Source organism: Parasteatoda tepidariorum, chromosome 4 (assembly GCF_043381705.1).
Source record: "Parasteatoda tepidariorum isolate YZ-2023 chromosome 4, CAS_Ptep_4.0, whole genome shotgun sequence".
In the NCBI taxonomy this organism is placed as follows: Eukaryota; Metazoa; Arthropoda; class Arachnida; order Araneae; family Theridiidae; genus Parasteatoda; species Parasteatoda tepidariorum.
In genome coordinates, this window is record NC_092207.1 from 59,758,918 (window position 1) to 59,828,406 (window position 69,489).

Genomic DNA, 69,489 nt, shown 5'->3' on the forward strand with positions numbered 1-69,489 from the left:
GATAATGGACATAAAGAACAAATAGCAATATTTTATACCAATTAGTGCAAAGCAACTCGCTAAAGCAATATATTAAATAGAAAGATCTAATAAATGCAATATTTTTCAAAAAAAGAAATCCAATTAAAAAAGCGAAAAATATGTCAGACAAAATTCCAAACATTAACTCAACATAATTCAAAATGATCAACATGCATTTTAATGTTTCAATATTTATTACAAAATTCCATACCTATTAATGATCGATTATAACTGCATAAAATCAGTGGCAAAATAAATAAAGAATATTAATTTCTAAAAATATGAAAGAATTTCACGAATAAAAGCATGTTTAGAAATAACAGACAGCTGTCTGTTCGGAATCGTTCGTAAAATCGCTCTACAGATTAAACTCGAAAAATTACGAAATTTTTGAGGCCCTCACATCTCAGGAATGCAAATACACCTTTAGTAAAATTTGTCACAATGACTAACCATTAACCAATCAGAAAATTCCATTTCGTTTTTTGCTCATCCCTATTTAAGTAATGAATTTTGTAAAAACTGTATTAATATCAAGTGTCATCCACTACAAGTTCTAAAAAAATAAATAATACTTCATAAAATACTTTTTTCTATTTAATATAAAATACTTTTAATTCACCCAATAAAAAATTTTGAGTAGATGAATAAAAAGTATTTTATTAACGATTGAAAATTTGAATAAGATATAGTGAGAGTGTACATGATTAAAAAACCGTTTTTAAATTATAACATATTACTTATTTATGAGATTATGTGTAATATGCATATACATTTTATTTATTGAATAATTTATTTGAACAATTATTAGTTTATTTTTGTATAAACCATTCAGAGTTTGCTCAAATTCATCAACGAAAATATATTTTTTATAAGTACCGTCATTCGGGGTTACTTTGTGCAAGATTTCGCAGTTTTTGAACTTTGACATGTAAAAAAACTATGTTAATTCTAACTTTAGTAAAATTTATCGATATTATATTCATAACTGGACTCAGACGAGTGAATTTGATAAATATTGGCATTATTTGTATGTAATATTTACGAATAATAAGTCAAAACATACCTTGCACAAAGAAGCCCCCAAATGGGGCTACTTTGTGCAGCGATAGGAATTCAGTTTAATAATCATGTTTTTAGTAAAATATTGATATAAAATTGTTAAAAAAGTTAATTGTTGACATTTTTAAAGACAAAAACATCAAGATATGTAAAGATATTAGTTTGAAAATAATTTTCAGCGTTAAGAAATCATTTTTTTGAAGAATTTTTTTCTTAAAAAGAATGTTTATTTCAAAACATTTGAGTCTAAACAAAAGAAAACCATATACATTTTTAAACATTGAAATGGATGAAATTTTAAGAATAATAATTATTACATATTCATTAACGTTTATAATATTGTTAAATTTGAACATAACATCCTTGAATGAACATGACAGACTTTGCTCTTCAGTTTCTGTCAAAANTCATAAAATACTTTTTCTATTTAATATAAAATACTTTTAATTCACCCAATAAAAAATTTTGAGTAGATGAATAAAAAGTATTTTATTAACGATTGAAAATTTGAATAAGATATAGTGAGAGTGTACATGATTAAAAAACCGTTTTTAAATTATAACATATTACTTATTTATGAGATTATGTGCAATATGCATATACATTTTATTTATTGAATAATTTATTTGAACAATTATTAGTTTATTTTTTTATAAGCCATTCAGAGTTTGTTCAAATTCATCAACGAAAATATCTTTTTTATAAGTATATAATTTTTCAAAATAACTAAAAAATATTTAAACAATGCGGAAATATTTTTCCATTTAAAAAGAATGATGTTTAATGAGCATTTAAAGGATTAGACCACACTACCCCCATTTTATATTTAGATTCCTGTTACAGACCGTATCTGTTTCCATCCACTGTACCTTTAGCAAAAATATTCTATGTTTAAAGATAAAGTTTTTAATATTTTTCACATAGAATTTTGGCAAAAAGCCATAATTTAGAATATCAGTCAAAAGAAAAAACATTTCATCTAATTACTCAATTATTCATCGCGTCTCTTATGACAGATGGAATAAAAAGAATATTTTTCTGGTTTTAAATTAGTTCAGCTGAAACTGTGAAATCGCTTAGGAATTGAAAAGCAGAAATAGTTTCAGTTACGTTTAAATATTTCAATAAAAAGAAATAGGGACTTTAACAATATTTTAAATTTTTAGTTCGATGAAATTGTCATGACAATTGAAACTAAGTTTAGACTTTACATTTTCACGAATATTGAAAATTTGTTTTATTTAATATTTATCTTAATTTTAGTTTTGTTTGCTGATATTTAATTCGGTAAAAACTGTGTTATTTGCAAAAGAAAGATAAACGTATAATTATTCATTCATAAAATGTGAGTCCATATTGAAGAAATTAGTTGTTCATAATATGTTTATTCATTCATAATTAAATTTAATGCGCATTTCTACATGGCTCATTGAAATCTTAAATTATATACTTAGAATGATTACAAAATTTTGGCTGTTTTTTTTTTATGTGCCATGCCACAAAAAGCTAATATTAAAAAAAACAAAGATTATTAAATGGATATTTTCTTCTGTTAGCTACTACTTGTATTTTGAAAGGAATAAAAAAATTAATATTCGCTTGATGTGAAAACAGTCTTTTCTCAAATCAGTAGAATTCTGAACAAATTCTCAGAATTCTCGTGACGTATATGTTACGTAAGGTCAAATTGGGTTAAAACAAATTATGTGTTTATTTATAATTTAAAACTAATCACATATATTATGTTTCACATGTTACAAAGGATCATTTCATTATTTAGTTTACTATACATTTAGAAAGTGCAAAAATGACTGAAATAGTTGTTCTCATAACTATTTATTCTATTAACTCCAGGTAATAATTAATAAATTTTTTTCCTCATGTACTGGATCTTATATTTATATTTAGTACGTATAAGTATGCATGTCGAATGTACTTGAAAAAAACTGACTTTTTTCAATACAATTTGTCTTCGGGAGAAATTGGATCTTTTCATGAAAAAATCCAGCAAAACCCACTTATAAGAGGGGGAAAATTAGGCTTTTTCAAAGAGAAAAAATCCAGAAAACCTTCATAAGCTAGTTATTCTTCTCAAAATCCCGGGTTTTCGCAAAGTATGCTTTAGAGTCGCCGGGATAGAGCATTCGCCTTCCAATGAGGTGATCCGGGTTCACCGATGGCTGGTAGATACGAATTCTGCATCCGGCTTGCATGGACCACAATGCTGTTGTGAAATATCCTCAATGGTAGGCGGATCATGGGCTAGAGTCCCTTTGCCGTCCGACTAACTGTGGGAGGATCTCGTGGTTTCCGTCTCCATGTAACACAAATGCGGGTTAGTTCTATCAAAAAGTCCTCCACGAAAGCAAGTTTCTCCCACTACTTGATCCAGGAGTTCCCTTGTCTTCTGGTTTGGGTTCGAAATTACAAGGTTACGTAGTTGAACCTCGGTAATCGTAAATTCAAAAATTGGGTCGGATGTTTAACGGCTGTTATAAAATAAAATAAAATAAAAAGTATGCTTTAAAGTAACTTCCAATTTTTTTTTTTTTTTTTTTTTTTTTTTTTTTTTTTTTTTTTTTTNAAAAATGGATACATAAAAATGGATAAAAAGATTTGAAAAAGACATGCACCACAACTGTTTAATAGTTAGACTGTATAGTTGTTTGTCTAGTACTGAATACAATATATGAATAAATACCACTTTTATAAAAATATGCTGCACTTCATATGATTTTAAATCAAACATGCTTTTACCAGACATAAAAATAAAGTCGAAATACTGTGACAATGGGAAAATATTTTTCCAATGAATTTTAATTTTCACGCTATGTAAATCAACAATAGAAAATATTCAAGAAAGGAACTTTCAGTGATACGTGCTTTGGATAGAATAGTCTACAGAAGAAGAGTGGATCAATATAGTAGAGTTCACTCTGTGTGCACATCCCCCCCTTCATTCAATTTAGTATCTTCAGAGCAAATTCTTATAAATATACTTCGACATGCTGTCACGTGCCATAAAGAATGTACATTTTCCTTTCTATGTGCGGTCAAGTTTTATTAGCGTAAATTTTTTCTTCGGATATTCAGAAACACTGAAATATGTGTTCTCAAAATCGTTATTTTAGTCTTTTTTAGTTATGTTTTTGAATGAAAATAAATTTCTGACCTATTTTGTTCTGTGTTATATTTTGTTTTAATTAAATCAAATAGCATAGTTAGGAAACTCAAGTGCTTTAAAACTTGCATTGTATAACCTTTTATGCGATGCATATTTAATTTTATTAAAAATGTGACTGCTGAAACTCAATGTATTATTTTAAATTAAAAAAGATTAAGAAGCACGTTGTATGAAATATAATTATTCTTTTAGTGTTTGTTTTATGGAATGGTCGCACTATAACGTAAATGAACTTGAAGTATTTGTATTGCTTTGAGATGAAGGCAAAAATTCGTAATAAGTAATCGCGTTATAGTAATAGGGAATCATGGAAAATTTATAAATCTCCTAAGTTTAAAATGCTGGGATTAGAAAATAATCGAAATACAATGTCAGATTCAAAATTTTATTTTATTTCGTTTCTTAGTTAGTTTCTTAAATTCTTTTATTTTGTTTCATTCAAAATTATAACGATACTAAACACTACTTCAATACATTTCTTATAAGGTCGGTAATCGATACCTTAAGAGTCCCTATCATGAAAAATAGCGGAATACCAAACAAAAAAAGTTCCTTAAAAGTAAGTGTTTATTGTCGAAATAAAAAATAAGCTATAAGCTTAATCGAAAATTCTTCAAGTCTGATAAAAACTACGTATGCGATTATATATTGCCTGAAAATTAAAAAGTTTTATAAGTTTACGAGTATGACAAACACAATTTTGTAGGGACAGCATTTTGGATCAGAGAGCATATTCCTATTAGCTTCCTTCCTATCTTCCCTATCTTTTAATGCGAATGAGCAGTCATAAGCGAATGAGCAGTCATAAGTATATAGTCTTAAACGTAAACGTTTCGCACAAGTAAATACATTTACTAAACGTAAATGTGCAAATCTCAGAATGATTTTTTTTTCTCATGAAAATAAAATAAGTTAATGAATAAGTCATGAAAATAAGGTAAGTCGCAATGAAAATGAGTTGAGCAGAAATGAAAGCTTTAAAGAGAGAAGTTCTCTTATACTAGGAGACTGATATTCATGAGTCATATATATTTTTTGAAATTCTACATAACGCAGAAGAGAAATGCGTTTTATCAGATACACTTTATTTTACATTTTCTGAAATTTTTCTTTTGTTTTCAGGAGAGGAATTTTGAAGGCCATGTTGACACCCACTTTCGCAAAATCTACATAGTCATCAAATTTATGATTTAAATCAAATTTATTTTAGCAAGTTTAAATTATTATTTCTAAAAGCAATTCTTATATCAAAAATCTATTATATATAATTCTCTTACGTGGCTCCCAAATTTTGGCTGTATTTCTTTTCCGCCGGTGGCAACGTTTGTTTTGCTTTGTTTACGTTTTGAAAACACCAAAGCATTCTGCCTTTTAATGATGTGTTTCTGATCTAATATATATAATTCTCTTACGTGGCTCCCAAATTTTGGCTGAAGTACTTTGTACAACTAAATAAGATTCTTTTCACAACAGTTAAATATTTACTTTATTTTCTTCATTCATAGAGAAAACAGTCGGCAAAGAATTCTGTTAGGTTAAAAAACATTTCGCTAAAAAAATAACGAATTCTAAAAGAAATAAAAATAAACAACTTAAAAAATAAAAATGCTGTTGCCAGCCATAGAATTTTTTGAAAGTTAACTTAGCAACATAAATCAAAATGACATAGAAGCGCAACTAGATCAAAATTATGATACCTGAGCGCTTGACGTAACAAATCCTTCAATTCTATAAGTGTTGTATCGCCAAATGCCCAAATTAACAATTGTGTTTTTAAAGAAATTCCATAAAAATTTTAAATAAACAACCTACTTCTACAACTGATTCTTGAAGAACTTGACTCGTTGATTAAAAATATTGTTTTAATTTTACAGTACTAACTTTACTTCTACTTTCATTATTGCTATGACCCTCTTTCATTACATTTTACAACTTCATGCCAAATTTGAGGACTTCAAATATTGCCATTTTGAAATGTGTGCATAAAAAACTAATATTTAGAGGTTAAGAGTTTGCCTCAGAAAAATTTGAATTGTTGACATTGAATTTAACAATGGGAAAAAGCCCATCGTTTTTGAGAAAAATTGAATTGTATTGTTGACATCAAAACTAAAAATATTGTGTTTCAACTTAACAATACTACTTTACTAATACTACTTTAAAATTGCCTGGGAGAAATTTGAATTATTAGAAATGACTTAAGCAAAAAGCTTTATTTTAACTGACAAATACTATATTATAATTTTAACTTTTTCCATGACTATACTCATTTTCTGCCTCTTTTCTTTGTTTTTTATAAATTTTATATTTTTGTGATAAAATAAAAAAACTCATCGTTGTTTTGCTTCTGAACACTGATGAAAACACAAAATGATGGGCTTCATCAATAATCAAAAATATCTACATTTATTTTACAAATTCCATATTATTAGGGTGGCGTCCTGCAGAGAATTAAAAATACAAAATTATCTTCATCAAAGCCGCATCGAATTTGCATCGGAACGCCGGATTTACATCCGGCGTTCAGTGGCAGACTACTATTTCATATTGTTTTACAACACATGGCTTTAGCCCTCTGGTGGGAAAGACTTTGAAACAAAACTTACAACAGTTACTTTTCTCAACAACTGAAATTAAAAAATTAGTGTGATTAAGAAAAATATGTGAACTGTTTGCAATTTCAAATTAATATCTATTGAAATGAACAGGTTTAGAATTTTCTACAGTGAAAAGTTTTCGGAACTTCAGTATTCAAAAAAGTATACAAAAGCTAGACGTTAAGAACGTATCCAATGAGCGAGCAAAGCGAGCATTGGATTGCGAAGCAATCCGAAATGAACTGCGAAAGCAGTTCCGGGGGTTGGTGAGGGTTAGCGAGCAGGGGGCGAAGCCTCCTAGTATATAATAATACCTAACAACCCAAAGTTAGACAACAATGTGGAAGTTGCAGAAGAGAACAATGTGATAGTTGTCTTTTTTTTTAAATAATTTTAAAGTGTTATTGATGAAATTGCAGAAAAAAATATGAGGGGAAGCTCGTGCACACTAAAAACTTTTAGTGCTAGCGATTCCCTCCCACCACACTTATTGAACATCCCACTTCAAAAATACGTTATTAAAAATGTTTAAGAAAAGCGTATTGAAAAAAGATTCTATTTGCAATAAATTTTCTGGAAAGAGTGAGGAGTGACCGTGGCCTGATAACAGCTGCGAGAATCAAAGCTTTCTTCTCCTGGAAGTATTGGCTCGATAATAAGCAATCTATCGTTGTCATCTTTCGATTTACAAACCTTGACATATTTGATATTTTCGGAGGAAAAAATGGTTCATACAATGCGTAAATGCGTGTGAGTTGGTTTAAGTATTATCTATTATTGATGTTTAGACTTAAGTAACCCCATAGAATGCATATGTATATTGAATTCGGTGTTAACTTAAATAAAGTATTCGTTCCCACAGTTTTTGAAGTTCTTCGTGGCCCAATTCAGATAAGTATTACACCACAGTTTTTACAGTCTATGTGAAAAATATTTTATAACTGAAGAAAAAAAATCGCTGTGAAAATCGTTTGAATGACGTTTTTTTAAAGCAATTTCTATCATATTCTATGTTTTCTCTGCAAATTCTATGTTTTTCCTTGGTATTAGCTAAAAATTATACAGCATGTATGTTAAAAATATGATTTTCCATTCAAAATGTCATTTACTGTTTTTGTAGCTTTCGTAGGTGTGTGATCGAAGTCTTTGTAAAACTAAATTATAGAGAAAATTTCATTTCAGTCTGAATGACATTTTATTTCCAAATTTAGTGAATTTGTATAGAAGAAATTATTTTCCTATTGATATGCATGTGATCTAATAAGAAATATACGAAAAAAAGGAAACGATTAAAACAAGCATTTTAAATTTCTCCAATTTAAATAATTATTCGCCTTTAAATTTCCTTTTGAATTTCCCTTTTGTTAAAACGAAACAGAAAATATAATGTGGTGTATAGCATTTTAATTTACTTACCCCCATGAAATGAGACTTGAATCTTCAATTGAAATAAAAAAATTATTCTATTTGACCTTTTGTTATTCTATTTGATCTGGAGTGTATTATCTAAAGTTCTTTAACGAATTTCTTATGAAAGTTAATGAATTCTGCGGTCTGTTAAATAGCAAGAATTAAATGAATTTATTTCTCTGTTCAGCAGAAATTTAAAACCTGGTTTCATGTAGGTAATAATAAGAATAAGAAGGGATATTTTTAGAAGAAATTGTTTCTTGCATAGACGCTTTATATACGAAATATATTCACTCATTCAAACAATTTGAAAATGAACCATTAACTTCAGATATATGTATATGGTATGATTACTAATTTTAAATAATTCATTGCATAAATGGAAGACTTGATGTAGCTTACTACCTAATAAATAAGTGCAGATAGCTGATTTATAACTAATTTACCTAATTTTCTTTTTTATAAATCTTCCAACTAATAAATTTAAAGTTATTTCTTACAATGTATTCTTATATAATGTCAATACTCTTAAGTTTGATGTGATTTCCTGGGGAAAATGACTATAAAGTACCAAGATTAACTGAAAATCGATCGAAATCACTAAGTCATTGATCTATCTGTGATTCAGCATAATCGACTATTTCGGATGCTTCACTTCGAACTATTCAGAGATAAAATTCTAAAATTCCATTGGAGAACGAAAAGTATTCAAAACAATCTCATAACAGAACGAGCTCTTAAATATAGCTTAGAAAACCTACATAAGCTAGAATTTTAAGAGCAATCTAGCTCGAAGAATCTGTTAATATCACTAACTCAATATTGCAGCACCATCTCAAATGGGCAAAATGCAGGTACCAGCTGACGTTTTATCCCTAGACGCAAATCCAAGCAAAGAATAAGTTTTAAAACCTTTTGTCTGTAAAACTTCACACTACTTTTATCTGAGTATTCGTACCCAATCTTGAGAAACTACACTGATGGGGGAAAAAACTCAACACCACACAAGAAAAAATTGTTGTGGAATAAAGAAATTTTGGTAATGCGTTTGTCTGAGTAACATATTTGATTGATTAAAGTTACAAGATCACAGGTTAATGCATTTCAGAGAAAAACCATTTCAAATGTGAAATACTGGCACATTAATAGCCAGTGTTACCACCTAAATTTTTAATGTAAACATGCAAACGGGCATGCATTGTATCATACAGATGCAGTATGTCATTTTGTGGGATGGAAATCTAAGCCTGATGCACATGGTTAGTCAATACGGGAATAGTTAATGCTGGTGGTGGATGGCGCTGAAGTTATCATCCTATGATGTCCCATACGTGCTTGATTGGTGAAATTACTGGTAATTTGGCAGGCCAAGGCAACATGTTGACATTCTGTAGAACATGTTGGGTTAAGACAGCAGTATGAGAACCAGCGTTATCCTGTTGAAAATATCCCCTTGAAAGCTGCTCATGAATGGGAACAAAACAGGTTGAATCACCAGGTTGATTTACAAATTTGCAGTAAAGGTGCGTGGAATAAACACGAAAGTGCTCCTGCTGTCGTAGGAAATCGATCTTCAAACCATATCTCCAGGTGTAGGTCCAGTATGTCTAGATCGTAAGCAGGTCGGAAGCAGGCGCTCACCTGGCCTACTTCTGACCTATATACGGCTATCACTGGCACCAGGGAAAAACCGACTTTCTTCAGAAAGCACAATCGATCTCCACTCTGTCCTCCAGTGAGTTCTTACTCGACATCATTCACGTTGTAAGCGGCAGAGATCTGGAATGAGTGGAGTCCGAGCTACAAGACGTCTCTCTAGAAACTATACTTGAAGTGTCACTGCAATGCCAACTGCAGCTCAAATTTCTGATGCAGTACGGTGTGCCACAACCATACACAGTACACTACGGTCTTCCCACTGAGTAATGCCGCGTGGCCGCCCAGAACCCGGTCTTCTTAAAGCAGTACCTTCTCTTAACCACTGCTGTGCAATCATGTACGGTGGATGAATTTTTCCCCAGTCTTTTTGCAATATAACGGAAGGAACATTCACCTTATCGCAACCGTATTACACGACCACGTTCAAAGTCAGTGAACTGTTGATAATGGTATTCTCGTCTTCTTAAAGGCAAGGCATTCTTGTATAATAGCAACTCACTACGTTAAAATTTTGCAAAACAAATAACGCTTACGAACTGTAGAACACCTGATTTGCATGTTCACAGCGGCGCTACAAACGCCAAACTTATGCGCCAAGCGCAAAATTTGAATAGATATTATCTTTAAGTTGCATAAGCAAGCCTACCAAATTTAGTTTATCTAGAACAACTCTTTCTTGATGTTAAGATTTTTTTCCATCAGTGTACTTCATTCGAACATCAGGCAGATAAAGAAACAAAGCAAGCCAACAAAATGAATACTTACAATAGTAAAACAGATAATGAACTGTAATTATTATGGTATACCAGAACGGTAAAGAAATAACCATGTAATTTATAAACTAAAGGAGTTTACGAGGGAGTAGTGATGTAAAAGAAACCACGATGTTTGAACGACAAAAAAACCTGTAATTTTGGGGTTTAAGCCTGAATTTAAGGAACTCTGGAAATTTTGGATGTAAACAAAAATAGCCCATTTCTAGAGGGAATTGAGAGATTTATGTGTTCAACATAAAAGCAGCAATATAAAAAAAAATTAGCTTTTGAGGAAATCGACATACTTCAATTTAACTAAAATGGTTTTTAATGTAATGTTTAAAATACTTCACTTAAATAATCAAGCAATACTTTTTCTAAAAATTAACATAAATGTATTATTTTTTAATTTTATCAAAATCTAAAAAAATTTCTGCATTAATTACTTTGAAATTAAACATTTTTCAACAAAAACCTTCTGAGAAATATATTATGGTTAATAAAAAAGAGAATTTAATATGTTAAAAATTGCAGCAAGATAAAAAAAAATGGCAAGAAACAGAATGTTACTTATCACAATATACTATCGAAGTTTAAGAAAAATTTAAAAAGTCTACAAAAGGTTAAGCATGTTATTAACCATAATGCTTCTGGCGAAAGACTTCTACTTCCGCTGAAAAATACAAATGTATTCATTTGAATCTTTATATTTTTGGGGAATAAAAAATAGCAAACTCAAAATTTCATCCCCATAAAAACAAGTACATTTCCGGTAGTTAACTGGGTTTTTTTCCTCCCCTAACAATTCTACGACGGATAATGACTCACATATTAATAAATCATACCAATGAGTTTGCAATAAAGAAGAATTTATTTTCTTGAATTTCTACTCCGACTCGAGAAACTAAAGAATGGCTCAGAGCATTTCAAGCTAGTGTCAGAGTGTGTAGGCTATTGAATAAAAATTGCAACAACATTATCAGAAAAACAGAATCCATTTTACTAAAAGTCGGATAAATGAGGAGCCGGCATGTTCGAAGAAAATCTAAAATATCTACAATTTTGATTGTTCTTTAATTCAAAGGATTAGAATGAAGTATTTTCGAGATCCTACTCCAAGTTGATCTTCGAAGAAAATTACCCCAAGCAAATCAATCATAAATAAAATTTTAAAAAAAAGTGTTCGCAATGTTGTACGAATATATCAGTAAATGATTAACGACTTTAGTTCACTTAATTCTCTTCATAATTAGATAAGAGATCGATGTACAGAGATATTTATGGAATGGTAAAATCTCCCAAAGAAACAAAATTACGTAATTTGACGAAAGAGTGTTTTATTCTGGACACACTTGGAAATGTGCGTTCGAAAAACTAAGAGCAGTTCGAAATGCGTGTTCAAGAAAATAGACACGCCAAAAAATACACCAGTTCAATACTCAATACAAATTTAGATATTAAAAGAGGAAGTTCGTACTTATTTTTTATAACACAGAGTATAATTATTACGGGGCAAAATCCGTGTCTTCTGGGTGGGTTATATTACAGAGTAACTTTTCAGACGTATCTTCGTATTCAGAACACTAAATGATACGTGGTTTTTTAAAAATTTAAATTAAAAAAACATCAATTTAATACCAATGGTATTATAAATTTATAGCACCTGGGACAACCATTTTAAACAGAACTGTTGACTTTCAATATCTTTTCAAAAACGATAGACTTTAAAAAATATTCTAAGTAATTTAGGCAATGCATCTCGGAATTTTTTAGATTCATTAGTTCATTCTATAAAAAGAGTTCAATTTTCATAAGAATAATTTTAAAAGCATAACCAAATTATATGCCCATTTTTTTAAAAACTGTGTCCCTTTCGTATTTCGAACTGTATCCATTTCATTACGTACACATTTCGAACTGTATCCATTTTCCTAAATACGCATCTTGAGCAGTGTAAAGAATAAAAAAACTCATTGATGAATTGCATATTAACTATTATTTTAATGCAACTTATTTTTTATTTAAATTAAATAAAGAAAAACATTAAAATGACTTTTTAAAAACTGCTTTAAAATTTTCTGTGTCACGTGGCAGCTTAACCAATTAAAAAAAACAAAGGCAGTTAAATTTATGCCACAAATAGCTTTGAAAACGTTCAAAAAGCAATTATTTCTCGCCTTGCGTATTTTGAATTAAATTTTTGAATTATAATTACCAAGAAAACTCTGTTCGATAAAAATCATTAATGGTCAAATTTTCTATTATTCATTCGATTTCTATTTTATTCATTCTTTTTAATTTCAATACAGAAAGAAATGCAAATTATTTCAGTCAAATTATTAATTGCTTTGAGAAGAAAAGTCTTGTTGCCCGAATACTATAAACGATTCAATCTTATAAAAAAAAAAGATTATTGTGATAAAAACTTTCTAAATCTCATGACAATAACTGATTAAGCGAATGTAAAAGTTTAATTCACACAGATATTCTAAAGAAATATTTAATCCCAAAGAGAATTTTAATAGAAAATTAAAACAAATTAAAAAGAACTCAGAGTCGTATTTAAATTATATTTTTAAAAAACCGACTGCATTTACATTTTACCTATGGGAATATTACTTCTAAGAAATATTACTCTATTTTTTTATGTTTTTGTAAGATTAAAATTTATTCAAAGAAGAATTGTTTTAATGGTTTTTGCAAGAATTATTTTTTTTCCTCTTTCCTATTTTCGTTTGTATTTTAAAAAAGCATAACGTAAACGCTGTTGCAGCGAAATAATGACGTAAAAAAGATGAAAAGAAATCGTATCACTTCGCTTTGAAAGAAGGAAGCTAAGCTTATTTCATGAAATAAATTTACAATTAACAATTAACAATTAACGAACCTACAATTAACGAATTATAATCCTTTTCTTTTCAACAAAACTGGTTTTCTTCAACCATTCTGAAAATGGAAGAATTATTATAATGCAGCTGCCCTACAAATATACATTTAATGCTCATAAATAAAAAGTGAACTATTATATGTTTAGTAGAATTACTTATCGACTGTTCAAAATTCATTTTATCAAGATTTTATTAGATTTATCAAAAGATTAAAAAAATATTTGCTTTGTCAAACTCTTAAAATATTTCGAATTCTTAAATTAGGGGTCAATAATTTCATTACAGTAAAACCTGTTTTTGTGCGGTCCTTTTATATACAATTTTGTTTTTGTGCGATTGGTTTTGTGCCATTTTATTTTTGTGCGAATTTTTTTGTGCGATTTTATTTTGTGCGATTTATTTTTATGCGGTATATGAGCCTTAGCGGTGTTAGCACCAGTTTAATGTTTTCTATCAATATACATATACATGTGGACGAACTCTGATTACGTGGTCTCCTTGACCAGTCAACCGTCGTCACAAAAACTGACCATTGACTTCATGGTACCAAAAAACAAATCAATTTCAAATCCTATCTTCAAGCGACGAAAGCGATTTTCAACCAATGCATCACAAGAAGATGCGCGTTTCGGATTACGACGAGTAGCAGCAAACTATTTAATGCATAATTTGAAAACTTCTCCATTTATATATATGTACAATGAAGAATTAAGTATTTTTACAATTTCTTTAGGTCTAATTTAATTATTTTATTTAATTGAAAGCATTCTCTCATCTATTTCATAAATCATTGATGTATTTTCCGACTTTTTTTATGCGGTCCCTACCAACCGCATAAAAAAATTTTAGGTAGTATATCGTACAAAATTGTTTATTACATGTGAGTTTTCATAAAATTTTCGAATATTTTTTTGTACGATTTCTTTTATGCTGTTCCTATCCACCGCACAAAAACAGATTTTACTGTGCACTCATTATTAATTTCAACATTTCCCATAAATACACAAAGTAACAAACATTATAGTGAAAACTAGATTTAATTCAAGCAAAAAACACATTTCTTCACAAGCTTTAAGCATGCACAGCAGAATTTTGTCGTAAATCTTCCATCAAAAATCATCCTCCTGCATCAAAAAGACGGTGCACTCTGCGTATTAAAATTAAGTTCGTTCTTAGAACAATTGATTTGTTAAAACAGCTGATTTTAAAATCCAGAATATCTAAACTTAAGGAAAAAAAGTTTCACATTTCACTTTTACCTTCATACTAAAAGTTAAATTGATTACTACCGACATTTATATCTTATTTCTAATGAATTTACATTTGACGTTATAATCAAATATTACTTTTTTTATTTTTTATTTTCAGAAAGGTTTTAAAATATCAGCGTATATGCCAAGTTTGAAATTAAAAACTCAACAAAAGCTTAGAAGTTTATAAAAGTTTTTAAGTTTAAACAGTACTTTTTTCCATTGCTGTTTGCATTGCTGCATTGCATTTTAAAATATCAGATAGATATCGCTAATAAAATCATTGAGTAAATTGGCATTAAATGAATATAGGCATTCAATAACTATTCTATTTATGAATAGAGTTATATAATGCCTATAATATTATAGGCATTCTATAACTCTGTTCTTAAACTGTTTGTTTTCATCTGGATTCCTCCTCTCTAATTCTTTTTACTCCCTTTGCTCAATTTCACTAAGAAATGTAATCTGTAATTTAAAAGAATGAGTAATAATAAGCATAAATAAAATAGTCATTTATATGCTACACATTTTTCAAAACTAGGGAAAAAAAGAAAATTCTAAATTCGAAAGGAAGAAAAGTTTTTCGCTTTTAAAAATATGCCTAACAAAATTTTGATTAAATAAAACAGATGATAATGATTTTATTACGAATGTTTTCAACATCTCAGACATCTTAGAATGTTTTCATATTGTAATTATTTCGTTTTTGTTGATTTAATTTTAAAAAGCGGCTGATTTTACAATCCGATGATTTTAGTAGTGCCAGTCATTGTAGTCCCTTTTAGAAACAATTACCACTCATCACAATCGGGAGCATTTTATCAATTTGTTTGTCAAAAATTTAAGGTCCGTTGTTATTCCATTTGCAGTCTTTTCCCAAAGTTTTTTTTGGATGATAACAATAATAACATTAAAACGACAGACTGACAAAATTGTTTTTAATGAGTGCCCATGTTGAGTCACTCCTGCCTTCTTCGGCAAATCATCCTTCTTCGTCAGTTAACAGAATCTACACTAGTTTCTTAGTAAATACTAATAATTTAGTTGAAACAAACTATAAAAATTACTTCAAAACCAATTTTCACAATAATATTTTCTAACTGCAAAAAAATTGCCCAATTACACTATATTTACAAATCACAAAACTGAAAGCCTCTTACATCAGATGCATGACATTAGATACATGAAGTCTCATATTTAAAAATGAAATTTTACAAAAATTTAAAAAACTGTAAAAGTAAAATTTAGGTTTTCAAAAACACTATAATGTTAAAATAAACTTCATTTTAAAAAAATGAATCGTAATATTATTTTATTTTATTTATTTTAACTGTTTGATTTTATTTTTGTTTACTTAATCTTTTAAAGGAACATTGCCTAACCAATTTGCTTTTCAAAATTTTTCTTAGAATTTTTCCATTTATGAGAATTCTACATTTGTTTGCTTTTAGAAGTTGACTTTAAATGACGTGATTTAAGCTATATATTATTTAGCTATGGTTGTAGCTATTTATAATTTAAAAAGTGTGATTGAAACTTTATTTTTTCGGAACCATTTTTTTTAAAAAAAGGAATGCTGTAATTATTATTATTATATATTTTTTTAAAAATCTATATAGTTATTTTCTTTACTTAAAAATTGATGTTTCAGACTTTTTATTTCATTCTTAAGCTTTAGTTATTAAGGACAGTTTGATTCAAATCAGTAGCGAGTCATAACTTAATTGCTCAACTTATTTGGAATAGGGCAAACAATGACAATCCAGCTGTATTCAACAATTTTTATTGAACAGTGGTCTTTCGTCATCTTTGCCTATTCAATGTTACGTTAACACCCAGTCGACCACAAAAAGTGGCCTCCATATCAAAATCCTCTAAATGAAAAAGGTGGTATTACATCCTCGTCGGTATTTCTTTTTAATAACTACCGCTTTAAGAAAAAAGCTTGCTTGCAGTTGAATTTATTTTCAATTGCAAGCATTTACGTTAATAATACGCATGGTTAGTCTTAATGATTTCCCCAGTTTCAAAGTACTGTTTATTTACGAGCATGCAATGCAAAAGGCCAAACCACATGTAGAAATATACACTTACAAAGTTTTTTAAACATGCTTATAGGTTTTACCCAGTACATATACTAATGGTAAACAGCTCCGCTCATACATACAATAACATGCCTTTTACAGCAGCAATAATTCTATGCTGTTTGCATTAGGGGTGCATAAATATTATCCTTTACAAGTTAATATTCGGATGTTCATAAACTCATTCTTTCACGAGTCTACGTTGGAAAACGTTGGGTTCCACAAGTTTGTGTAGCCCAGATGAAAGCAGGAGCAATCACCGCTGATGCGAAGAACATCCATAGAAACGCATGTTGTTGAAGGCAACTGGTTATAACATTGACGCGACCAACATCTTGAACTCCATTATTAGTGTGTACCAGAAACTTAGTCAATTTATCAATCTTCCTATTGAATCCTCTGCCTTTGTACGTTGAATACTTGAAATTGAATGAATCCTTTAAACTAACCATATGGTATGATAGACAAAACTATGTTTTTCTGCAGTATAAATCCAAATAATGAATCCACAGTAATTTATTTTTCGAGAAAAGGAACCCTCGTAAGAAGCTAAGTGTAAATAACTAATATCATCATCATCAATGGCTCAACAGCCCTGGGTGGACCTTGGATTTCTCATGAAATTTTTTCAAGGCTAACTTTTTTCGTGCTTGCATTTTCCAGTTTTTAGTTTTTAAGACAAAAAGGTTTTTTTCTAGGCCATCTATTCTTCTCAAATTCGAAGCTCAAGGCTACAATGAAAGTTTTCTACAGATGCTATCGTAAACAGCCTTGAAATCAATGAAAAGATGGTGTGTATCTATTCCAAATTCTTAAGTCTTCTTCCACAGAACCTGCCGAATGTTAAATATTTGCTCAGTGGTAGATCTTTCTTTCCTTAACCCACCTTGATAGTCTCGAGCAGTTTTTCCACAAATGGAGAGAGTCTGTTGTATATAATATTTGAAAATACTTTATGGCTTGTAAAAAGTAAGCTAATATTTCTATAGTTCAAGCATTCAAGTAGATCCCCTTTATTATGTACTAGCCGCCTAAGGCGGCCAGCTGTCCGCCACGCTGAAGGTTTTCACAAATAAAGTTTTTTAAAACATAGCAGGAAATCTGAAGATTAGTGGACAATTAAAGTGTTCCTGTCCAGCAATTTTGTCTTCATATCCAGTTCTGCTGCAGATGTGTTATAGCTCTTGAGGATGTTTGAAATTATATAGCTACAACGCTTAAGAAAAAAAAAACTAAAATGCTAAATACATGAAAAGAACACGAAAACGAATAAATTTTTTATGGTATCAATTTCTATTTCTATATAATTTTTTATGGTATCAAATTCTATTTCTATATCTGTTACGTCAAGCACTCAGGTATTATAATTTGATCTAGTTGTGCTTGTATAATTTTGATCTAGTTGCGCTTTCTACGTCATTTTGTTAACATCGTTTGGTTTGTTATTTAACATCGTTTGGTTTGTTATTTCTAAGTTAACTTTCAAAAAATTGGCTGGCATCAGCATTTTTATTCTTTAAGTTGTTTATTTTTTCTTTTGGAATTCGTTCCTTTTTAGCGAAATGTTTTTCAACCTAATCGAATTCTTTGCCGACTGTTCTCTGTATATATAAAGAAAATAAAGTAAATATTTTTAAAGTGTTGTGAAAAGAATTTTTAGTTGTACAAAGTACTACAATATCGCTATAAAAATTATCGTCTTCGCTTAAGAAAAAAAAAAAAGAGCGTGGAAAGAAGAAGAAAAACTTATTATAACAATTATGAACAGCGACAAATATATCAAAGCGAAGCGTTCTATTTACGTATCGAATATGTTGCCACATTTTTAATACAAAAGTTAAACTTTTCTCCACTTTAATAAATGTAAACTAATGCGAACTTTACAATTAAATTATTAATTCCTTCGTATATTATTGGTTTAAGTTGTCGAAAATTAATATTTCAATTGTAAGGTTCGCATTAGCATACATTTATAAGAGTGGGGAAAAGTATATGCATTTTTTAATAGTTTTTTGAATATGGCTCTTTGAAGACGAAAAAGCAGACGAAAAGCATAGACTTACAAAATGACTGATAACTAAATAACTAATCAAAATTTTTGAAAAAGAAAAAAAATACTTCTTCATTATGTGAAAACACAATTATGGGCCGAGTTTCGTGCCCGGGCGAGGCTTCTGGGGCGATATATTGTGATTACAGACACACACACACACACACAGCCGCGTTTATTATTATGTATAGATTACACAGGTTTCACTGATTTTCCATTCCTTAAGGAAATTCCGTGGTCCGAAATTGCTTTTATTAATTATGTATGTGTTAAGTAATTTCAATTCCACCATTTTTCAGCATTTCGGATGGAATCGCATTAGGATCAGTGTCTTTAAGCTTGCTAATACCTACTTCTTCCAATGATGATAGTTTAGTCACATCTTGGATGGAAGTTTGTATGTTTTCTGTACGTATCTCACATTCATCATTGTCTCTGTTCCTTGGACAATTTAAATGTTCATTTCATCTATACGACATCTCTGTTCTACCACTCAATTCGACTTTATCTTCCTTATTACGACATGAGGTAATTCTTGGTTTGAATTCTTTACGCCTGAGGATGATTTCCCAAAAGAAAGCTGTACTTTCATTAGGATCTCTCAAATGTTCAGCATTTTTTAAGAGATCCTCGAAAAATTCCCTCTTCTTTGTTTAGTGAATTCCTTATTCCTCTCTTCTTGCATCCTTGTACGCAATCACTGAGTCTCCTGAAAGTCTCTTGCTCTGCACCATATATCTCATTTTTTCATTTTGTAGCCATGAAATAATTATTATCAAACCAGCCCTACCTCTTTGTGTTCCTTAGATTTCCACCACTTGGTTACCAACTTAATTTTGACATCGTCATTTAGGCAAGATGCATACAGTACCCGTAGTTCTTTATAGAAGTTCTCCTTTTCCAAACTAGTTTTGTCCTCCGTTAGACCATGAAAGTTAATTAAACTATAATTAAAGAAGATTGTTTCTATCCTAATTTTACACAGCCTAGGTGACTTTGTTAAAGTCAATGGGAAAAGATCTTATTCCCTTACTCAGCATAAAGCCAGGAATAAACATGAGCTTGTTTTTATCATAGATATAGACAACCGCGTGGTTTTTCGTTTCAATTATTCCCTCTCCTATCCATCTTATCTCTTGTATAGCTAGTATATCTGTTCTATAATCATCGATCTGCTTAATTAGCATTTGCAGTCCTTCATTCCAATAGAAAGAACGAATGTTCCATCATCCAATTCTCAAATCCTTAAAGCGTTTACTAAACAGTCTCCTTGTAGTCAGTACGAGGTTTATTTCTTCTTGAGATTTCGTAACAATAGCTTTTTTACGGTGTAGGGTGGTTAACCGTAAGCCCAACCACCAATCTGGAGAGCCAGTCTCCTGATATAATCCACAGGAGCAGCGTGCCCAGCTGTAACTAATACAATGGGTACTCATTTTTGTAGCGTCTCACGACATCATGCATGAGCTACAATAGGACTATCTTTTCAAATCCGGTCACCCCACGGGTTAAAGGGCTAACAGGAATTTTTATCATTCGCATCATTACCATTAAAGTTACTACTCTCTGACTGGTATGGTACGGGCATAATAAGTACAATTTATAAATAATGTATAGTAAAACAAATCATTTTTGTGATCACAGAATTTTCTAATCTATAAACGAAGGAAACAGCCATTTTACAGAACATTACTTTGCTTGAGAGAAAATAAATAATGTCTTTATTCAAAACTATCCTGTAGAAAAGTATAAACAAAACTGCTGTATCTATGAGTTAGGAAAAGTTTATAATAATCGAGTGTTTAGAGTAAATGAATAAAACTTTTACCCTATTAAATGAATAATAGACCAGACATTTGTCAAAATAAATTACTGTACCTACTTAGAACCATTCGTTTTTTATTAAAAAGCAAACCCTTTTTGAATAATTCCTTATTGAAACATTTTCACTGCCATATTATTCAGACTCATATGTCTCTGAGCAAAAAAATAGGTCGACATTTCGAAACGCTAATTCCTATTTACAAGCGAAAATTAATGATCTAGAAAATCCATCGAGGCTAATTTTGTTCGCAAAATCACAACGATCTGGAAAAATGACAAATACTTTAAGATGGTAGCTTACAGGAATGATTAATTTGGATCATTCTATACAATTCATATTTTATGTGCTCAAGGATTTATTAACACGAAGTGTCTGTTGGTATTATCCTTACCATTTATTTTTAGTTACATTTACTCTGAATCAAAATTCAAAAATGAAAAAAAACAAAGTTTCATTTAATCCACGCAAAATTTTAAGTTTACCGTTAAGTTTGTTAATGCTGATTGTGTATCAGCTCTGTTAAATTATTCTATGCAATAGAAATTATTTGACACTCTTATGTGGCAGTCATACTTCTTTTAATCTTTTTAATTCCATCTTTATTGCCATTGTGTTTCATAATGATTTACCAGATATTGATACTCATTTTTCTTTTATCACTTTGAGTCCTGCAGTGGACTGATCGTTAAGACACTGTTTCCAACAGATCACCGAAGTCAATCATCACTGGCTGCGGTCAGTGTGCGAGTGGGTGACCACTTGGATTAGCCTGGGAAGGGACCGAGGGTGTGAGGTATTGATCCTCGTTATACTGTTCAACCGCAAAATGCTCGACTTCGCGTGCAGGTCGTCGGGCTACCGAAGCAGGGGTGCCATCTCTTCTGCAGAGGATCAAAATTGTGATGGCATATCTTCGAATCATCCTCAGGGATGTTTCCCTGACCGTCGCCAATAGCCCATTGCGCAGTTCTAGTGCGACGTAAATGAACTACAAACAAACAAACAAGCTTTATCACTTCAATTCTAATTTGCTATCCAACTCAAAAGTCTTGACAACTCATTTCATCATTCATTTTTTCATTTCAAATTTCTAAAAACATATATTAAGGTTGGTGAGTAAAGAACATCATGTATATTTTTTCAAATAAATAATAGTATGATTTCAGTTTCTTTATTATATTTTGTGTACGCACTTCATTTGAGTAAACCTAACACTTCTACTACATGAATTTAACTTTGGGTTGACAAATTTTAAATTTGAACTAAAAGTTATAATTAGAAATAACGGGATAGAATGAAAAATCTTAAGCACTGAACTTTATATTACAAACTTCAAAATTCTCGATTTCTTTATTAAATAATGAATATTATCTTTAAAAGGCAATCTGATCGAATGAATTTTAAAGAAACTAATGAGTAGCAATTCGTCTGTAACTTAAAAAAATTTCTGAAAACTATTTATACAGAAGCAATTAGCTTTATTTTGACTTTCGCTTTCACGGTGGTTAAATCTTTGTTGGTATAGTTCAATCATCTCTTTTCGGTTATCCTCTTAGTTCCATTTTAAAAATTTTCTCAAATTTCTATTATCATTTAAACTTTCAATGTGCTCCAACCCTATCAAGCGTATGGATTTAATAAATCGAATTATATCTGATTAGATTATCAAGTTTACTATTGTCTCGTGTTCTCCACTGTGTATTATTTACTTTAATTCGTCCTATATTGTTCAGCAAGTGAAGGCTAAAAGCAGACTGAAATGCTGCAAAAGAAGTTAGCATTATTTTAAATAAGTTTTACAAACAATAAAGACTTAATTTTGATTTATAAAATTTTAAGCATTAAGTCAAAACTAAATCAGTGTAATAAAGTAAATTTTTTACATGCATTTTTATTGCACTTTAAAGGTATGGAAAATCAATGAAATGCTATTCTTTCCTGTATTTTTAACAAAAAATAAATTTCAAAATTGAAAATTTTTCTTACGATGCAACTGCTAAAAGATATGCAAATATTTTTTAAGTAATTTATAAGAGTCTTTCTGCGTAATCTCACTTCTACATAATTATTTTCCTGCCAAATAATATTTAGGGTTTATAAATAAAAAAAATAAATTGTTTTTGCTATGTAAAAGATATATTTAGAATCTTTTTTTTTACAAATGGAAAATTTTCAAACTAAAAAGGGTTAGAAAACACTTTTCTTCAAAGAAAATTGAATAGAGTTCAGGAAAACGGGAATATTGATTCTCCAATAATCGAGGGATTCCCATATTCAAACAAAACAAAAAAAATTCTCTTGCTAACAAGATTAAAGAGAATTGCATAAAAAAAAATTTAAAAAAGCTTTCAGCAAGTACCCTTGAATTTAAACAAAAATCCATATTGATTATTTTAAATTAAATTACTTCATGAATAAAGCTTTTTTATAAAAAAAAAGAGTTTCTGCTTATTCCGTTTTTGTATTCAGGGAAAAATGATGATCTCAATCTATTATTTTCCAATAAATAGTTTATCAAAATAGAAAATTGAATTAGAAATAAATATTGAAAAGTAATAATCAAATTTATCCCAAATTGAATTTTAATGTTTTGTTTGTCATTACTTTAGACATTTGTTTATATTTCTCTCCGAAACTAATAAATGAAACTTAACCAAAAAATGATAGAAAAGTCTAATAAAAACATAGTTAAATAGTCCATTTCAAATGTAAGTAATGTGTTTATTAAGTATCAGCTTTTATAATTTACATAAAGTAAATAATAAATAGTTATTTTTATGGAGACAATAGCGATGCCACATTATCCTATCGCCAAATTATGTTGAATTCTATCTTTTGCATTTTCATTGGCTTGACTTTTGAAAAATCACCAATCTTTTCTTTTTACCGAGTGAAATTTGCTTTCTCTACACTTTCTAATTAAGCTATGATGTAAGAGTTTAAGAAGGTGCTTCGGCTCCAAGGACTCAAAACTATAAACTGTATAATTTAGGACGCACTTAGCAAAAAATGATGACCTACTGCTTAATGTACGTTTCTCTCTTCCAGAAGTATTTTTAATGCAACCTTATTCCCACTCGCTTCTTCCGTATATTTTTCGAAGTATATAATTGACCATGTTTCATTTAATAAAAATGATAAACTGCACTCGATTTCCTTTTTACACTAGATACGCCGTTGGGGTCATTTGGATCAATTTTTTACCTTTTCTGATGTTGTTTTTGAAGATACATGAGAGCCCAGGAATTCGTATTTTCAGACTTTTCTTAAATTGTTTCTAAGAATACTGCATCAAAATTTTGATGTTGAGTATTAATATAAATAATTATAGAAATATCTAAAACAGCCAAAAAGAGTCATTTTGACCATCGTAAGAAAAAATTTCCTTTTTTGAAATTTCATGCCTGTTTTTGGTTTTGCAGGACTGCAAACCTTGTGAAAAATGATATGTAGGACAGAAATTGGGGTCCATCATGCTCATCATTAAACGAAAACTATTGACAGACATTTTTAATGTTCCGCAATAGTTTCCGTTAATTATACGGTAAAAATATATGGTATCTTAGAAGTAGCTCAATTGAGCTCTTATTGAATTTAAAATTCGTTATTGCGTCTGAAAGAATCCATGTACAATATGATTATAAACAGTTATTTTTGTTATGATACTGGACAAGAAAAAAACTGCCGGTGAATAGTCATTGCCATGTAAATCAATATGCAAATTTATCACTTGAGAAACAAGCCGCATTACGTTGACCACTGACATAAAATTTTAAAAAAAATTATTTGAAATTTAACGGTCTTTATTTGTGCTAGTTTAAAAATAGCCAACTGAATTAAAACTCTAGACAAATACAATGCTCTATATATAGTGCTAGAAAAATATAGTCCTGTAGGAAAATATACTGCTATGGAACCACGCCTAATCTCGGAACACAACGGGACTGCAAATATTTTTTTTCTCAGTAATACATGCGAATGATTTTTTTTCGTTAAAAGAAGTGCCCACATAATTCGGATTGTAAGTCTGAATAAGAGAAAGTTTTCTCCGGTTTTCAGTCTCACCTCTTCATGACATTAATCTTTTGCACTGCAAAATAAAAAATAAAAACACTCAATATTTAGGTACAAAAGGAAAATAATGTCATAATTCGGAATAGTATTTTCAGGCAACGGTATAGTTCAGAAGCCAAGCACTATCACCTACGGCAATAAAACAAAACGTTACCAGACTAGATGCTAAAGAATTATTCTACAAGACATCAAACTCGCTGGTTTGCTTGCAAATTTTTTTACAAAGTCTATGATATTACTGTTCTCAATGTTTGGATAGTTTTCAAGGAATTTTCTGTCGCCCTAATTACGCACTGTGAGTTCATTCTTGTGCTTGATGAATAACTGCGCAAAAGTGTTTTGCGCATCAGATAGCTCATAATTCTTCCTAAAATTACGTTTCTAAAATAAATGAAACGCTCCTTTTAAGTTGGCAAGAGACATAATCGAACATCTGACAACTAAGAGAGATACTAAAAACCAATTTGTAGATATTTCATTACCAATTTCATGTCATGCGGATATACTGTATGCCTTAGCTAATATTTAAATAATGATTGAACCACATTTAAAAGCATGCGTGCTGTTTACTATTGCGTCATACTTTTATTTTCGTATGGCTTGTGCTCCAGCTAAATAATAATTTGAATAATTTGACAAAAAAATTTGTATTTTTTTAACAATATTCATCTATTAAAAAATCATTTACTTTAGAATTTCAACAATTTCTCATAAGGGTCAAATTGATCCTAAATGGCAGTTTTAGGTAAGTCGAAAATCTAGCTGTTTTAGTGATAAAGTGTTTTAGCGTTGTGAAGATACACCGAAGAGCCATTACATTATGACCACCCTTCATCTATAACATTAGGCTCTCCCAGGTTTTCATGGTTTCTCGCCCTGGAACAATGTTTTCATGGGGCACATTAGGACCCATAATCCTTGTAGAACAGTCTCTGACTTCTATAAGCTACTTGAACATAGTTGCAGACCAGGTTCCCTCATTCATGGCAACAGTTTTTCTTGCGGAGGATGGCGTTAACCAACAGGATAATGCACCTTGTCATAAGGGTCGAATCGTCATGGATTGGTTTGAGGAACATTCCAGTGACTTTCAAGTCATGCCTTGGCCCCCAAATTCACCTGACCTTGATCCAATAGAGCATTTGTGGTCCTACTTGGAAAAGCAAATTCGTGCTGCCACGCTACCCCCTAGCAATGTGAGTTAATTGCAGGACCAGTTGGTGAGCGCTTGGTACCAGATACCTCAGACTACCTATCAGCACCTTGTGCAATCAATGCCACGGCGGGTGCTAGCAGTTTTGAAAGCTAAAGGTGGTCCTACATGTTATTAGCAGGGTGGTCATAATGCAATGGCTCTTAGGTGTATATCGTTCGATTAAAAGCAAATAGGTTTAAGGACGGTTAAGATCAGTATGTTGTTGTGTTTTTAAAGAGATATATATGCATGAGCGAATGTTTTCGTACATTTTTTCATTGGATTGTTATAAATTAAATATTAGGTAACTGTTTCTAAAAGCATGTTGCATTTTATCAACATAAATGCACTGAATTGTTGTAAACATCTATTCTCTTAAATTGCAGTTGTAATTGCTTAATTCAGTTTTACAACATTTAAATAATTTTTAATTAATTAATTAATTTAAAATAAATATTAATATTGATTATTTTATTTATGTATGTTGATTTAATAATATTTTTAGTTGTTCTTTTCTTCAAATTTGGGTTTATTTTTAAAAACATGCTATTAAAAACATACAGTTTAGTAATATATAAAAAGAAACTTGAATCAGTTAAAAGTGAATTTTTTTACTCCATTTCCCTCCCGGTACATTATACTAGATATATTCGTAATTTAAGATTTCTAAGTCCTATATTCTCGAACTGGAAAAAAAATTTAACCATAAGTTTAATATTAAAAAAGTAAGAGTTTGCATCGGTGGTCCTGTTTCTTTTTATACGAGAAATATTTTACGGCGTTTTTTTTTATATTATATAGAGAGATAACATAATTTGCGTTATAAATGTATAATTTATATTAAGCATAAATATCAGTTTTTTGTATTTACATAGTGAATATAAAAATTAGAATAATACTAAAGTTTTAAATTTTCTTGTGAATAAAGACTTAAATTGCTGGTTTTGGGTGTTTTTACGGGAAGACTCATTTTATATTCAAATCTACAACCAAGCCGTGCTTTGAATGTCACCTGCAAATGTAAGTAATGTCATAAAAAAGTGCTTTATTTTCTGTGTCATGATTACTAATGGGATTACCTTGTCTTTGTCCACCTATCCCAGAGATTGATATCATATGATTCGCTTTGCAATTCATCCTGCTTTGCTCGCTACACCCATTTGAATTGCAACTTAATGTAAAATATTAATTAGTTGGAATATTTATTAAAACATATATGCTTTGTTGTATTTTAGAACTAAAATCCAATAAATTAAAAGGAGAAAATTATTTTAGCAACTACGCGTTAAAATATCCACACTGTTTACCAGCTGTAGAAAGGATTACAAAAACTGCATTGCAACAGAAATATTTGCAAAACTAATTGTGAAATTAAGAATTTCGTCAAATAAAACCTCTAACAGAACATTCATTTGAATTTTCAAAAACAGAATTTAAGTTTCAGGATTTCCAGACATCCCTCACTGTAAAGCTTTCAAATGACCTAACTCTTGATCGCTATCATCCTTCAGAATTACATTCTTTTGCGTTTTTTATTGATCATTAAATCACTAGGGATCTTTCATGTAGCAATTGTTATTTTACGAGCAATGCTGCTTATTTTACATGCCAATCTTATATTAGCTACAATGTAAAATTATTGGGGATTAGTGTTTTAAAATCTGAACACTTTTTTAAAGATTTTCTGTGAAGCCCTTGTTGCCAGCCTTTGTTCGCAATTTCGCATTAATTTTTTAGAGCTTACATAATTTCAAGTATGCATGAAAAATTCTCACTGGTATTACATATCTACCAATTCCACATATAACACGTATAGTATCTTTCTTTATTATTATTAATTCACAAAGTCCACCAAAACGAGTGATGCTTCCAATTCAAAAATGCTCATTTGTAAATACCTTAACTAGGCTAACGAAATTTATTTTTCTACACTGCGATGATGTTTTTGAATATTCAACTCTCACTTTCTGCAAACGTTCACGTATTATTGGGTTCCTGAAAAAATATCTATATGAAATAAATTAATGTGAGCAAGTTTTATGTTAACTCATGATGACTCTAAAAATGCTTGACCACCACCTACTCAGTTTAGTATTTAAAATTAGTTAAATAAAGTATTAATCGAAAAAGGCGTTGACACACAGCACTATGATGCAACAACTTCAAAACTGGTTATGTCTGATTTAATAACTGTTTTAATAACCAACTAGTTTGTTTTACTAACTAAATTTGACAAAATAATTCCAACATTTTGATTTTTCTTATTTGTTATAATTTTATGCTTTTTTAATTTGATTATTTTAATTAGCTTCCATGGTTTTAAAACCATGGTTTAAATTGCTTTATTATTTGAGGATAGCTGCTTAGCATCCCAATTCTTTTTAATTATGCAGGATTTAAATATGTTTTATTTTATGTGCATTGAATTTTTGGGACATCCAAAATGTATTTAAATTTGTTAAAATTACTGCATATCTTAGAAATGATTTATTTAATGTACATGTAATTTTTAGTTCAATTTTAAACAGTATGACATGTTATAACATTTTTGTGCCTGTGCTATTAAAACGGCCCTTTATTAGAGCAAATTTTGAGTTGGAAGAATGTTCAGGAGGATAATTATGTTCATCAAAGATCCTGGTGTTCTAGTGGAAAAAAATTAAAATATTAATATTAAATAGAAAAATATTGATAATAAATATTTTTTTATTTTTTTTTCCTTTACAAGTTGAATTTTTCACTCTTCTGGCAATTTGCTTAAAAGCTATTTACAAGAGAAGAAAATAGTAAAAGTTTCATATTCTAGCCAATACGGAATTCGATCCTAGAAAGTTTGAACCTGAGTTATAAATGGTTTGCGGCAATTTCTCTGTTGAGGGTAATCTCTTGAATCTTTGTATCTTTCGAAGCGAAGAGTATAAATTATAAAAAAAAAGTATAAAACGAAGAGTGTATATTAATGAACTCATTTTCAATAGCTTCTTTTCTACTCTCTGATACCTATACATGAAAATAAGCTTTCATTATTCTTCTTTATTTAAGTGGCAATATTATTATTTCAATTAGTATAAAGAAATAATACGCTAATGAATTTTACAAGGCAATTCATTTTAACATAATACCTACTCATTCCAACAAACTACGCTTTCTGCTTTTTATTTCCAATGAAATTTAAATTGGGTGCCATTTAGTCGGTAATGAATCGAGAAAAAAAAATTATTTTAATCTGATAAAGTCAATATTGCAAAGAAGTCATCTCAGCTTCAAACAACGTTAATTGAATAATACATTATTTCCCTTTATTGGATACTACTACAATGTCATTATTTCTGTGAAGAATTTTAATGTGTTCCAAGAGTGATTCTCTCTTTTGCACTAATTGAATAATCTTGTTTCAAATTTCGCAAATTGAATAAATTCTATTTTATTCAATTAAATAAAAAAATATTTACGCAGATAGTGTTTTTAAAGTACCCTTTCTTAATTTGAATCGATCACGTGAATAAGAATGAAAAAAGCATCCGTTTAATTCAATCTATAGAAGGAAAAAATAATTTTTAAATATTTAATATTTTTTATTATCATAAAATTGATTAGCTTCAAAATACATTCACAAAAATTCCAAATTAAATTTAATTTAACGTTAAATTCATTTAAATTTAATGTTAAATTACACATTTTAGATAACTCATATCTACAGTTAAATAGCCAATTTTCTATTAACTATACTTTTTGACTTATTTTAAATACAGTACTCTGTTCCATCGTTTAATAATCGATAACATAAAATACTCAAATCATAGGAGATTTTTTCAATGTTGTTTTCATTATATCAATAACTTAATAATAATTTAGACTGTTCATTGTAACTATCTCTTTGTAATTAGTATATGTTACACACGAAAATCCATAAAAGTGCTTTTTTTTTCAATGCCCACCTGTGTTAACATCCGTCAATTCAGGCATTTACAGGGCGATTTCGTTGACCTCTCTTTCAGGGGCACCATATTAGGTGGACCAACGTCGCTCCCACAGTGAGGACAGATAGTACAGAGAAGGAAAGAACATCTATGCCTTGCCCGGGATTCGAACCCAGAACCTTTCTGACGCAAGGACAGTTCCGGCCGGCAAGGACACAGGCCGGTCGGCGAAAATCCAGAAAAGTTAAAAATAGAAAAGAACGAAAGGTTACAGAATTTAATAACACATGATAATGTAGTTACAAAATGTTAAAAATACAAATTGCAGGAGTTTGAGAGGAAAAAATTTGAAATAAATAACAAAAACTTGAATAAAATGAACAAATTTTGAATATTGATCATAATAATATTGTATTCAACTGGAAAAAAATTTAAAATCCAAATTTTTTACACAATAAAGATAGATTTTAAAAAATACTTAAAAAATGTTTTAAGACATTGAAAGAAAATATTAATAAAAGTAAAATCTTCAAATATTTGGACACGTGGAAAATAGACGAAATCATTTTTCCAATAAAAACTAAATGTTTTAAAAATACAACGGTTGCTTACGTTTCTAAGCCTCTTTTACTTCATAACATGACTCAATTTGTGATGCTAATTTCTTTGACAATTTTCGCAGTTTATTTGTTTAAAATATGATAGAATAAAAGAAGTATACATTTAAAATTCGAAAGGATAATAAATTTTTCGGGAAGTTTCTTTTATCGCGCAGGAGTAATAGAGTCCCCTGATATTTGGCGAATACGTTTCCTCGACTGACTGAAATATAGGAGCAAAAGAACAAATAAATAGAATAAAAAAAATAAGAGGATTTTTCTTTTCTGGGTAAAAGAAGCAAATAAAGAAAGGGTATTCTCATTCTTATGTGGTGGTAAAATGAGAGTATTTGGTACAATGATAGAAGATTTTCAGCTTCTGGGAAAGAAAAGGTTCTTAAGAACTTGACATCTTGCTTCTAAGAAAAAAAAACTTCTGTTTGCCTTGTATAATAATACAGCATCAACAAAGGTGAAAGAATTCTTCTCTTTTATTTAGTTTTTTTTTTCTCCTTTGATGAACAAACATGTTTAAGTTAAAATGAAAAAAAAATTGTTTTAATATGTTGACAATGTAACATAAAACGTAAAAAACTTAAATAAGGAATTTATTTGAAGCAAGTAAAATATTTAAATTCTATTTTTCAATAGAACACTATTTCTATATAAATACTATATCTATAAAAATTCAATAATAGTACTATTTCCATATAAATTCAATAAAAATACTATTACTATATAATAATAGTAAATGCTAAGAAATTGTAATGTAAATTTTACAATTGTATCTCAAAAAAATTAAAAATGATAAACTGGATGAATGAAAAGAACGAAATGTTTTAGCGAATAAATTTTAGAATTAAATTAGACATCGTAAGAAACGCTTTTGAATGACAAATTTTCCTTGAAATTTCTTCATTTCTTATTTTTATATGGTTAAAAAAGTTAATTTAAGATTTTTTAACTGAAAATTATATTTTTTTACATTAGTTTTATATGCTAAATAATATATATTGANTTGATTACTGTAATCAAAAAATGTAATCGATTACATTTTTGGCCAACTCTGCTAAATAATATATATTGATTCTTACTATGCTATGATTTTCAAAACAAGTTGGATAAAAATTTAAGTTTAGAAAGTTTTTAATCAATATTGTATCAGTTTCAAGAAGAAGAAAAATTCTAAACACTAACTCGGCCGATATTATTCGACCTTGTTTTGTAAGAGCAAAACATAAGCTGTTAAAAGTGAAAATTACACACAGTAACCAATCTAAAAAATAATAATATCTGTAATCCAGCCCCAACTGAATAATAATTATTAAAATAATTATAAAATAAATTATCAATAACCTATGAAATCAACTTTCAAATTAATATCTGAAAATAAGTTTTATGAAGTACACAAACGTTAAAATATTTTGCCTTCATTAAAAAGGATTTTTTTTTACTTTTTCAGAGGTACAATTTGAATAGGAAAAAATATTATATTTAATTTTTGTCATCAGTACAAATAAAAACTTTTTCAGCTGGAATAAAACGAAATTATTCCTTACACTTAATTTCAGATTATTATTTTTTACACTAAAACCCGTTTGTGGCGCTTTATACATTGTCCTTTTTTTTTACCTCTTACAGTTTACAAAATAAAAATTTTCTTTTCCTTTTGATGTTATTCCAGCTGTCTTAATAAAGAGTTGATGAGCAAAACTTTTCAGATCAAAACTTATTACTGTCTTTAAAATTCACACAAAAATTAGTCTGCGATTTTGAAGCTAAATTTCAGCAAATCTTTGTTAAACTTGCATATTCTCATAAAATTTTTTATTCAGATTACTTTCAGAATACTTTTCCTTTTCTGAAACTACTGTTCTGGTGCAAAATTTTTCAGTAAACCACATTTGCATAATCGCAAAATAATCTCGATAACGACAAAAGAAGGTCTAATTTAAAAAACCAATCCAAATCAAACAAATTAAGCAAGCACATAATAAGCGTCGAAATTGAAGCATTTGCATTTAATAGGATTTTTTTTAGTATGTTTTGTACAATGTTTTTGCAATCACCTTATCAAAGTATTGATCACGAAATAGTATGGTGTAAAGTGGAATGCATGTTAAGCAAGGTCCTCCATGTTAAGCAACAAGTAGACGTTACAAACATTTAGAAGTACTTTTAATTTATTGTAAAATCTGTTCCAAGCAACCTCTCTTGAAAAAAAAAATTTTTTTTAATTAAAAAAATAACAACTGATATAAAGTTTTAATACTGACTTGTATGGAAAATACGCTCTATAAACCATTATTCACGCAAAACATTTCAAATAAAAACTACACGATATTCAATTTTTTCCAGTTTCATAAGCTTCTTGTCATAATTTCAAAACATCAATTTATTTAAACATCTCATAAAATATTGTATTAATATATTTTGCACCCAATAAAATCAAAGGTCGTGAGACTTAAGGAATATTAAACGATGTAATGTACGCATTTGAAAGAGATTTTAACCTTATCGAAAATGTACTAATGTATTTTTAACGAGATCGTGAACTGAAGCCATTTATTCTTTTTCCAAAGATATTTCATTAAATATACTTTCTTGAAAATTAACTTTTATGAATTTCACTTTAGCTAAAAGCTATTCACGTTGTTTATCCTTTTATTTACTTTAGAGAAACTTCTCTTTAACGACATAAATTTGTGTTCTATACAGTAATGATATTTCTAAATGGAATCGATTAAAACCATACTTTCAAAAGTGCCTTACATCCCTTTTTTCAAATGTTTCATGAAAAAAAAAACAATGTTTCAACTAGTTTACAAAGTAAAAAAGAAAACCTGTTTAAGAATGTTTGCCCAAAATGGAATTACACCTATATACTAGCTTTCCAAACTAAAATACGGGCCATAATGCACCGATTTAAGGCTATCAGACCGGTAAGATCTTTTCGAATTAAAAGAAAATGGTCACATGTTCATCGACTCCTAGATTAGGATATCAGTTCGGAGACGCCTATACCCAAATTGGATTACATTTCTGCCAATTCAACTGTCAACCGTAATCGTTTCGCTATTCAGGTCGCCTCATATTTGTTTTCGAACAATTTGATGTTGCGTCTATAAGTCAACAAGGTGAGAGTATGATCTTTTTCCTTTTTCTCGTAACTTCTTTCATTACAATGTATTTTTTTAACAATATGTATTGAACAGAATTTGGATATTTATAACTTTATTATTGTACAGCATCAAGATAACATTTCCACCAAAAAAAACCGTTTATATTTTGTAATATATTTCTTTAACTTTGAGTAACTATCTCAGATTAATTGATCCCAAGGTAATATTGTCATCAAGACTTCCGAAGCTCAAACTAATATAGCAAGAGCATTTGCCAAAGAATTTAAATAATTTTTTTTCAATTTAACGTAAATATGGTATCATTAAAGCAGCTGTTGTTGTTGTTAATTTACGTCGTACTAGAGCCGCACAATGGGCTATTGGTGACGGCCTGGGAAACATCCCGGAGGATGATCCGAAGACATGCCATCACAATTTTGATCCTCTGCGGAGGGGATGGCATCCCCACTTCGGTAGACCGACGACCTGCGCGTGAAGTCGAGCACTTTACGGTAGCACAGTTTAACGAGGACCAATACCGCACACCCTCGGTACCTACGCAGACTGATCCGAGTGGTCACCCACCCGCACACTGACAGTAGCCAGTGATGCTTGACTTCGGTGATCTGCTGGGAACCGTGTCTTAATGATCAGTCCACTGCGGGACATCATTAAAGCAGCAGTTTTATGTCGGTTTGGTTAACAATTATAGTATCGATTATTTTAATATTGACTTCAGTTTTAAAATTGCATCAAGCCCGTACCATCGTATTCATTGATAGAAACCTGTATTCATCGATAAGAAAATGTATGTTTATTCAGAGAAAGTACGTTTTCGTAACTGAAAACATCGTCTGCACTAATTAATTTGCTTTTTTGAGGTCAACCCCTTGAACCATTAAGATTGAGTCCTGAAACGTGAAGATCCGATCATTAAATCAAAAGTTATTCAAAATGGCGTTTAAAAAAACGGACAACAATATTTGATCTCGGGTTTTCGCGTTTTCAGGACATATTTTTAATGGTTCCCGGAATGACATCAATTATTTCATTTAAAAATAATAGAAAAATTTTTGAATTGTAAGATATATAATTTTTTGTATAAAATTTTTGCACACATTTTAAGGACAATGCATATGCAAATTTTTTGAACTCATTTTAAGGAATTTAATTTTGCATGGTAAATACAAATTTTGAGAGAAATCGAACGAATAGTTCCTGAGAAATCAAATTTTTAAAAAAAACTCATATTTTTAAATTTTGATTTTTCAGGAAGTATTCGGTCGATTTCACTAAAATTTTGTATTTTGCCATGTAAAATTATATTCTTCCCAATGATGCAATAAATTGTATACCTTACAATTCCAGAATGTTTCAACTATTCTTAATTAAGATAATAAAAAATAATAAATATTTTCTAAAAAATATATTTTGCGTGGAATTATCTTTGCATAAACGAATTTTACAATTAACTGTGAAAAAAAAGCTTAATTCGCTTACAAAATTCTCTAGATATAGCCAAATACGCAAAAAGTAAAATTAACATTAAGGGCTTCAAACTTCGAAACGCTCTTCTGACCAAACTATTGAGATCATTTTTCCCAGATTGCGACTAATCCCTATATTTTGGGGGTGAGAAATCCGAATCCAACGAAAAAGAGGTATGTTTATTCAGAGAAAGTACGTTTATGCGTCTCATTTCGTAACTTAAAGTATCGTTTGCAATTAATTAGCATATTTGAGGTCACGCCCTCGAGCCATTAAGATCAAAGCTCTAGAACGTGAAAATCCGATCATTAGATCAAAAGTTATTCAAAGTGGTCAATTTTTTTTAGCTCATTGTACATCACTGTGTATATCTGTCATTTTTGGAATTGTAAAGTATTTTATAGACAGTTTGTACATATTTTATGTTATGCATAGCCATGTTAGTTATTAGAGCCGCCCCAATGATTATGGAGAGTTCCACTTATTCTCCTTGTTTTCCCCTTTACTCGATCGTTTCTAGTTATCGAATTGTGATGGAACAAACATACAGTGTTTGCCAGCAGCAACAACTTATTAAAGCTTCATTTCATGATTTTAAAAATACAAATTAAATAAATGCTGAACTTCTGATTCCTTGTTTATAACATACAAATGAGAATGAAAAACAATGATTAATTATGAAAAAAATAACCATTGCACAAATTGAAAAGATTTATTTATTTATTTATTCATTTTCCTTTTTGTGATGAAGTAAGATTTATAATTGATTTAGATTACTTTTTCAGACTTCATAACCACAATAATGCCGTTGAAACTGCCAAATTGCTGCAATCAGACAAAAGGACAAAAAATGTTGAAAAATCATTTCTAACAACTTTTTTTTCACACCCTTTAATTGTATATATTCAACCATAAAAGACCTCTGTATAATTGTATGTTCAAAAACTAGATTTGAAATTCTATATTTGGGGGAGAAATGGCTTTCTCTAGAAGACAAAATTTGAGATTATCTTCTTCTTCTTCTTTCAAATCCCCATTTCTAGCCTAGCTAGACAAGGTCCATGAGATTGTTCACCTTCAAAAAGTCTAAAACAACTAAGGGTCTTTCAATAAGGTCTTGTTTTAAAAGACCGAGGCAGTCCAGTAAATGTTCAGGGGATGCCTGGGCCGAAGAGCACTTGGTACAGAGGGCAAAGCACTTTTCTCCTCCAGAGTACCTCAGTGATTTCAGGTGTCCACAGCGGNAGGTCTTGTTTTAAAAGACCGAGGCAATCCAGTAGATGTTCAGGGGATGCCTGGGCCGAAGAGCACTTGGTACAGAGGGCAAAGCACTGTTCTCCTCCAGAGTACCTCAGTGATTTCAGGTGTCCACAGCGGAGACGTGTGATGGTTTGAGATTATTTAAACTTTTGATCTTTATTTCACACTTAAACTAAGGAATTATTGTGAAATTAGTATTGTAACAGCAATTATAATCTACAAAAAATTTGGAACTTTCTGACTGATAACCAGTTAGATAGTAAATTAGTCTTGAGAGTTTTTTTTCTATGAATAAATAATTGAATTTCATTTTTTTTAAAAAAATTAGTTTACTGTGTTAATATGCATATGTTCATAAAGCTTGCGTTGTCGTGCTTAGTTTCAATGAGAATTTATATAACACAAAATCAATTTTTAGTTTTGTGTTGTAAAGATCTTCGATTGTATGTATTTTAATTTGTTTTTTAAATCTATCAAGTAGATTAACTGTAATAAGTTGTCAAAGTCGGTGTTTTAATTTTTACAGGACAATACTACTATTGAAGAAACTATTTCGTAAACGACTGACAGCTATGTCGATAGCTATCACTTATTTACTACGAATAAAGCACTGAAAGTAGTATTTTTCACCATGGCGACTTACCGTGTTTTCAACATAGAAATTTCAGCAGAAAGTAATCCTTCTTTCTTGTTACTAAGCAATTTGTGCTGAAATAAAAGTCTTCTTTCTTGAAAAGGCATTTTGCAAAATGTGGTGCAGTTATTAGATTAGTAGAACAACTAAAACTTTTGGGATCTTGAGATTCCCAAAATGGGTACACCAAATAATAAACAAAACAAGCAGGGATCATGACCCAATATAGTATGAACTCATATTGTGTAACTTCATACCTGAGAATCTTTTAACCAAAATTAGGCTTTTTTCTTACCCATTTTATTTTTTTCTGTGCAGGCAAAGCAATCTTGCTGCTGTTAAAAAGATTTGTAAATGTTATATTAAAATTTGGGCAGATCTTAACTAATTTTTCATATCTAAATTAAGGGAATTCTTTTTCTGTGTAGGCAAAGCAATCTTACTGATGTTAAAGAGATTTGTAAATGCAATATTAAGTTTTGGGCAGATCTTAGCTAACCTTTTGCATTTAAATTAAGAAACTTCTTTTTCTGTGTAGGCAAAGCAATCTTACTGATGTTAAAAGGATTTCTAATTGTTATATAAAATTTCGGGCCTATCTTAAATAACTTCTTATATCTAAATTAAGTGTATTCTTTTTTAAACTAAGACATTTGGAATATATATTGTTAACTATTAAAGTTACATTACAAAACATAATTGAATGAAACAAATTAGTCTTTAAATAACGGATAACTAAATAATTACTATGCAAAAAAATTTCATTGTTACCACGAATTCAAAATGCTACATAAAGTCAATAATAAAATTTATTTTATACTCACAGCAGAGCTAAATTATAAGCAATACCAAAGCTACGATTGTCTGTTTACATCATTTTAAATGGTTTTGTAAATAAAGCTTTTGATTACTAATTCTGACAATGTTTCAAAGTTATATAGCATATTTATTTATTAGAATTTATTGTGATTCTCTGCCTTTTTTTTCATATAAGTAAAGAGTTTACTTTTAAGTAGCTTGAGCATCTAAGCTATATAATTATTATCCATATCAAAATCCTCCAGATAAAATATAAAGACATATTTCGGGTAGGTATTGGAACTGAAATGGCATGAAAAGCAAGAAAAAACATTTTTTCCTCAAAATCCTATTTATTCCAATATCGAGCCAACATTTACAATGCAAGAAACGGTAATAATAAAAACAGTTATTCATCTAGCGTCTGCTACGAGAAATACGTGGAGAGAAAAAAAAAGTTTAAACATCTAAACTCTTAAAAATACTTCTCGTTCTGCTATTCTCGTAAATAAAGTGAAATTTTCCGGGTATTTTTTTACATATATAAATATTTTTATTGTGTCTTTTATGAGTAAAAATATAGAAATGTGGAAATAAAAGAAACGGAAATTTGAAGAAAGGTTACAACAAAATGTCTGAATATAAAGCCTGACAATATTTTTTTTCCTTCAAAATATAAATTCAATGGATTTTTATGTTCCTTTTAACTAAATTCTTCACATTATTCTTATCAATAGAAGCTGCATTTGCTTGCTACCCTCTTTTTTGATAAGAATCTAAACAATCACTATGCGAATTATTTTGTAGTTTTGGAATATAACACATAAAAAAACAAAACTTAATGGTTAGGTTTGTGGCGAGTGCAGAGAATTTAAGCTCCATTTAAAAACAACTATTTGAATATTTTATGCACAGTTTTCGCAAAACGAATAACAAGATGAAGTCCAAAGATTCATTTTAAGATTCTTAAAACTATTCCTCTTACAGGTTTCGAAAAATGTTATCTAAATATTTGCTTTCGAACATGATGTGTAGAATTCTTTTGAAAAATATTCTTGGAAATATCTGTAAAATGATGCGGCGAGAAATATTCTAGTTTCTTTTTTCTTTTCTTTGTTGAAACATATTTGATGTATCTCGGATATGACAGTATTGAATTTCAAATTTCCTTTTGTTGTTTGGATATACTTGAAAGCGGTTGATGCGATGTGATAGTAGTAGAAATCGCTAAAATATGCTAAATATATATATTACTTCCTCATATGAATGAAATTGCTTCACTTTCTCGGACAGAAAAAAAAAAGTTTTATTTGCGAAATGACTTCAAATGAAAAGATTTGGGCCTGAAACGAGTTTATTAGCTCTGCGTGAAGAAAATTTTAGTTTTATTATGAAAACTTAAAGTTGCAACAATTTATTTGACAATCAGTTTTCACTTTGCAATAAAACTGACAAAACTCTCAAGAAGGAAATATAAACTTATGAATTATGAAATTATGAAAATATTTTAAATGTCTCTGTTCTTAATTGATTTTCAGAATTATTAATATCACCACGAAATGGACACAGCGAAAAATGGGCCTTTTCAATATTCGGGTAGACTATATTTGAGGGTGCCCCTTGATTCTCGCCACGTTGTGATCGCGGTTGATCGCCAAGCTGGGTGATGTTGAAACCAGAGTTGGCCGTTGATTACAGTAATCGATTACAACTGTAATTGATTACAGATAATTACAGCTATGTAATCAATTANCTATTCATGATAAATTTAGACAGTATCTAACTGTTATTAGATAATTCTGTGCACCTTAATCTGAGAATATTCAAGCTTAATGAAGAAGTGAGTTGTTGTTGTTTTTTTCCTTTTCTTTCTGCGCCTACTCCATTAATTTTTGCTTCGATTCAAAATCCTTTTTATAGGATTTATTAATTTTGCTTATTTTAGGTTCATTGCAAACTTTATCCGATGTTTTGTTGAAATTTTTCAATGTTTTATTGAAATAAGATTATGTTCTGGCCGCCATTCCTGTTACCACGGTGTTCCGCACAAACAGGAACAGCGCCAAACATAAGTCGCCAATTTCGCACCCTCAAGTATATTTTTCCCCAATACTCAATTTAAATTTAACAACTTAACATGGAATTTCATACTTTTCTTTTATTTTTAAACAAAGTATAATCAATACGGGGCAAAATCTCGGTAATAGGTTACATATATTATCGATGTAACTTTTCGAGCATTTCTTAGTATTCAAAACACTAAACGATTAAGAAGGTTTTAAAAATCTAAATCGTGCAATATCGAATTAATACCATTATAATAAATTTATCGGACAACCTAGTAAAAAGAACAGTTGAACAATTTGAATTGAAAAGAACAGTTGAATTTAAATACATTTATAAAAAACTAATTTTAAAAAAAGTGTGCTAACTGACTTAGAGAAAGTGACAACATTGCGAAATTATTTGGATCCATTAATTTATTTTTTTAAAAGAAAACAATTTTCATAAGAGAAATTTACTTAACGAATCATATGCTGTGTCCATTTTTTTAATAACTATGTCCATTTTCTTAAGCGTGCTTTCGAGCTGCGTCCCGAATAAAAAGCTCAACAACATTACATTAAGTTAAGAAATCACTATTGTTTTTGAACACGTGTTTTGTGTAGATGCGTCCATGTGTGATCGCAACCCTTTGCGCTCCGATTACTTCTAAAATGCTGTTTGAATTAATATAACCACTAAATCCTTTAAAATACATAAAACAATATTTTATACAGTTTTTAAAATTCTTAAAGTAATGAGGTTACTTATAAATAAGGTATAAAAATTTTTTATTTAGAGTAGTGACTGTTAATGGGGCATCAGAGGTAATAATAGGAGTTAAGAGAACGCCATACCAAGGGAGAAACATTTTGTTGCAAATTATCTTTCACCTCCATGATTGATTTAAAATGCAAAAGAAGGGAAAAAAATGATTGCAGGCATACCTAGAGTGAGCTATAAAGTTTCAATTGCTGAAAAAAATAATTAAAAATATCAAAATGCATGGAAATTATGAGAAGAGAACTTATCAATTGCGTAATCCTAAGTTATAGTTTCTTAATTTATTTTTACTTGATACGTTAAAAATTTCTCTTCAGTATTTGAAATTTCATGGCTTACTATACGTTTGTCAGAACTAACTTTTTCTGTACTTAAAATTTTAAATTTGTCATGGAGATGAAAGAGAATTCGCGACGAAAAATTTCTCCCGTTGTATAGAGTCCTCTTAACACTCCTAAACATTTAATTCATGACATGCATTATGTCACGGATGCACCATCAATTTGTAACAAACAACGAGTCACATTATTATTTTAAATGAGCATTTCCATACAATTGGGAAACATAAAAATAAAAAGTTGTGTTTTATTTATTCTGATTAATGCATACCACGTTTTTCGTACCTAATTCTTCTATCCTAAAAAAGGATGGGATGTACTATGTGCAACGTAGACTGATGCAAAAAATTACGTGAATAATGCTGACATATAATACAGGTACGGACATAGTAATTATTATAATTTTGAAGTAACTTCAAATCTGATAACTACCCATTAATAAGCAATCAATGTTTCCCCATGATTTAATAATTCTGTTGATACTTCAATAATCATTTTTGTTGAAACAGAAATATTTTTAAGGAAAATAATTAAAAAACATGATTAAAATTAAGAAACTTATAACCATCATTATAAATTATGGTTATATAAATGTACAATATTAAATATTAGTCATTTAATAAAACTGTTGTATTAAATAAGATTAAAATTAACCAGTAATTTATTATTATTTAATTAATATATATTATACTCATAAGATATAATATAAATAATTAAAGCGAAATTTTTATAAAGCTTTTCCCCCTTGAAAAGAAATGAAACAAAATTTGCAAAACCAACTGCAATTATTTAATGATTTTAGAACAATTTTCATAACTTTACCTATTGAAGCCATTCATTATTAAACTAAATATCGTTCATTTATTTTTGTTTGTAATGAGGAACAAAAAAATTTTTACATGAATATTAAACTATTTTCCTTAACTGTTTATATTGTAAGTAATTAGACGACCTAAATGCATCTGAAAATTTAATAGAAGGGTGAAGAGTCTTTATTTCATATTTCTTAAAAATAGATCCTGCTAAATCAGGGCATATTTATTATTAGTTTATTATTACGTATATTACTGATTGTATTTAACTTCCGTGTGTTTCATCTATGCATCCATAAAATATCAAAATTCAATAAGAAATTAATTTAAAGATGTCCCGAATACTTTATTTATATAACATGTTTAATAGCATCGAATTAAAAAAAAAAGTCCTTCGCTCTATTAATTACAAAAAATTATTTTACCTTTTAAAACATTTTTTCAAAATTAAAATTTGGAGCATATGTCACGCAAAATGATTTCAAAAATGTATGCTTACATAAATAAAAGTAAGTGGTAGAATTTTAATAGCATTTTATGAAAAAAATGTTTTTTTTAATTTAAAGTGTGCATTTTAAGATATAAATGTTGAAATCGTTACGTGTGCCATTTATTTTAGGCCTTATATGAGAAAAAAAAATTAATTTATTCTAAACTCTTGCAACTTTAGGGATATTATGAGCAATTAATTACTGTCATTCATTAATATCTCTTTAAATTTCTTTTTTATAGAAAACTTTGTATATAAATTACCTTGAATATAGTTTTCTAGAATAATTAAAATTCTAGCATGTAAATACATATTATTAGATATTTGAAATAAAACTTTTGTTTTTAAGACTTTCAAGATCCATTCTCCCCTTAAAAAACGAAGGTATTTTTTAAATTACAAAAAGAAAAGTTTGTTGGCTATTCAGGAGGTCAACAAAAGTAACCACAAAAAAATAATAAAAATAAAAGTGTTGGGGTTATTATCCTTCACCTTCAGAAATACCTTACTTGTTAGTAGAATTTTTATGAAAGCTCTTAGAATCAAAATTTTTCTTCGGATGCGAGGAGGGAAATTTACGATTCCAAATAATCTCATAGTTTTCGGAATCTTGAAGTTCAAAGAACGCAATGGGTCAAAAAATATGGCTGTGTGGGGAGAGGGGGGTAAGAAAATATTGGAGAAATAAACTACGGAAGGAAGGGAGGATGATTTCGCTTTTTTCTGAAGTATTTGTTGTCCTAATCATTACGGTCGGGCGGTTTTGTTCCTTGAAATGTGACATCAACGAACTTGTCAACAAAGAGAGGAAACAAAGGGAAAAGGGCTTATAAAAAAAGACTACTACCACAGAACAACATGATAATATCGAGTGCCTCTCTTCCAACGCCTCGAAATGAAATTTCAAGTAAGTAAGATTTGAATTTTCTTTTATTGAATGAAAGGGTGGCGTATTTTTTTTTTAAATAAATTAGCATTATTTTGGTGGATCATTCATTTGATTTGATTTTAATAGCGCACTATTGTGAGTTGATATATAGTGGGAAACGGTCAGAAAAACTGGTTCGACGTTGTAGTACAACAAGGTACAAATTTACTGTAAATTTGATTAAGGTGTTAAATAGAACCAACAGTTTCCACTTAAGTTGGACCCTATACTATCGTATCATCAAGATTTGCTCAGAATGGCAACCAATTAATAAGATTGCAACAAATGTAATCATAGTTCATCACGCTACGAAATTTTTAAGAGTGTAATTACCGTATGGTAATTGGAAAATCCGGCTATTTGGCAGTTTGCCGTCGTTTTGCAGTGCTCCATGCTGATTGGAAAAGTCTCCATTACTTTTCTATACTGTCTGGATTTAAGTATTTTAGGTTTATTGCAATCAGCTCATATGCCTTTAGGCTGATTATAAAATAAGTTAAGGATTTTCAATCAGTCTAAATCTGTTTAGGCTGAAAGCAATGAAAAATTTACAGAATTAACTCACTTATATTTATTTGGTGCTTTATAAGAAAATTAAAGAAAAAACGTTCTTTTTATCTTTATTTTAAGAGTTGAAATGATTCACAACTACTTGCTACACACTGGTGCTAGTTTAAATTTTAAATTATTCTTTTTGTTTGAATTACCTTTTAATAATCCTTTGCTTCTCGCAGCTTATTCAAATCAGTATTCATTTCTCTGGGACTGATTGTAAAAAAGTTAACATAAGCCAAGCTATCTGAGTTTTGAATAATTTATTTTATTATCAGCCTAAGAATCAGTAGGTACATTGCAATAAGTCTGAATGCCAGTCGGAATAACTAAAAAACTCTGGAGATATTCCAAATTCTTCAAACAAAGCAAAATGATCGCAACCTTTTTTTAAGAGAAGGATTGATTTTGATTATTTCTAAATGGGATTTACTGTGGAAGCGGATAATTTAAATGATGAGAATGTGTTCACTTTCAGTGAAAAAAATTCCATGATTATAATAGAATTATATACCTATAATACCATGATTATAATACAATAGATTCCCCATGTATTATAATAGAAATAGCTTGTTTATATATTAAGCATAGGTATATATTTATATTTATTATTAAGAAGCCAAATATTTTCTTCAATAGATGATTTCAACTGACGCTTAACTTATGCAGTGTAGAGTAGATGCTTTTTAAAATAAATTCCAAAGAAAGAATAATTTAAAATTTAAACTTACTCTAGAAAAATGAGCAGTGAATAATTTTTATTGTCAAAAAAAAGGTGAAACAACACTTTTAACTAAAGTAAAACAACAGTGTCGAAAATATTATCCAAACCTTATATTTATTTGTATTTTGATAATTTTACTAAACAAACTTGTACGACTGAACGTGCTTCTGAAAATTTTGCATTCCTAATTACTGTTTGCAATTTAATCACAGAAATGTAAAAGAAAATCTAACAAATTATTATTGAAGATAATGAGATGCACTTGCATAATCTGATTATTATTACCGAGACTTTGAGATACACTTCCTTTAGAAATGTTAAAGTTATTGCATACGTAATCATAATTTTGCGAAATTTATCTACAAAAATTTATATGCTGTATTTAAATAGTAATATAACTTGCGACATATACATTTATTTATTTAAGTAGGTAACACTGTTGACATAATTTTTTTACTCTACTAGGAAGCCCTCTCACCAATTCCCATAACTGCTTCTCATTCACCATTTTTCGTCCTCCATAAAAGTCCCCCTTTTTTACAGAAACGCCTAACATTTTATAGATAAAATATACAACTGTTGTAGCTTAAGGTAAGACCATTTTATTAATATATTAATCGTAAGGAAATGAGTGTATTTAAAAAGAAATCAACTGTAGTTGGAAAAAAAATTTAACTCAGAAATACAGATTTTGTAACTCAATACAAAATTAGTAAGTAGTAAATTTACTCATCAACGAGGCTTATCTCATGTTAAATTAGAAAACGGTTTTTATTTCTCTTGAATTATTTTTTTTAAAATTCAACTAAATGTTAAGATTTATATCTGGCAATAAATAATTTCTGTCCCTTCATTTTGTTTTTGTTGCTTTAACACTTTAGATTAGAAATCTCAAGAACGATAAATAAATTTCCTGATAACAATGGATAAATAGTCCAAATTTAGAGCAAAAAAGTGAGTCAAGATAACGTAAAAAAGAATTGCAAAGACAAATTGGACTTTTGAAAAAAAACTTACGTTTACAATTAAAAATAGCCCGTTCGTCACGTAAATTTTAACTGCGCAGTTACATTTCTGTGAGTTTCAGAGTGACCCTCATAATATTTTTAAGACAAATTAAGCACATAATAATACCCAAACTAATCGTCAAATGTTATTTTTCATTCTGTTTAACCCCTTGAACATTTTTGTAACCCTAAATTATTCAAGTCTTTTAAGTGCGCAGGAAAAGTTCAAGAAAAAAAGTACCTAAAATTGCTATAACTTTGACACAAGTTGAAATTTTGAAGGGAAAAAAATACTAATTCATGAAAAAAAGGGCTCCTTCATTAAGTTTAACTTTGCATTTGCATTTATGTGATTTGAAAAGTAGGTATTTGTCACAAGCTTAACAGTTAATAATTTCCGAACTAATAATCGAATGTCAAATTTCATCACACTCCCTGTACCTTAATTTCAACTTTCTAAATGTGAAAGCTTTTGTTACGAAAAATAAAATGTAACGTAAGATTGAACACTCAAAACAACGTCACTTTAGATATTTTAGTACAATAATCAACTTTAAAGAAACTGTAAACGAGATTTCGCCAATTGAAGTCACTTGCAGGAAATGGAATCAAAAGAAATGAATTAAAAATAAATTATTAGACTAATAAAATCTAAGAAAAATATTTTCATGTAAAATATGGAAAGTAGTACACATTGCTGACTTTCGAAAGAAATGTAATAATTTAGCACCATGTGAGACATAACTTTATTTCAAGTTGATTACATTGATTTCTTGAGTTATTATATTGGTACGAATGAATTCATTTAAAAAACTCATAAAAACACGAATATGTAAATTTTTATGATTAATGTTTATAAGGTTGTAGAAGCATAATAACGTCATGAATTTTCTTTCTGATACAACAAACAATAAACACAGGACAACAAACAATAAATACATAACAAATAATAAATACAGGAGATGAGTGCATTACGAAGTTTAAAGTTTGAAACAAATCTGTTGATCGATATTATGCTATGACATTCCGTTATTATGATACACAACTAAACTCATTACTTAAAAATTCTGCTCTACATTAATGAAGTTTAAAAAAATTACAACTTTTAATTTAAAAATGCTCAACATTTTCACTGAAAGTCAACATTATTTTTAGAAGTACTTAGCGTCTTCTATTGTTCATTTTTCAATACAATGAAATGTTTTGAAGCTTTAATCATAAAAGACATATTTCCACAGCTAAGCCTGAAATATTTTTGCTTTCGAGTATTTTTTTAGTGAAGAATAAGAAAGAGCTTTTATTTTTCCTACAATATGAAATTTTCCAAAAATATGCAATAAACACTCAATGAGCTCATTCTCTCTTTAGTACACCATTGAGTCCCTGAGTTTAACTTAAATTAGAGAGCTATGAAAAATTAAATACCTAACTTAATATCAAGAGTAACATAGCAGTACTTTACCCAATTAAAAAAGAGAGCACAAAACCTTTAAAAAAACTCTAAAATTCTTTAAGCGTTTTGGCACAAAATACCGCAGTTTTATTAATAAAAATTAAAGTTTTTGTTGTGTTATTTTTTCTTTAAGAAATCTTCTTAAAAATAGGAAAATTCCTTTAGATTTCCGTAATAAAAGTGATGGAATTTTGTGTTTAAACACTTAAGGATTTCTGGAGTTTGTTTGTTTGTTTTTTTTTTCTTTTAAACCTTTGTGCTGAAATTTTTTCAAAAGTTTTCAAGGAATTTTGAAATAGTTAATATAAAAATTTTGAAAAATAATATAAACTCTTTAAAAAGCAGTTAATGTAAACATTTCGAGTTAATTCACTTCAAATTATAAGAATCGTGTGTTAGTTGCTTAAAAATGTCATCACTTATTAAAATCTCAATCTGAATAATTTCTTACTAAGAGCAAACCTAAAGATTTAATACTTTTAAAAATGTTCAACTAGTTTTGAGTTTAAACAGACATAAAAATAAACGACAAATACGACAAAAGACGGAATGCGCAACCTAACAAACCCTAAAAATAGTTTCAAAATTAAACATGCGGAGGAAACGGCCCTACTGTCGAAAAAAGAAGTCAATGAAATATCGCTGTCAACGAGGTATCCCTTTGTCGACGAAATGACTTGTCGTCGAAACGATACTGTCGACGAAGAAGTTGTCAAAAGGGCACTATCGACGAAACGACCCAGTCAACTGAAATGACTTGTCGCTGAAATGACCTGTCAACGAAACGACCCTGTTGACGAAGTGACCTAGTCAATGAAATGATCTGTTAATGAAGTCGTGTCAATGAAATGGTCTGTCGATAAAGTGATTGTTGCCGAAATTAGAGCCCCTGAATTAGACATTTTTGTTTTTCATTTTACAACTTAATTTTGCAATGAAAATTAAATTTTTTAAACATTTGTTTTATTATAATTATTTTATCAAGAACTTCAATTATTTCCGCGTAAAATGAGATACATTTTTTAAAATCCATTCATTCTATCCTTAGATATTTATTTTTTAAATAAAAATAGCTTTAAAATTTAATTGTTAATATCTTGTAAAATAAATTAAATAAGAAAAATCTTTTTTGGCTATTGTTTTGTATAATATATACTTTCTAAAGAGCAACAAAAAATTTAAAAGTTATGATATCAAATTTTGGGTGTTACTGCTATTAAAATTTTGACTCTTTTCCAATTTTTTTTCGGCTGTGGAACCCTAATTGATTGACTTCTTTTTGGTGGATCCCCCGCATTAGTTTATCGAATATATTGGCTAAAAAATTCAATTCTCAAATCATCGTTATACAACACAGTTCAACATAAATCATGAGTCTAGAAATTGGCTATTCAACAATCTATAAACAACTTTCTTTTCTGCATTTTCTCCGAGTACTGTAGATGTCATACATATTTTAATTAGATTTTCTGCAATGGCGCTTGGTTTCCGAGTAGAATTTCAGGATTGGTCAATCCTGAAATTTTACAGGAATGCTGTTCTTGTTACGTTTTCGTTATAGATTTCTGTGTATCCTAAATAAGTTAAATTCTCTGAACCCCTGAATATCTTTCACAGAGCCCTAGGATTCCGCGGAACACCTTTTGAGAGCCACTATTCTGTGGTACAAATAAAATCTGACAGTTATAAGCTAACCTTGAATAAGTTTTTATACCTCTTCTTGCTAGTTAACGATATTGCACTAAGTTTCAGCCAATACTCTACTTTTCTCTGTTCTTCCCTCAAGGGATTAGGAAAATTCCGTAATGGGTTAGACTCCGTATAGATAACCAATTTAATGTTATTGTTTTCCAAAACTAATTTCAATAATCGAGCGATAAATTATTTCATAATAATGAACTGCACACTATATTTTAGTTTATAAACTAGCATTACCATTAAAAATTAGAATTTCTGAGAAAGTCAAACATTAACATTTATTATTCCTACAAATAAAGACCACAATGTATTTTTTTTTCATTTTCTCTAAAATTGTTTCACCTATTCAGAATTCTGGCCATCGAAATTAATTTCGTTTCATTATTGCAATGCTCATCAAAATGTATTACTTATCTAAAATTAATTTTGGCTCACAGCAATTAAATATATATTTGCTTGTTATGGAGTAAATTAGTTTTAAACTGTCATTGATTATTTTTTTTCTTTACACACATAACAATTTTGTTTTTTATTTACTTTACTTGCACAATTATTATAATACTCTTAATTCTTTCAGGTTGTAAAATTGCTCCTTCTTACTGTATTTTTGAAGGTCTCTTCATCGTTTCCTACATACAAAGGTGTTTTATATGGTTACTTCAATCCAGAAATTTCTGTTAGAATTGGAAAGCAAATGCCACCACACAATGAGCCTGATGCGGTGCTCATAAATGTTGGTGGAAATCAGCCAAGGGGTCAACCAGGATACGGACCTCCAGGTGGACCAAACCCTTTTGGACCTCCAAATAGACCTGGAATATTTAATCAACCAGGTACCCCATGGACATTCGGACAACCGGGAACACCTGGCGTATTTGGACAGCCTGGTTTCCCTGGAACATTTGGTGGACCAAATGGACATCCTGATCTAGCGCAACCAGGCAGCCCAGGTGTAAATCCGACTGTTTTTGGATTTCCTGGAAACCCTGGAGTCTATGGTCAACCAGGTAATCCTGGAGTCTACGGACATCCAAATAATCCTGGAATTTATGGACAGCCAGGTAATCCAGGAGTTTTTGGACAACCAGGTAATCCAAACATCTATGGACAACCCGGTATATTTAATTCACCAGAAGGACCCAATACTTTCGGATCTCCTGATGAACCAGGAGTATTCTTAAATAATCCAAATAAGTTTGGAAACCCAGGTGGATCAAATGGATTCGGTGGAATTCCAGGAACGGTTCAACCTGGTTCGTTTGTACCCGGAAGGAATCCTAATAATATTTTGCCAAGAAGATTTGTTCCCGGAGAATTCATGCCCGAAAATGCAGGGGGAGTTCCACCAAGAGGAATCTTTCCTCCAACAGATAAAGACCCATCTAGATCCGGAAACTATCCGAGCAGACGTAATGGGGGACGTGAAGTATATGATGACCCGGCTGCTGAATTTTTTCCAATCATAGACAGGACATCTTGAAGGCACTAGATGGTATATTTTTTTTAATTGGGAGAACAATATTTTGTTGGTGGCGAACAAATTTTATGGATTACAGGAAAAAAGCTGGAGTGTTCCTAAATACTGAAATATTATAAGAAAAAACGATGTAAAAATGACGACAAATTATCTTTTCTGCATTTTTATTCTACTTTTATTTATTCGTTTTACATTTTAAATAAATCTTTTAAGTTTTTAAATTTCATTTAATTTATTTATTTTAGTACTCTCTAAAATAAATAAGAATAATTTGGAAACAAAAAAATACAATCCATTACTTAATTTATTGTTAAATTTCAGTGTTTTGCTATTTTATGTTTTTTATTGCAGAATTCCTCTATTTTAAAAACATTCCCCGATATGTTTGTTTTTGTTTTCTGATATTATAATTTAAGCAATGGTGCCTACATAGAGAAATTGAACAATAGAGCAACACTATTGCAAAATCAGTAAAAATTGATCAACTAAAACACTGAAAAAAATTAGGAACTCACAAGTGCAGATACAATTACAATTAGAGCCGATGCAAGTGATCGAGAATTCTGGAATTATCATAACGTCATTGTTGTAATCTCAAATTGAAAAACAAACAGGCTTGATTTCTTTGACAACAAATGCAATCCCTGTTGCCATATAAAGCATACCAACTACATTTTTCAATAAAAAATTCACAATTTGCGTGTTTCACTCATCTATTTGGACTTCTGTTACGTATGATAGAGCAGAATTTATTTTGAGAAGTGGGTTTCTTTATTAGAAAATCCAAGAAAATCAACAACAATCGCTACAGATTTGCAGGATAATATACAATGTGTAAAACTTCACCCGGATACTTTGCAAGATAACATTTCTCCTCAACTATTTTATGAACAATATATATAAATTTTTATAAACGATGCAATATTATAATCAATAACATTACTCAATCGTTTCTAGACTATCACGTGATTCGCATTCACAACTTTGAATCGTAATCTATCGCATTTCATACCATGCATGTACAACCAAATCGTATACGATTAATGCAACAAAAAGTTTCTTACACAGAACAAATATTTTGAGAAAATGGAAACTTCACAACTTTAAAGGAAAATTTCAAAATGACTGATAAAACTTTTATTTTGATAACGTATCTGATATTTTTATTACATTTATCCGTAATGACACTTATCTTTCCGAAAATTATGTTAAAACAAATCAAACAAATTGAAGGTACCAAATTAAAATTACTATCGAAATTTACTATCAAAATTATCATTTCTTTCAAAATGAGCTATCCCAATAGTGATATTGGTTAGAGAAAAAACATCAAAATCAGTTATATTAAACAATGAAATTCTGCTGACTTCCAATAAGACCTGTCCTATGCCTGTCCTATCCCTGTCTATTTCTTCGGTAATCAAACAAATTCTTATTTTTTTCAGTCTTTTGTATTTTGTTTTTTTTTTCAACTTGAGTATTAATTTGCAACCACTAATGCGTGTGTATCTATTACTTCCTTCTTGAAAAGGATTCTAAAAAAGTGTAGTGTAGCTGGTCATTAATGAAAGTACCCAGTATATACATATGAGGTAATAGAATTATAGACTTCTTTTTTCCAATGATAACGTATTTACACCAAACTGCTCATCGGGTTTATTTCCAACTAGAAACATTACAAGTTTCCAAAATTTTCACTAGACAACTACACAATACTCAGAAACGCTTGATTTAAGTATAAATTGTTATGTTTTTCTCCGAAAACGATCTCTTGAGCACTTAGAAAATGTAGCTTATCATCACGCATCCTTCAGCCTTTCATATATTAAAGTTACAATTTGTCTTTCAAAATTTTTTGAAATATTTCCAGGGTTTGAAAACAGTAGTGTCTTTTTTTATATAAAGTTAAGTACAGAAAAGAAAATCTCTTCAAAGGGAACATTCAGAACTAATCTAATTTTCACATTGACGTTCAGAAGAAGTGACAACAACACAAAAAGCGGAATAACCATTTAGGTCAATTCCCTACCGTTCGTTCAATAATTAAATCAAAGCCTACAGCAGAAAATTAAATTCTCTCTAAAGCAGCAGTTGTTTAACGGAGAAGAGTAATTTAAAAAAAGTTTATTCTGAGATGAGACTTTAATTAGCCAGAACAAAGAAAGCCTGGATTAATAGTTTACTTTAAAAATTATTTTGGTCATTTTTTTTCCACTTAAACTTTCTCTTCTAAAATGCTTTTTTCTTCTTTAAGCTTTCAATTTAGGATTTATTTTCATTTTGCTATATGCAAAACAAAATTGGGTTGGACAAAATTATGGAAAAACTTCTACGCCACCTCATTTTTTTCACATTTCTCAAAAAATGCTTAGAGAATGCTTTTTTGAAACTTTGGAATTGTTTATGCCATGTGATTTCCCATGCATATCAATAAAGTTTTTAAATTTTGGGTGTTTGTGGGACCGGTAATAAATGACGAACAAAAAATAACGTTTTTGAACACCCTATGTCAAAAATTACGGCGATAAGCTTGTAACTCATGTCAAATAAGATGATTATCATATAAAATAACTGCACAAAACTTTGTAAACCAGGATTAAATATTCATGGAGATATTCACATTTATATAAAAAAGAACTAATTTTTTGCCGTAAGCTTACTCACTATAACTGCAGAAATATTCAATAAAATCAAACAAGATTTTTTTAGTAATTTTTAATTAATAACAAATTAATTAAGCTAGGTTCACGAAATTGTTTGCAGTTATTGCATGTAATAACCAAAGTAACTGATTCAAGTTATAAGCTTATCACTATAATTTTTGGAATAGAGTGTTCAAAAACATTCTTTTTACCTGTTTATCAAACCGATAATAAATTCTAGTTCGGGTTGAAATTAAAATCAGCAAGAATAGTATCACAAATTCAAGGTTTCGGTCTACCAAAAATGAGTCCGAAGTTACTTTTTATTTTCATAAACATTAAGACCCTATAATTTTATAATTTTAAAGTTACAAAGCACACACTAAATCGCTGAAAAATTCTGCTTGTGTTGTGTGCAATATTGTGCTCAATTCAATTGCGTACACAATTCTTGTTATTATTATTTTTTCAGTTGATTCCAATCTCCTAATTGAATGGGATAAAGTTGTTCGAATAAGAAATAAGAGATTACAAACTCCTACGAGATTCTCTCATTAAAATACCTCTCTCAGTAAACTCGGGTTCTGAAGTTTAATTAAATTAAGTAAAAGTTAGAAGAGAGATACCTATACTAGGAGGATAGTTTTGTACTTTCCCTGCAAGATTTGAGATTGAATCTCTTATGACTTGAAGCGCATGTCTTTCTAATTTCCGGGGCCAAAGTTACTGCTGATGCTTGATTAAAACCCTTGAACTTTTCAAATGAGCCAATTCAGAAAATTTCATTTGAGTAGAAACTCTTAATGAATTTCGTATCCATAGGACTCATTAGTTATTTTCAGTATTTAGCTCTGATTATAGTGAAACTTATCACCAACTTTACCTTTTTTTACTCGTATATTGAACTTTTCATTTTAATGTTTAATATGTTGCATTTTACACGAGTGTAATGTCTTACTGTACTCTTGTAGAAAAATAAGAACTATTGAAAACACTAATAATAGGTTAAAAGTTAGAAACACATAAACATATAAGTCCCTTATATTGTACTGAACGGAATTTTATATTTTTTGAAACCAAAAATTACGCACATTTGTGGAATGAGTTATTTATAGCTTTGTATTTTCTACATTTTTTACCAAAAAAATTTAATGCTGATTTTCTTTCTTTTATTGAGAACACAAGAGAAAATTTGCAATTAAGTAAAATTAAATATGGTATCAACAACTTGCAAGTTTATGAAAAAATGTGCATAAAATTATGCAATATAGTATTTGATGCAATATAAAGTTCTTTCATGGTCTTGGTTTCGCGATTTAGGTAAGGTCATTTTTATATTATAATAAATGTTTCAAATTGAAATAAGATGAAAAAAATGAATGAAAATAATTTTTTATGTAATTATCATGCATAAAAATATGTAAAAGAGGAGAAACAGCGACAGGCGAACAATCAAACTGGTTTTAAAGTTTCTCATCGCATCTATCTCACTAGTGACTCAGCACATTTCAAAAGCTTGCTTCTGCTGGCTAAAATGTTTTTAAAAAAAGTTCACTGCAACGTTTTTGCACCAAATAATATTCATTTTAACTTCCCCCCACCAACTCATTTTAAATGTCTAAAGCTTGTACTGAATGGATATTAATAAATATGTCTAGCCAAATCATCCAAGTTTTTTTTTTTACTCATTTGTGGCAAAATACTTATTTTAGAGGAATCGGTTGCTCTGTCTGGGCCAATTCAAGGACATCTTCCTATCCGTTAACGAAATTCGTATTTTCGAAATTTGTATCAGTAAATTCCTTGATCAGTGTTATGGAGCTGTGTTAGGTGTCTTACATAGGGTTCTTAGGTCCTGCACACGTAAAGTCCTACATTGTAAGTTCCTATATAATCTTCCTTAGGTGCCATTATGTACCTTATAATTTGGATCATTTCTTCTGTACTTACATAGTGTTCCATCAGCATGGAGTTGGATTGAGGTATGTGCATTAACTTCTTTACTAATGGAGTAGTCATCTTCATAAATTAGATTTCTACTCTAAAAGAACGATACTATATCTTTTTTTTCCAACAAAATTGGATGAATTATCACCGAAACCATCTTCTTGACAAAATTTAGCTCATTCCTAATTCCCACCAAGTATCAGAATAAAAACTTAGTCCTCTGTTTTAGTCAATGAGTGCGTAATTAATAAAGTCACTTTTCATAAGACTGAATATACGAACATATAACTAGAAAAACTAAAAACAAAGTGCAGTTCAGCATCTAACTATAAATAACATTAAAATATACAATCTCGTTTATTGCTTCTAAAACAAACTTTTAATATATTTCCAAAAATACGAATTTCTAATGCTAAAGGCTAAAATAAAATGTGTTTTAGAACAAGTTTTCTTATTTTATTATCCCTTTAAGAAAGGAAATAAAAGAAAAGAGGAAACGGAAATTTTGATTTCGACCTGAAAGCCTGAGATTACGACTGTGTAAACCGAATGAAATCTAATTTAAGATTCAAAAGCTTTTTCGGAAGAAAGCAACAAATTCAAAAAAGAAAAAGCAGAGCGGTGTGCTTTCTTAAGTGGAAATGCGATAAAGTTTGCATTGAGTTTGTACCTCACATTATTATAAAATATTTCGCTATAAAATGAGGATCTCCTGATGAGGATGATAATTGGACGATCTGAGCCTAACTAACTAATTAATGCTTTAAAGATACAAATGCATAGATAGTTTAAAAAATGTTTATTTAATTAGTGAAGCATTTCAGTCTTCATCTGTATAAGTTTTCAGATATTTTATTCGGGATCCTTTTGAAATCGCAAATTTGTAACTGATGGGAGGATTATCCAAGTATTGAAAATATTATGAAAATATATGAAAATATTATAAAAATATATGAAAATATTATGAAAATATATGAATAATGTTATTAAATATATGAAAATATCCAAATATGGAAAATATTAGACTTCGAACAAAAAATCACATGACAATGTAAAATGATTATTTCAAAAAAAAAATGTTCATGATATGCAGTTAAACTTTCTTTGAATATAAAAAAAAGTACCTTTAATGCTCAAACTATTTCCTAATAAACGTGTTGAGTGTTTGCATAGGGAAATATCCATGAAGCCACGCGCGTGATGCTGACTCATATCTGTTCTTTTTCGAATTAATAAGAAAAATGCGAAGTATAAATTATTCACATAGAATGGTTTCTTATGTAGGCAAAGGGTACCTTCTACTTGGAATTGCAGTTGTAATCTCTTTGATGCTCTACAAAATGGCAACAAATAGAATTGTAATTCTAAGAACCTGCACACAGTCGCAGAAATGTAACAAATGCATAATAATTAGGAAAAAACTCAATAAGTCTCAACTCTATAGAAGTTAGGACGAAGGAAAATTCTAAAAATGATAACAAACATGTTTCTGCAACATCGTGATTTAAATTTTATTATAAAAGTGCTAACAAAAACATTTTTTCAACTACCTTTCTTGTAAGCTTCATCTGTGCGTGCACAACTGTACGACGCGTGACTTCGTCTCGTCGTACTGTGTTGACATTTGTAAAATTTTATTTATATATATATATATATATATTTTTTTTTTTTTTTTTTTTTTTTTTTTTTTTTTTTTTTTTTTTTTTTTTTTTTTTTTTTTTTTTTTTNATTAAACTATTAGGAAGTTTACCTTTCAGTTTGAATTTTCAACCAATAATAATGGCTGATTCTATATTATATGAACATACGATAGCAGCTCTAAAATAAACAAGTGCAAAAATCATATTACATATTTCATTTTTGAAGACATTTATGAGCATAGCAATAATAATGATTAGATTTGTAATTTTTTAATGAATAACATGAAAAAAATTATAAGGCAAGTACTATAAAAATTTTCAATCTACTGATTACATTTCCACAATTTCGTCAAAATTTCAAGAAACCGCTTTCTTCCCTCTAAGCGTGACATGAATTACGCGAAAGGGGATTCTTAAAATTTCATATTATAATCAGCATGAAATTCTGCGATTTCCCTTTTATATCCTCTTTTCATCCACAGTTTATGAGGGGGAACAAGACAGACAGAGGTGGAATGAAGAAAAAATGAAGAAAGTCATTTTATTCAACAAAATGAAGTTAAGCAACATTAAGTCCCCTATCACAGGAACTGCTCGAAATTGCGGCAACATTAACACAGACTTCACGCCGTCGAGGAAGTTGCCGCCATACACCAATAATCTCTCTATGCGGCTACGAATATCAGAGCAGGAAGGTCTTAAGCAGAATCTATGGCACCATGGATGCGGCTCTTCATATGACCTCAGAAGAAAAAGCAATGACAAATCGGGTGAGCGAGCCGACCCGTTGATTGTATCACTACGGCCTATCCATCATATCTGATACATGATAGCTAAAGCGTTACTCACATCAACTAAAATGGGTTCCATGTTGGGAGAAGATATGGCTCAATCACATCGTGCACAATTCTGACCCAAACATCAAGAACGAAACGTCGCCGGGATGAACATGGAAGCACTGTGTACGGTGTTTCAGTTGCACACACATGAAAGTTGTGGATATTCAAAATACACTCACGTGTGAATGTGCATTCGTCAGTTAACAACACAAGTGCACAAAAATCTGGGACCACAGCCGTTTTACCACACTTAAAATTTTCATTCCAAAATTATGGTAAAATAACTGGCAGCTGTCTGTCCGTCTGATGAACCATAAAGTTTACGGTAAGGAACATTCTTTTCCCTTATGGTTTTAAAACCATTTATAAAAGTATGGTTATAAAACCATGAATACAAAACTATACGGCTTTTTAACTATTTACAACTAGCATTTTTCAAAAACGTAAAAAATAATTACTTATTTAACTAGACATAGGAGCTCGACTTTTCGTATGGTAATGGGCATTGGAGGGTGCCGAACACTGGAAATTCTACATTTTTTGTAGGGAATTTAGGAAATATTGTGGTGTCTACACTAGGACTCGAACTCCTATTCTGCCGGTCATGAGATTGACAGATATGCCCGCTCGGCTATGATATGTACGTAGTTTGCAAAGAACTAAATAACTTCATTAGGTAGTTCTGTTTGGTACGATAAAATTCTGGTTGTTTAACCGTATTAGGTGAAAACAGCTAATAAACGGTTTTTCTCAAACTTAGCAGCTTGATTACCATTTTATGTATGGTTATTTGACTGTTCTGATTGAATATGGTAAAATAACCATTCAATAAATAGTTATTTAACCATTTTTTCCTAGAAATTTCTAGCAGTGTAAGAAACCACGCTTTAAAAGTAACATGAGCCTGATAATCCGATGGTTTGATGCCCTGAACTCTCTGCTCATGGTAGGGATGCATTCCTTCATCTCACAGCACTCGCCACACCATATTACAGGAAACGTGAACGGCTTGAGACAATACCCGTGTATTAGATTCAGGCCTCTCGCTGATACGATACTCAATATCGCCCGTTACAAATGGCGTATATACACTCCTGCCGCATATAGTATCATAAATTCAACTTGAAAAGGAACCCCTTTTGTAAAGGTGTTAATGCAGTCGTTGAAATGTCCTTGCATCAAGAAAGTGTCTTGTTGGAAAACGCTCTCGGTACAATCGTTTAGCTTCCCTTGCATTGCCACCTACAGCTACGTACATGTAATGCATCTCGACTTTCTCATAATTTGAGAACGCATCCATGTCATCGGTGATCCACAGAGCGAAAAAAGACAACTGAATCGCGTTCGCTGGAACGCACCCTCTAACACATTATGACTTGCGCTTGGGCCATGGATTGTATGGTGATTTTGTGCTTATCTATTTGTTTTCCATCACCCTGTAACGTATATACCATAAGTTTTGGGACACCCTGCATATCGGAATGATTGCCAAACATCTAATAGTTTTCAATGGGTTTAATTGCAGACTTGACTGAGATTGCAGAAAGACTGGTTGCAAGCCAACATTTAAAAAGTACCCAAGCAAAGAAAATCCCTCCTGCAGATCTAAGAAGTTTAAACTGCATCATGTCGATTCTGAAATTATTTAAGAACTGAAATGTGATAAAGTTTTTTGGAATAATTTATAAGGCTTTTGAAACCAAGTTTTCATTCCAATTTTTGAGTAAGTTAAAATAATTTCGAAATATTTTTTCATAATCGCTGTGCCATTCTAATATTTAGCTCAGATTTTTTTTCTTGTTATAAGCAGAGTTGCAAAGACATTGAAATTTTTAGCGTCGGCCTTTCCTGAGAGCTCATCTCCGATTTATACACCATTAAATCTTCAAAAAATAAAAACTTTATATAATTAAGCCAAATAAATGACAAATTCAATTTATATGTGCACGATTCGAGTTACAGGTGTTTTATTTACAATTACATTTCTTATTATAACATAAAGGTTACTTAAATAAACAAATATATTCATGCATCAAAATATATTTGTACAAAATATTGAAATTGTACAAAAACCATTTTAAGAAACGAGCAATCAGTATCAATTATAACAATACTTCTCACACAGGCATTTATAATCATTTTATTCCATAAAGATTCTTTGAAGAATATTCTAGAACTGGAAAACAATTACAAATGATGCATAGAATTCATTAGAACAACTTTTTAATTAATTTTCTAACATTGGAGCAAAAACGATCAAATAGGATAAATTAAAAAATCTATAATTTAAAAAATTGTCCCGCTATTTTCAAATTCAGTAATGCTTTTGTTCTAATGGTAAATATTTGTCCAATACGATATTTCTTCTTTCTTAACAAATGACTCGTTTTTCCGATTCCTACGACATTTTCTTCGACTCCAAATCTCGATCATCATAACTTGTGGTATTCTTCTGCTTCATCGAAAAGAACGCCAGAATTGACACTAAAAGAAAGAAAAACAATTTCTACGTATTCGAAAAAGATTCGTGTGTGTTTCCTCCCCTCATTGAACAATTACAGATATCAACCCCTAGCCTCAACAAGAAATGTAGACGTTATTTTAAATGACAAACAAGTATTAAACATAATCAGTCCAATCCAGGTTCTTAAAAAGTAAAATTTCAAACATACGGCATATTAAAATTGGATAAGTTAGAAACTATTGTACCAATTCTTTCAAATTTGGCGTTTAATCTTCTAAAATAACATACTTTAGAAAAGATGTAAAAATGTGTGTCAAAAACATCTCAAATACTTTTTCGACTGTAAATAAATAAAATGATGAAAAGTTACTAATTAATTAAAATTAGCTTTCACTTGGAATTATCTTAAAGCAAACGAATTTTATAATTGTATGAAAAATATTTAATTCGTCTAAAATATTCTAGAAATATAACTTAGTAAGCAAAATTGGTGATAATTACATTAAATGGTCCAAGCTTTCTGAGTTTATAACCTAAAATATTGTCTAGACTAACTAATTAGCATGTTTAAACATACTTAAAATTTGGTCAGCAAACATTGAGTCCCGATATATCAAAATCTATCTATTAGATCAAAAGTTATTAAGAGTGTTCAGTTTTTCGCACTGTACATATCGTGACTGATAGTGCTCATGTCAACCGTAAGGAAAAGATCACAAAAATGTGTACTGATTTTAATATTTTATTACCAAATATGTGTTTATGTGTGTTTATTAGTTTGAATAGGCTGACTACAACTAATCCCGGCATTCTTTCTTAAAGACTAACTTAGCCTGTCTTTCTTTTATACAATTAAGGTTGTTTTGCAATATCTATAAAACAATTATTTTCACAATTTTTTTAAAATCTGTCTGAGTAACATTTTATTTTAATCTTTCATCATTCTAGTTAGAAAAACAAATTAATATTTCTTCTCTAACAGGGTATTTTCTTAGTGAGAATGTTTAGTCATACATGCTTTTATTCTCTAATCTACGATTCCATATAATCGATAATTCTCTAATCTACAAAAGAATATTTTACAAAACATTTTTCTAACAAACTAATGTTAAAAATATGCATTTAAGTTAGTTGGTATACTTGGTGAGGATAAAATTTCCTATTTTTTATAAGAATTTTATTCCTGAAACATCAAAGTAGTATACAATAAATCCCCATCAAAATTTAAACAACATAATATAATTTAAAAATGTTACACAAATTCCCAGCATAAAATTTTTGCAAATTTAAACTTTAGAAGCATAAAATACGTTTTAACTATAACATTTAATAACTTTTAAAAAGCACAAAAAATGATAACAATTCTTTTAAATAAGCAAAAATAAAAAAAATCTTCATAGTTTTTATATATAAAAGATTTTCTTACTTCAAAGGTTTCTTATCTTTTCCCTGCGATTTTATAAATAATCTAGTTTATTCTAAGCAGCTTTATTTCAAAACATTTCTTAAAGCTCTGTCTCTCTCTCTTAAAAGAACAAAGACGATATTCCATGAGGGAAAAAAAGCTATTTTAAACTAAATCTAAAAATTTTATATTCATAGTCCTAAAGTAAATCCACCTTTTTAGTCATGCTATAAAATATTCAAATATTTTTCCTGTTTCATATGTTTTAGTAAACTGAAATTAAATCTCTTTTAAATAAAGGACAAAATAAATTCAACTGAAAAGCGTGTTATTCGTCGTAATGTTGTATAAAATGAACATTAGGAAAACATTTTGTTATTGAAATGAATAGAACTTTCTTAGAAAAATAGCTAAATTCTACCTTTATGTTTCAAAATAGTTGAAAGTTTGTTACAAGATTTCCATTTATTCGATGAAATTACAACAAGTTTTTTATAGTTATGTATAACCTATGTTTACAGCTTTATAGTTATGTATACCTATTTTTCGTTAAAAAAAATTAGCAGCAAGTATAATCATTTCGAATTTAAAAGAAAATAAATTATCATACATGATATAACAGAAAGAAAAATTTCGCTCTTAACAGTACATTTGTACCAGCACATTTGTCTTTTTTTTCTTCCAATGGCAGGCACTGAATTTGAATCTTTGCCTATGAAGATGCCGGAATTGTTACTCATTTAGCGTTGCCCAGTGGGCACCTGCGAACCAAAGTCACGGAGGCGAGCAACGTTGCCCACNAAGTTCATTATATGTGGGCCACATTCACACATCATACACACACACAACAGAGGACAGCACAAAGAGAGAGAGAGAAACATCCATGCCCAGAGCGAGATTCGAACCCGCAGCCAATGACTTCGCTGTCAGGCGCGCCAACCGCTCGGCCACCTGGCAGGCACTAGCACATTTGTACTTTGTAGTACAATTACTGCAAAGTACATTTGTACTTTGTACTAATTGTACTAGCATACTGAGTATAATATATAAGTGTATATTGTATGAGTAGTATGCAAGCATACTGAAAATATTATATGATTATAAAAGTAGTATACTACCATACTAGCATATTATTTGAGAAGTATTCTAGCAAATAGAGAATATATGACTAGTTTACTAGTTATATGACTAGTTTACCTATACCCAGTCCAGCCAATATTGCCTGGTAACCAATGCTAATAACACACATTTATTATTGATGCTCTACTCAGTTACATTTAGATTTGTAGTAACTTTAAAACTGTTCATAAAAATAATTATAGTTTTGCAAATCTATCTTAATAATTAAACGGTAACTGGTTACATCTCAACATATTTTACGTTTATGCTGAATTTGAATTCAATAAAGTGGAAAACTTTGGAACAAAGAAACATGACTGCTTAAGAGAGGTGTCTGCTTAGAAAAGGGACATGCAAATTCAAAACTATAATGCTTAACTCTATTAATATGATAGTTAAATAAATACAGAATAAAAAAATTCTGAATTACATTAATATTTATTTAAAGTTCATAAAATCATTATAATTGAATTTCCTAGGATAACCGTAGAAAAATACGATATATGCGTATTACTCTCTTACTAAATTTACTTTCAAGAATGCATGGTTAATAAACATATAAAGATGTGCAATTCCCAAGTAAGTTTCGCCCATCGGTTTCGCAGCATGTTTTATGGCTTCACATACTTAATAGATGATCGCTGAATTTTCTATTCGTTGTAACTCCTCGAATGCTGTTATAAATCATTTAAATACAATTTTACTTTATGGTTTTTACTTATGTTGCTTTTTTATGATAAATGTAGATAGTATCAGAGTTGAATGCTTATTTAAGAAAAAACTATCAGTATAGTTTAATGTTAATAAAATAAAGTTTTATCCTCGTAATTTCTCATTGGTAGAAACATTCCAAACAACTTTGAAACAAAATCGAGTAACAAACATTAATTTATTCAAATTCAGCTTTCACATGATATAAATCGCTGCATAATATAATGCACTAATATAACAGGGTGCACTATGTATATAATGCGCATTTTAATATTGATAGTCCATTAATATATTGATATTCTATTAATTAATTCTAACATTTCTTTAATAAACTTTAGGAGAAAGAGAAAAAAACTGCAAATGAAATTGCATTCGACTGGCCAAATTATATTTTGAATAAATTGCTCGATAAAACAAAATTTGAGACTTGAAATAGTAGCTTTTAAGGCAAAAAACACTGAAAGATATGATAGCTTGAACGAACATCAAATGCGTCTAGTGAGCATGTGGCGTCAAAATCTTGCCTCTTCTAAGAAGGAGAAGAAGAAAAAAACAGGCGGTTAATGCAATAATATGTTTTTATTTGGGATTACAGATCTAGACTTTTATAGAAGTATAATAGACAACAGTTGCAAAAAAAAACATAAATATTCTCTAACAAGGGCTGCATTAATTATTTTAATGCTATTACTAATTAAAACATGATTCAAGATTAATTTCCTAGCAAATGAAAGCATACGTTAAAACTTGAATTTTTTTAAAGAAAATTGATACATCTTTGAAGGTATTTTTAAAACAAAACAGATCTCTTTTAAAATTGACCAACAAAAAACTCATTTCAAAACATTTCCAGTATAAATTGATTTATGTTCAGTTTAAAAAGAAGCATGTGTGAGAAAAAAACTGGCCACTGTTAACTTTAGACGAAATTTTTACTAGAAAGCGTCTTTTTTTTTTTCGTTAGCTCAAGAAATTCCATTCCTATCCGTCTAGTTAGAGTTCTGTTACCATCGGGCAAGCCATGTAAGTCTCTGCATGTTTTTTTCTCCTCAGCGGAAATACCAGTTAGTTTCAAAGGAAAATTTTTTTAATAAAACTAATTATTTGTACCTTGTTTGTTGCTTGAGTTAGGAGTTACTTTATCTTTTAAAAGTTCAAAATCACTAGGATATGAGATGAAATCGTATCATTAAGAACAGCTATATATATATATATATATATATANAATTATAATTCCCTTGTATTTGCACTCATTTTCATTTATAAATAATATATATATATATATATATATCCGTCCCCAGAGACATAAATATTTCTTACTTATGCTGCCACATTCATGCTAATAATTGAGTTTATCAGACATAACGAAACAAATTAAAAAAATTATTCAATATTAAAGAGCTGGCAATAGACTTCTTTTTTGATGTATGGAGTCTACTAGATAACAGACATCAACTATGTAATTGTTTAAATATTTCAAAGGAACAGAATCGGCTGTATTTTGATTTTTATCAGTCTAGTTCTGAGCCAATCAGGAAATTTCCTTTTTCAATTGGCTCTCTCGAACGATCTAATTTCGAATAAAATTTAAGATGGAAGGCCATGCAGTCGAAAATTTCAGGACAAAACAAACGGTTCCAATGTGATAAGAGACAAACTCCTCATTTTAAAATGAAAGGCAATATTGATTAAAAATTTCAAACTTCAGCAACAAGAAAAGAATTAATTTCTAATTGGAAAATGAAATCATAAGAATCGTTAACAAATTAGATTATTTTGAAAAGATTTGCATACAATTTAAAAATACATGTCACGCAATTTGTCATTTATAATACATTTAAAAATATTAAATGAGTATATGTTATACAATTTGTCATATGTAATACAATTTAAAAATACATATGTATTTTTTATATGTATATAAATACATATAAAATAATGCAAGTAATGTAATTAGAAAGTCCGGCATTATGAGTCACGCTTATTTCAATGAGTCGCTTTTCATAGCACCGGATTTTCCAATTGCTATCTGACATTTCCAAAGTCAGTGCATTGATTTATCGGATTGTTTTCAAATAACTATTTAATTACTTAATTTTTTTTTATGATATTGTGCAAAAAAAAGTTCATGAATATGCGTAAGGATTATTCATTCAATTATTTCTTAAATTCGAATCGTTGTGCGCCTAAAATGTAGAATTTATTCCAAACGAATGGAAGCCAATTGCTGTTAAATTTAGCAACGTTCGATGTTCATTTCCTCGATGAGGATAATTATTGAACAAACTTAACTAATGCTCATGATAGTCTATTTAAGGCATATGACAAATTTTCCGGTTAGTTCTGCCAACAGATACATTCATTTTCGAGTATTAAATGACCACTGGATCTCCAATATTCTAATCGGAGTAACGAAAGCTTTTCTAATTTACTCCCATCAATATTTTCCATGTTTGGCTATATGGAATATGATTCAATTCTGAATATAAATTTCTCGAATATGTGTGTAGAATATATGTATAGAATAGATATATGTATGGAATATGTGGATATGTTAAAAATAAAAAGTCGAAAAAAGAAATATAAAGAGCCAATCATTTATGTCATTTTCGATTAAATAGTAACAACAATTAACTTGAGATGAATAAATTTGCCAAAAAATTACTAGTAAAAACATTATTTGCTGAAATAAATTGAATGAATCAACAATTTAATTAGCCCTCAAAAAATTCTGGTATTTAAAATTCAATTTCTCAATAACTATTCGTCCGATTAAGCTCAAAATTTGTAAAATTATATTCTTTTAAATGATGCAAAAAATTGTGCACTTCACAATTCAATATTTATTCCAGCATTATTAAATAAAATAATAAAAAATAATAAATATTTACTAAAATGTAATTTTTTCACGGATTTATCTTTTGATCATTGAGTTTTATTATTGTATGCAAAATTTCTCAATTCGGTTAAAAAAATTTCAAGATATGGGGAGATAAGCAAAAAGTAAAATTAACATTAAGGAGTCTAAAATTTTGACCTCTCCTTTAAACAAACTATGGGGGCAAATTTCTCAGATTGCGGCTACCCCCTATATTTTGGAAGTAAGAAATCTAAATCTGTTGAAAAAAAAGTATGTTTATTCAGAGGAAGTATGTTTTTAGGTTCAATTTCGCAACTTAAAATATCGTCTGCACATACTTAGCATATTTGAGACCACCCCCTCGAGCCATTATGATTGAGTCCTAGAACGTGACTTTAGATCAAAAGTTATTCAGGGTGGTGATGGTCCGTTTTTTTCCGCATTGGGCAAACAAAAGTAAAGTATTTTTTGAAAGTTAAGAATAGAGGAATTCTAAATTTGTAATAAACACAATTCGAAATTTTGCCCAAAAACATGTTTCACAACTAGTTTTGCACTAGCACCTTAAATAAATTATCAAACATGTCTTACATGTTTCCATAAAATATTTAATTTGCATGAATATAAATTATAGCAAAAAAAAATATTTAAAAGAAAAATTTTAGAGTAGAATATATTGTAAATAAATTCTAAGAACTATTTCCTGATTTAGTTTCTTTAGTAGAAAATATACATTTTTCTATATACATTTTCTGTGGATCTTTCAGATTCTAAGTTGTTTTTTTATATATATTTTTTCCTAAAGAAATGCAAACTTCCAAAATCTTTGAATTTTACCTTTGAATTTCAAGTGAGGCCTCAGGAAATTACAAACTTCAGGAACCAATATGGAGAAATACGCTTCAAAATGGCAAGAAAGGAACTGTTTGCCTGCAAAATCGATAACAAAATTTTAAAAAAGAACAGATCTAAGAATTAAAGGAAACTTTATAAAACATTTGCATTTCAATAATAACTGTATATTTTCATTTCTTTAGTGCTTTAGTTTCGTTTAAGAAAATTATAATAAAGCTTAGCTAATGTTTAGATTTAATGACAGATAAAATATTTTGCCCAATAGAAGAATAACTTACAATAAAAGTATTTAATAAAAAGAAGGAAAGAAAAAGAAATTTCATGCACTTTTGTTCATATGCAGTACCGTGATTTGCCAGTAATTTTGCGAATAACATATTTCTTGGGCAATGTTCAGTGAATTCAAAATCTGTTCATTTGGCAAGAAATGCTTCCAATGTCTTGCAACATTTCTGAATAGAATTGTTCTATCGCTTCAGTATTTTATGAGCAAACAACAAAACAATTGATGGAAAAACTGTATTAGCAACTGGCACCAGTTTGTTTCCCACGTTATTATTAATCAGATTCTTAGAAATAATTTTATCCTTCAGTATTATATTCAAATAACTACACAAAGTCTTAAGTAATTTTTTATAGAAAGCGTAAATCAAATATTAATTCATTTTAAATAACTTCAGCTCAATGCATAGAGTTTTATAAATAAAGAATCTCGTGACTCTGAGAGAGACATTTCTACAATTTATCTTTGTAATAATAAAGAGTTTGTGTGCGCTTTGTTCCAACTCTCAACTCCAAAACAGCTTGTACTAGTGTCCTAAAATTGGAACAGTGGCTGCACAGAGGTTATTTAATCTCCTGATCCTAAAATTTTCAGTTAGTCCGTTTATGAAGGACGTTTGAAAAATGAATTTGTCATTGGTTTAACATAAGGCATTGTTGAGAGGGTTGTTTTTTAAGTAAGGGTCGTTTGAAAATAAAAACCAAACGAAAAAAAAATTTCAAGAATCAAAATTATTTTTAGATTCTAAATACGTTTCTCTTTATTTTTCAATATAGTTGCAAAACATGTTTACACTTATCATACCTTTCAACCAAATTTAAAATACCCTCTTCCTATACAAACTTGACGCCAGCTTCATTAACCAAGAGCTCACGGCCGTTCTCACTTATTCCTTATCGTTATAGTGATTGCCGCCAAAATGATGTTTGAAATATCGGAAAAGATGAAAATCATTCAACGCAAGGTCTGGGCTGTTGTCAGGGGTGGTCCAAAACTTCCAAACCAAGAGTCCAATAAAGCTGGGATCTGAGCTGCGGAGTAAGTCATTGTCATAGAGTAGCAAAACTCCCTGTCAGCATGGCAAGGAATTTTGCTACTTCATAAATAGTATAACTTAACAAATCTCTCAGTGAATGCATGCAGCAGGTTTTTTGCCGACTAAAAACACATCACTGCAGTATCACTGTGGTCTAGAATTTTCAACTAAAATATGTGTAGGCAGTTTTAATATAGCCCAAAATTAAGTATTCATAATCGTTCCAAACATTATAACTTACTTTTTGGACCGACGAGAGTGCAATGTAATGAAAAATATGTTAAAAAGAAATTTTTAATGTAACTTTTACATTTTTATTTCAGAAATATATATAGGAATTTCACCTTACTGTCACATTTTTGTCAGAGTAATTAGTCTGAAATCATAGTACAATTTTTCAATTTGTTGGATTAGTTAATACTCTTGACAAACTTATAGTTTATATCTTATCATTTGACATTTTACAATGTTTGAATGACTTTCGAAATTTAGTTCCAAAAAGTTCCACGAGGTAATTAGATAAACTTTTTTTTGTTTTCTTCTCTGATGATGTTTCTTCTTTCGAAAAAACCTGTCCCAATTTGCCCGTATTGCAAAGGTGGACTAAATATACCAAAAAACAAAAAATATGTTGTTTTTTTCATGTTTTCGCATTATTTTATAATATTACTTCGGAATTATTATTTGCTTTTCATTTTTATTATAAAATTACGAAAATTATTATACTTTTATTGCTATATTTAATTATTTAAACCAACAATATTTTTTTTTAATTTTGGCTCGCCATATTTTAGCCGCTATTTTGTTTTTTGGGGTATTTTTAGTATATTTCAAAATTTCAACTATGAATTCAATTTACCTGCACATAAAAACCCCTAAATAAAAAATCCCAAATTTTGAAACAAATTTTATCGAAATGCTAATTTTGGCCACGAAACCTTGGATGCTGGCCAACTGTGCGTATCTCTTGCTTGGGAGACGATTTGTTAAATTTGAACATTTTAAAGACAAAGAACTGACCGTACAATTTACCTACACAGCTGTAACTGAGCACAGTTGTTCCCAAGGAATGCCAGGACACGACACAAGCACTTATTGCGACGCACACGTCACCTATTAGTGTACACAACAGAACGGACCTTTATTTAAAAAACAACGCTCGTATAAATTAAACTTTAGATTTTTTAGCTTTCTAAATTTTTCAGAAGCTAAAATTAGTAATGCTTACTGCTCTGTTGCATAAAAAACGGAGTTGCGGATTCTTTGATAATTAATTAATTCGAGATCGCAACGAACTATAGGGGGCGTTGTTGTATGAGACTAATACCTGCGATTTCTATATGAACAGTCATTCAGTTACTCTAGAGACGTCGTTAATGTAGCACGTAGCATTGCAACGTTCCTTCTTTATTGTGGCTAATTAAATTTAAAAAAGAAAAATGCTTGATATTCTTTCTTATGCAAACGAAAACAAAATGGTATCTCTTTTTATTAGAGAAGGAATA

At 29.6% G+C, this 69,489-nt stretch overlaps 1 protein-coding gene across 2 annotated transcripts; it reads left to right on the forward strand.

The window, feature by feature from the left end:
• Positions 1–33,621: 33,621 nt before the first annotated feature.
• LOC107450183 (cuticle collagen 2C) lies at positions 33,622–50,376 on the forward strand. 2 transcript variants are annotated; one of them, XM_071180517.1, is made up of 2 exons: positions 33,622–33,713; positions 49,284–50,376. In XM_071180517.1, exon 2 carries the CDS (start codon positions 49,401–49,403, stop codon positions 50,184–50,186), a length of 786 nt encoding a protein of 261 aa, XP_071036618.1. In that variant the 5' UTR covers positions 33,622–33,713; positions 49,284–49,400; the 3' UTR covers positions 50,187–50,376. The 2 variants fall into 2 exon arrangements, with proteins under 2 accessions (XP_071036618.1, XP_015921415.2); XM_016065929.4 differs by lacking the exon at positions 33,622–33,713 and adding an exon at positions 43,090–43,251.
• The last annotated feature ends 19,113 nt before the right edge of the window (positions 50,377–69,489 follow it).